At 40.0% G+C, this 72,089-nt stretch overlaps 3 protein-coding genes and 3 non-coding genes across 8 annotated transcripts; 4 read left to right on the forward strand and 2 right to left on the reverse strand.

Moving 5' to 3' along the window:
* Positions 1-5,938: 5,938 nt before the first annotated feature.
* Positions 5,939-16,838, reverse strand: LOC119891815 (GTPase IMAP family member 8-like). Of its 2 annotated transcripts, none has more exons than XM_038703713.1 (4): positions 16,582-16,838; positions 13,678-13,763; positions 10,116-10,175; positions 5,939-8,950 (listed from the first exon to the last, which is right to left on the reverse strand). In XM_038703713.1, exons 2-4 carry the CDS (start codon positions 13,697-13,699, stop codon positions 6,552-6,554), a joined length of 2,481 nt encoding a protein of 826 aa, XP_038559641.1. In that variant the 5' UTR covers positions 13,700-13,763; positions 16,582-16,838; the 3' UTR covers positions 5,939-6,551. The 2 variants fall into 2 exon arrangements, with proteins under 2 accessions (XP_038559641.1, XP_038559640.1); XM_038703712.1 differs by having other exon boundaries at positions 16,414-16,838.
* A 2,226-nt stretch (positions 16,839-19,064) lies between these two features.
* On the forward strand, positions 19,065-24,925 carry LOC119892202 (RING finger protein 223-like). Of its 2 annotated transcripts, none has more exons than XM_038704351.1 (3): positions 19,065-19,259; positions 21,360-22,282; positions 23,143-24,925. In XM_038704351.1, the coding sequence occupies exons 2-3, from the start codon at positions 21,513-21,515 to the stop codon at positions 23,378-23,380; spliced, it is 1,008 nt and encodes a 335-aa protein (XP_038560279.1). In that variant the 5' UTR covers positions 19,065-19,259; positions 21,360-21,512; the 3' UTR covers positions 23,381-24,925. The 2 variants fall into 2 exon arrangements, with proteins under 2 accessions (XP_038560279.1, XP_038560280.1); XM_038704352.1 differs by lacking the exon at positions 19,065-19,259 and adding an exon at positions 20,096-20,327.
* A 6,932-nt stretch (positions 24,926-31,857) lies between these two features.
* Positions 31,858-40,653, reverse strand: LOC119891850 (cilia- and flagella-associated protein 157-like). The gene is made up of 9 exons (XM_038703766.1): positions 40,456-40,653; positions 39,050-39,321; positions 38,292-38,445; positions 37,963-38,206; positions 35,974-36,074; positions 35,570-35,720; positions 34,136-34,284; positions 33,375-33,530; positions 31,858-32,018 (listed from the first exon to the last, which is right to left on the reverse strand). The coding sequence occupies exons 1-9, from the start codon at positions 40,536-40,538 to the stop codon at positions 31,922-31,924; spliced, it is 1,407 nt and encodes a 468-aa protein (XP_038559694.1). The 5' UTR covers positions 40,539-40,653; the 3' UTR covers positions 31,858-31,921.
* Positions 35,766-35,837, forward strand: trnac-gca. The gene has a single exon. It is a non-coding gene; the product is annotated as a tRNA-Cys (tRNA).
* trnac-gca lies at positions 36,634-36,705 on the forward strand. The gene has a single exon. It is a non-coding gene; the product is annotated as a tRNA-Cys (tRNA).
* Positions 38,484-38,555, forward strand: trnac-gca. Its single transcript has one exon. It is a non-coding gene; the product is annotated as a tRNA-Cys (tRNA).
* Positions 40,654-72,089: the final 31,436 nt, after the last annotated feature.

The raw sequence follows: 72,089 nt of genomic DNA on the forward strand, positions 1-72,089 counted from the left end.
TTGGTAGAGATGTTTGTGACTATCAAAAATTTAATTTGCAAAGAATCACTAAATGAACCTGATCTGTGTCTTGTCAGACACGGTAAGTATTTAATTTATGAATGTTTCTCATGACCGCTACATGTCACATTTGCAAACATGAAAATATGGTTAAACCAACCAACATAATACCTTAAGAATGCCTGAAATTCTGATTTATGAATCATGCTGTACACTGCAAGACAAGAAGTAAAACAAAAAGGTAAAAATTAACAAACTATGTCTGGTCACGCTGAGATGATCAGTTTGGGAGATTTTCCATATCTGATAGGAGGGTCAGAGGATAGAGAGGGTGTCATATTGTAAAGCCCTTAGAGGTAAATTTGATTTTGGACAATATAAGTATACTTAAGCTAATTTAAAGTCAACAGACTATCATGCGTCAAATGTTATTGTTAAAATTATTCCTGAGGGCAACTCTGCAACTGGTGAGCAAAGAAATGTTCCCACTTCAGTAGTGAAAACAGCCTTCTAGTGTCGAACTGTGCACATACATCATTATACACAGTGAAGCTCAAACCTCACTAAAGATATTCAATTTAATATCCTAGAAAACCAGAAAATATTCACATTTAAGAAGATGGAACCAGTGAATTTTTGCGGTTTGCTCTCGATCCAATGAATGAATAGATTGATACGTTATTATGTTGTTTGACAGCCTACTTTTTATACTAGTAATATTAATAGTGGTTTAAATAAACAATTTGATAGTATTCCCCATTTGTGCTGAGCAAGAGTTTTGTGCAAAATAGACACCTGTCCCAAAAATAGGCAGGTTGAGTTTGAGTGATTGAAGCTAATACAAACCCGGCTATGTAAAGTTATATCTGCCTCCATGCCATAAAAAGGAGGTGAATGGAATTTAATTTGTGATGCTTAATGCACTGAAAAATTGTTAATGAAAATGTTAAAAGCAAAAATGAGGAAACGCCTCTTGAATATGACAATATGATGCAAAGCGGGTGCTCTAGACACACCGGTCGACAGTCTGCATCTAAAAGGGAACAAACGCTGTTTTGTTAAAAATCTGATACTCCTGAAACCATACAACATGTTTTTTATTTTCTGGTATTGGTGGTATTTGGTTTCAAGAAAATATTATCACATTAGTGTCATCATTACTACAGGTTTTCTTTATCTGACACAGTTTTGTTTTGTTGAATATAGATGGAAGTAGGGCGCTGTGTTTACAACATTCTTCATGTTTGATAGAAGGTTGTACTTAATTCAGTTTTTTGAGTAGACCTATGTGACTGTTTTACCCTGAGGAAGGCTGTTGTGTGGTTCCCCTTTACCCCCTTTTTGTGAATTATGAAATATGACATTTCAAAAACTCACCAGCCCAGGAGCAGTTTTCACAGGGACCATTTCTTTGGTAGAAAGCAGGTTCAGTGAAAAGGTGCAGTCTGACAGAAATCCACTTCCTGTTTGATTCATTGCAGAAGTGGGCAGAAATGGGCGAGACGCAGTAGTTTCCAGTCACAAAAATGGTTTAATAGTGAAAATGTGGTTGCTTTATTTAAATGTTTTATCATTTTAATTTTGTGGCGCGGTGATCCAGTGGTTAGCACTGTTGCCTCACAGCAAGAAGGTTGTGGGTTCAAACCCAGTTACCCCGGCCTTTCTATTTGGCATGTTCTCCCCATGTCTGTGTGGGTTCTCTCCGGCTTCCTCCCACCATCCAAAGACATGCAGACTAGGTTAATTGGTGTCTCTAAAATTGTCCTTAGGTGTGGATGTGAGTGGTTGTCTGTCTATGTGTGGCCCTGTGATCGACTGGCGACCTGTCCAGGGTGTACCCCACCTTTTGCCCGATGTCAGCTGGGATTGGCTCCAGCCCCCCGCAAACCTATATGCAGGATAAGTGGTGGACGATGGATGTAATTTCTTGCTGTATGTAGACTATATTTTTGTCCTATACCTACTAGCCTACACCAGCAGACCCATCACCTTCTTCTTTTAACATTCATTTTTAAATATGGTTGTTTCCTTTTCAATTGTATTATTTTATGTGCTTGCGGTGTGTTGGTCCTGTGTATTCTTTTTGTAGTGTATTGGGACCATGCTGCATGGTGATTCTGCACTTTAAATAAAAAATGTATTGATTGATTGAATAATTTATGAAATGCTAATAAGAGCCCGCTAGCTCCTATGCTTGAAAACCAGCCCACACGATTTCCTGCCCCACCGGCTTTTTATACCATCACTTGGCCAAATCTGGTTCTAAACCAATAACGTTTCAGAGGACATAAAATTACCTGCATGTCTTTATACCAGGGGTATTCAATTAGATTTCAAAGAGGTCTAGTTAGAGAAAATTTCCTGAAGCAAAGGTCCGGAACATCAAAACGAAGAACTTGCGTTATCATTCAGTACTATGAGGTATAGTTGTATCAACATATGTTTTTAGTCAACAACGGACTGTCAAATCAAATAATATTTCAGTCAGTTTTCACATCTTAACTGGAGGGATAATAAATAATAACTGCTCTAAAAATAAATTCTAAATTTAAGTAAACTAAAATAAAGTGCCTAATTTTTTGAAAAAATTAAATAAAAAGTGTAGCTTGAAGAGTGCAGTCTTAACCAATTTTATAATAAACACTCAACACATCTTAACAAATAAACAGCTGTAATGCCTCCTCTTCTCTTTCATTCCCTCTTACAGAGCTACCACTTTCCTACTTTCTGTTGTTCAGTGAGAAACGTGAGCTCCAGCTAGCATACTGTAGATCTATGAGATATTCTGGTTTTGAACTGCCCGTGGGAGGAATGTACATGTAAAAATCTGTACATTCTTGATTAAAAGTCATGTGAAATCTCTTTTATCTTTCGTCTCCTCAATTCGGGTGTGTTTCCAAAACGTCTCTGGTGTATCTCGCGGACTCGACTCGCAAGCATCGGTATGCACAGATTTGATTGGCTGAGCAGCGTCACATGAGACGATTGGAGCACATGCTATTGGTCTGTGAGTTTCCTGGTCCTCTAAACCAGTACAGTAAATGCTAGAAAAGCTGCGCGGGTTAAAATAGAAACGCTCCGTCACGAGGTAGTAAGTCTCAATAATAAATGGGCTGTAGGTCGGCGGTCCGGAGAGGACGGCGGCTGGGTCCGGATCCGGACCGCGGTCCGCCTATTAGTGACCTCTGCTTTATACTATAGAACTCCAATACCCTAATTTATTTGTGCACAATAAAGATATAATAATGTCTAATGTTATGTGTATTTTTATACAAACAACCTCTTGTTATGGAAAAAGACAGCCAGAAAATACTGTTCACCGTTAACATTTTATTAATCTGCAATCCGGTTTAGTTTAGTGAAGGTTTTTTGCACCAGTAGAATAACACCGAAGAAACAAGACAAAGTGTCCCCAGAGTTTTATATCTTTTACAATGTTAAACAAAACTGAACCAATGAACCAAGACCACCGATGCCTTTTGCTTTCAAAACAAAGACACTAATACAAAGCACTATATCAAAAAGCTCTCATGTCTTTACATGTGGGCCACACAGCAAATGATCCGTTTTTCTGAGAGATACTAACATGCTGACAATATTCAAGTAACCCAATAGGTGGTTTAAAGGCACATATGTTTTGGATAAATGAACAGATTCAAAGACCCTTCTAACCTTTACCTTTTCATTTAATGCATGATCAAAAGGAGTGTTAACTTCCTTCCTAATATTAACAATATTAACATTTTGTATTCAGTTATCTGTTACATTTGTCTATATTAACGTTACTTTTTATTATGCTTGTTTCATCATACAATAAAATGCATTATAAATTCTTCATTTGCTGTTCAAAACAAAAAATATGTATGTATTCTTTTAGTTTTAGGTATATATATATATTTGGTTTGGTTCTAACCAGGTGTGCTTTGAACCTGATATTTTGAACTTAAACTCACACACTTGAACAGATAAATAAATACACAACTAACACCATGAACCAAATAACTGGAATAATGGATGTAAACGCTTCTGCAGGACTGCACTTCATGTAGGGAGGCGGAAACAAACAAAACGGGCAAACGTTCCAAAATCTGGAAAAAGAAACGGCAATAATTCCAAACGATCCCTGTGCATGTTTTCAGCCTGGAGATGCATTACCAGCCTATTACTATTCAAGGTAATAAAATCTATAAATATAGGAATTTGTTAATGAATGTGTTTAAAAGGAACAATCAAAGACGAATTACAATAAATCAGGCTTGCCATGTAAACTACAAATTTACAAATATATAAGAATAGTTCACAGTGCTTCCAAACATCTGAATCAATTTTTTCACATAAAATGATCAGACTCTTGATTTTTTAACATTTTAGGAAATTCATTGATTTGTGAAGCTTAACACAAAGACTGAAAGCAAGGGGACCCTGCTAGCCCAGCTCCATCAAAGGTGCCATCAAAATAATTATTTGTGCATATGTGGCATCACAGAAATAGAAAATTAACATCAGCAGTTAGCTTGCATGTTTAAACAATTTACTGACCAACAGTAGCTGCATATCAAGAGCCCTGTCTACAAACTGGAGTACAAGGGCTTTGCACAGTTTTGTAACTCAAAACACACTTACACTTGGATGGATCATGACTAATTTGCTAGTTAACTAGCTAAAAACAAGACAGTTTGCAGTAGCTTGAGGGAGTAGTTTTTGACTTTTGATGGAGGCTTACTGGTCAGCAGTGCTTCCAGTCTTTCTACTAAGCTAGGCTTACCAGCAAAAACACAAGTTTCCCATGTCTGGTCTAATGCAGGTCATTATTTTGAGTCAATACTCTGTTTCCACCACAACAGTAATTGCGGAGTTTGTTGATGGTCGAGTGTAAAAAGTCAAAAGTGTAAAAAAAAGTAGTGCTCATGGGTGTTTGTGCTACAAACATGGATGCCAGCAGTAGACTTTCTGACAGCTACATTACTGATTGCTCTTACACTAGTCTCTGAAATTTATTTTCAGTGAGTAGTGTAAGAGCAGCATAGTTTAAGAGTACTGATTCAGTAGTTACATTACAGTTGCTGATGTTACTAGATACATGGTATCTCTTCTTAGCTGGGTATATACCACAGACTGTATATGGTAGATAGCCAGTGGGCTGCCTGGAATCTCCTGGTTTTGTTCAGACTTGGGAGGGTGTTTGGACCCTGTGGTGTCACTATGAAGACACCGGAGCTAAGCCAGCAGTAGATGATCAGTAGGCTTACCTCTAAACCATCGGCTGCTTATTTAACCATAATGTCTCGTTGTCTATTTCTACACGTGTTAAATACAATATGGCTGTTTTGGCGTTGGTGGATGGCTGGATAATGGAAAGTTATAACACGTAATGTATGAGAGGGGAGAGAAGGGGAATAAATAAATTAGCCTACAATAACAGGTTGTTGTTTTTCCTCACTCTAAATAACTCACTACATTTGTCCCTTGTTGTTTTTAAAAATAAAGCATTGGATTGTTAACTGTTTGCGTACCTAATACATTGACTAGGCACTAATGGACAACAATAGTTATATTAAAATTTTTGGAATTAAATTTTTGCTAGGGACAATTCAGTAGTCGCTGGATATTGGTAGGGACGGGACATGTCCCTATTCTACGTCCTGGCTATGTCTACTGTTGAGTAATTAGTAATATATGAAAGTATTAGTGCATTTTTTGTTAATGAAATAAAAATGATAAAAAATTTCCAGCAATTTGCTCAACACGGCCTGAAATTTAATTAGACATGTTTAACCAACTCTTGGGCGGCACGGTGGAGTTGCCCCGGCCTTTCTGTGTGGAGTTTGCATATTCTCCCCGTGTCTGCGTGGGTTCTCTCCGGGTGCTCCGGCTTCCTCCCATCGTCCAAAGACATGCGGACTAGGTTAATTGGTTACACTTAGGTGTGAGTGGTTGTCTGTCTATGTGTGGCCCTGCGATGGACTGGCAACCTGTCCAGGGTGTACCCCGCCTATCGCCCGATGTCAGCTGGGATTGGCTCCAGCCCCCCCGCAACCCTGTACGCAGGATAAGCGGTTGACGATTGATAACCAACTCTTTTTAATGCTCTGTCTGTGTCTTGATTGACTTAAAAAACTCCTGCCAAAGGTTACCAGGCACACTGGAAAAATTGGACTTCGGATACTGAAAGTGTGCAGTCTTGTAAAATTGATAGCCTGTCACGTCACATAGTGGACTAGGGCTTGAGAAAACCTGTCGTCCGGAGAACTGAATTTAGGAGCCACAACATTTGATTTTTAGTCAGGTGGTAGTTCCCATTTCTACACACTTCAACACACTATTAATTATTTGTGCTGTCAGTCATGTGGTTGGTGAGCAGATCACTTATTTTTGTATCTCTGTTTATGTATTTTACTGACTCGCTTCCAGCCATGAGATTAACCTGACGAGGCAGCCATTCATCTGTAGTCCATAAATGTAAAACTGCACCCTTTATCAGCCTAGCAAGCTGTAAATCTCTTCATGCATGTTCTTTTGTCTGTGTAGTGTCTGTGTAACTCAGAATAACATTATATAACAAAAAACAGCAGAAACACCAACAGTGCAAACAAAATATACGTCCACTTTCTTCTCTTACGATAGTACTCTTCTTGGAGCTGTCTGTAGCTTGCTTTCCCCTCCTCCAGGCTCTGTTTATCCTCCTGACGTATTCGTTCCCAGATGTCCTTTCTTTCCTTGTCCCAGGCATCTCGATCTCTCTTATTCTCTTTTCTGCACAGCTCCAGCTTCCTCTCAGCATTTTCCCTTTGCTCTCTTTCTGACTGAACAATTTTCTCTGAGGCTTCCAGTTTTCTTCTCCATTCCTGTCGCTGAGTTTCTTCTTGTTTTTTCCGCCTCCTTTCTTCTTCGTCCCGTTCTTTCTTTCGCTCCTCACGTTCCTTGCTGATGCATTCGTCTTTGTCCTTTAGCTGTTTTGATATCCATTTTCTCTCCTGTTCAGTTTGATCGACTTTCCTTTTCAGTGTTTTTAAATCTTCCTCATGTTTTCTCTTGAGGTCTTCATAATTTCTCTTCATCCCTTCTTCCTTCTTCTTCAAAATCCTCTCCACTTGTATTTGTATGAATTCCTCTGTGCGGTAGCAGCCGCCATTTTTCTCCACCATGTTCTCCATCTTGATCAGCAGCTCACTGACTTGTGTGCGATCTGTGTAGTCCTTGTTATTGAAGACCTGGTATCTCCCTCCACAGTCTGTTATGAGTTCTTTAACAAAGACATCACAGTCTTCGACATAACTCATAAATGACTGACCGTCCAGTTCATCTCCTCTGGTGAATATAACAATGATGAAATCTCCAGACTTCTTGCCAAAATATTTCTTGATCACTTCCACACAGTTTTTTTCCTCTTGTGTAAAGTTCCCGATCTGCATCACCAGTAAAAACACATGGGGTCCAGGAGACAACATGCTGATGCATTTCAATAGCTCCTGTTGAACGTCATCATCAGGCAGAGTTTCATCAAATAAGATGGGGTTGTTGACCACAACAACGGGCCGCCCATTTATCTCTCCTGTTGCTTTCTCACAAGATTTGGTCATGGGCTTCGGGGGGATCCGGGGTTTGAAATGCTTTTTGCCTAAAATGGTGTTTGCTGTTGCACTCTTCCCTCTGCCAGTCTTCCCAATCAGCACCATCCTCAGACACTCTGTGCTCTGATTTTCACCTTCCACCACATTCCTCTGTTTCACATCCTGCAGCTCAGCTTTAAGTCTTGTGTTAATGTTGTCCAGCTTTACGACCTTCTCCATCTGAGCCTTTGTGAACATGTCCTTCGTGAAGCATCTGGATCCTTTAACTCTCATCTGTTTCAACAGCTCTTGGATCTGCTGCTTGTCCTTGATGTTGAGAACAGAATATCTTCCTCCACAGCTCTGACAGAGCTCCTGGATGTCCTTGTTCTCCTTTACAAAATTAACAGCCGGAGCTGCAGGATCTGACTCCACGGTAAACAGAATCATGGTAAAGTCATTGACTTGGGGGCTGAATGTGTTCTGGATGGTCTCTAACTCTCCCTTGTCTTCATCAGTAAGGGGATCCACAGGTAAGACCAGGATGAAGGCATGGACGCCCTCAGGATCACAGAGGGAGATACACCTGAGTGATTCCTCCATCACTGTCTCCTGAGGCTTTCCATTCAAGGCAGGCAGCTCCACCAGGGAAATGTGACATCCACACACCTCTCCCTGATTTTTAACACACACTGATGAGTTGGAGACTGAATGAATCTCTGTCTGACCTAAAAGGGCCTTGGCTGCTGAAGTCTTCCCTGCTCCTCTCCTCCCACACAGAACCAGGTTTAAAGCTGGTTTGATGTGTTCAGACTTTACTGCCATAAATAGACCCGCATCCTCATCCTCAGTGACATCACAGCTGACATGCTCTCCATTGTTCTCCTTTGCAGTTTGACTCAAGCGTGTTAACAGCTCTGGAAGCTCAAGTTTCTTCTGATTCAAATATCTGTATCTACACATTCTGATTAAGTCTTTTAAGGGCTGGTCTGGTTCATCATTGTCCATGGAAGCTGAACTCCCCTCTCTGTGTGCTGATATCAGTACCAGTGAATGATCAAATGATTGATCACTGAATAGTTGAAGGACTCTGCAGAGCCTCAGTTTGTGTTCCTCGGTGAAGTCTTCAGGCCGTAGAACCAGCAGGAACACATGAGGTCCAGGAGCAGAGAGACTCACACACTTTCTTATAAACTCGGCTAGTTTCTCTTCAGAGATGTTGGGAACCAGCACGTCTGGGGTGTTGATGAGAACGATTTCCTTCTCCTTCAACTGTCCTCTGACTGTCACAAAGTCTGGTTTGTCCTCACTTTTGAACTTCGTCTCTCTCAGTATAAAATTCCCCACGAAACTCCTCTCAGACCAGCAGTTCCCCAGCAGAACAACCCTCAGTTCAGACACTGGAAAGAAAAACAATAAATTAGAACTAGCACTGAACTTGACCTTCAACCAGGATTATGACAAAACATAATAATAACTGGTGGACGTGGAAAAAAGCTGTCCAGAACCTGGACTCACCCTTGAGCTGCATTGTCAAAGTGTTATCAATCATAGAGGTCACACTTTGAGAACAACCCGTGAAAACCTTATGTACAATGTACATACAGTAGCTTTTAGTAGCAATTGGGGTGGTGATGCCACAGTGGATTAGACACATTCCTTTGGTGTGGGTGTTTGTACTATTGGTGTAATGAAAAAGTTTTCTGATTCTGATTTCTTAATATGTTGTGATAGAGAAGAGTTTTCTGTTTTCTGTGGTGTGTCCTTGGTCCTGTTTTGTTTGTCTTGAATGCATTATAATAAGACACTAAAGGTATCTCCTGTTGCTGCTACACAGATGATATTCAACTATACATCCCATTTAAGACTTAAGATTAAGAAAAATGATCAGTTTTAAATAACTGCCTTATTTCTGCTCCACCCTGTCTTGACTCTAAGGTAATGGAAGAGATATTGCAAGGCCCAAGGTGTCACAAGAGGAGATGTAAACGATCATTTGGCTTTTGACTCGTCTTTACTGCAGTAACTCCGTCTTCGCCTCAGCAAAGTCTCCATGGATTGGTTGCCTAAAACTAAGCAAACTGCGACCATTTCACAATATTACATGTGTTTAACATTATTATAAGTCACATGACTTGTGTAATGTACTGTTGCTGGACTGGTACTTTCCAGCAGTCATATGTCGTTTAGAGGAACGCTCATATATCGACTGTCACTGACAACCAACCTATTTTGTTGTTTAGGTTTGAACAACATAAAATCTCAAACGTAGTTTCCATCTAAACATATTTTGCTGACCCGAAATAGTGAGCATGTTTTGCTTGGTAATACGATTATATATTTATTGTATATTTATTGTTGGTCATTTGTAACTGGAAATTAGTTAATTTATGGACTTAGCTTAAAAAGTCTAGGCCATGATCTAGCTGTAAATATGCTGCACTTTGTAGGTTTAGTAGCACAGCTACTTAGGCACTTGCTGCTCTGACAACAGCTCCAGATACACTTGAAGCCACTTTGGAATAATACATCACAAAACACCTAAACAGAGTCAGTTGAACTTACTGGTAGGGGGAATTAACTGATAGCTGCTGCTGTGACTCATTGGTCTCCCGATCTTTACCTCTGTAAGAAAACAGAAAAATAACATTTCAGAAAATCATCTGTGATGCGACTGTAGAAAAATGACAGACAATGGACACACGTGAGGACGATTTAGAAAACAAGTCCACACTAGGATGACTTATAGAACCAAATACAATTTAATATTACAATACTCCCCATCAGTTATGACAAAGTTGTCGTAGGCCTATATGTCTGTAAGATTTTGACCTGAATAAGATTCAGTTTAGATCATAGAAAATGTTGTCTGCTCTAATTATGTAAAAAAAACAAAAAACATACTTGTGCTATATATAAAAATACTTGCTTTTCTTTAGTGGGATGGATGTACTACACTGATATAAACTGATAAATATTATGGCTATGCAAATACATTACACTCCATTATTGTTGTTAAGCATATACTCTATACATGTTATATTCATTACGTTTTTATGATGCATTCTTGTTGTGCTAAAAGTATGTTAAATTGTCTAAAAATAGTTTTGACAAGAAAGACACACAGGACAAAACGGCAAAATCATGTGGGGCACTGCGGGCACTGATGCTAATCATTTTTTGAGGAGCATCAGTCCAAACTGAGAGGACACGGCTGGCACCATGGCCTTCAAGGCCTCCATTAAATTCCTGCTCTGGTCCCAGTTCTGATTAACACTTGAAAATGGATAGATACTGTAGATACTGTAAATAATGTTAGCTACATACTGTAGATACTGATAGATACTATCTAGGGCTGAACCTAACAATTATTTTTCAATTAGTCGATTAATCTAACAACAAATATATTGATTATTATTATTATATTAGAATAATAGTGGCATATATCAATATGAATGAATCACTGTGTGTCAGCCCTTTCCCTGTACTGGAGAATTAGTATTTTTACTGACGTACTTGACTTCAGCATAAAATGGTTATGACATGGATTAATTTAATCACTGGAGTAGAATGCAGTAAGATCATCACTGGTGAATGTATGTTTGCATCAGTGTGGGGCAAAGAAAATGACGATTTACAGATGATAACAACAGTCTGTAACATTATTTTAAGTCATTTCCTCACTCATATGTGGCCTTTAAAGTAAAAATATATAAAACAGCCAAAATAGCCAGATGTTAGATTACATTACGTTACCATAGCAGCAGTGGTGCAGAAATTACTTTTAACATGGGGGGCGATGCAGAAACTTTAGAAATCTATTTTAAGTGATGCCTACTAACAGAAACACGTTTCTCAAGTTGATCATCCCACTATATCGTGCTTGTGTGGAGAAAAATAAAAGATTTGAGGTGCTGACTTCCTGACATCTTGACAAGAGCTTACAGAGGAACTTTACAACAATGGGGGGGGCTCTGTTTAAAATACAGGTGCATCTCAGAAATTTTGAATAACATTAAAAAGTAACCCCCACCCCCCCTTCATATATTCTAGATTCATTACACACAAGTGAAACATCACAGGCCTTTGTTTGTTTTAACCTTGATGATTACAGCTTACAGTTCATGGAAATCAAAATCAATATCTCAAATATTAGAATATTAGAAGAAAGAATATATAATACAGAAATATCGAAAAGTTCTGAAAAAGGTTAATTTATGCCAACACTTGGTCGGGGCTCCTTTTGCGTGAATTACTGAATCAGTGCGGTGTGGCATGGAGACAATCAGCCTGTGGCACTGCTGAGGTTTTATAGAAGCCCAGGTTGCTTTGAAAGCGGCCTTCAGCTCGTCTAATAAATCTTTTTATTTGATTTCCATGTGCTGTAAGCCGTAATCATCAAGATTAAAACAAAACAATATTGATGAATCGCCCCAGCCTTAATGCTAACTGTTAGATAATGTAGACGCTGATAGATACTGTCTACAGTATCTAACTACCAGTATCTATCTCTGATAGTTAGAAAGGCTCAAATAATTGAGGATTACTCTAGTTTGTAGTTTTGGTGAAGAACTAAGCAGAATTAAGATGAGATAAGAAATAACCTGTTTGAAACAGGGTAATGTATTCTTTCAAATAAAATATACACCATCCCCACCACAGTTACACTGCCATTCTGAGGGAAACACTAAGCCATGTTATACTGCAGTTTATTGTAAGTTTGATTTTATTTGTATAAAAAAGCTCAGTCTAGTAGCCTGACCTGGAGCACCTTTTTCATTTTGAGATTTTGAAATATGTCTAGTAACCTGCTGCAGTTTATGAGAAAATGTAAACTTATTTAACAGTCAATGTTTTATTATGAACATACAAATGAATGGACTCCAGGAAGAACAGCCAATGCTGGTGCTAATGGGGATCTTAACCATTTAAAGTCCTCACCAAGAAAAAAGTGAAAAATTATTTCTTTACATTTTTAATTTCATTAGGGCAATAACAATAATCCCAAAAATAATTTTTAACAGACCCAATACTTTTTCTGATATACTGCTCTACCATACGGTTGAGATGGCTCTTCATGGTAATACTTAAATATGCATTTTAATACCAATAAACTTTAGAAAACATCATATAAAATGACAGCAGAGAAGGCAACTTCAGCACTTCATTCCTAATTGTGAATACAGGGTTTATAGTGGAGTTCATACAAAACAGCACTACACAGTAACTTCATTGATTATTGAACATTTTGAATATTACCAACATAGTATTTCTGTTCTTTGAGTATTTCAGAAGAACACATTTGTATGGACTCTCAACCTTTTAGACAGACTTAGATACTAAGACAACGTATCAATGTCTAGATCACTGCAAAATACAGCATTTACTTGATTTAGTGTATGGCTGTTTTTCAATAATCAATGAAGTTACTGTGTAGTGCATACAGTTTGGTATGAGCTCTACTGTAAACCCTAGATACGCAATAAGGGATGAAGTGCTGAAGTCGCCTTCTCTGCTGTTGACTGTAAAAAAGATTTATTTCTGCAACAACTTTTGCATTTTATATGATGTTTTCTAAAGATTGTTGGTATTAAAATGCATGAAGAGCCATCTTTCAAAAACCGGTCTGGACTGTCTTTGTCTTGCTGATTATCAGTAAAATTAATAATCTGGCGTAACGGATGGAATCTCTTTACGTCTTGAGATGTGACTGGCGGTGCCAGTAGTCATCCGTGGCTGGTTGAAAATACCTATGACAGGTTGTACTGCCAGGGAATAGTCGATCTCTTCGGGGCTAGTTTTGATCGGATCCCCCAACTCCTTGCGCAGAGTACAAATTGGTATGTTCTGATATGTTGATGATCAGGAGGCTCTTTTTGGTTAGTCTTGAGGATTTTCTGGTATAAGGGCTGGAAAATTCGAAAATTGGAAAATGTTATGGATACTATTTATTTATGTTATGTGTTTCTAAAGAGAAACAAAAAGAACAGGAAAATGATTTTAAAATTCTCAAATCCAGTATTGGTCTTAAAAATACCATATCGCAGGGCTCTAATTTTTGACTCAACATGAAACAGAGCACCCCTGAACAAATAAAGAGGAAACGTATATTTCTGACTGTACTCACCAGATGGTGCTGCAGCTGCCATGTTGTCACTGTGCTGGAAACACCAGAAGAAGCTCAGCTGGAGACCAACAGCTGGTTTTAAAACCCTTTGAACACAAAACAACAGAACGGAGCAACATGTTACTCTATGGCAGGGGGGTGGTGATGGTGCCGTGGATAAGACACGTGCCTTTGGTGTGAGAGACCTGGGTTCAATCCCCCACTGTGACACATCCACCTGAGCAAGACATTTAACCCTGAGTTGCTCCAGAGGCGTGCGACCTCTGACATACAGTATGTAGCAATTGTAAGTCGCTTTGGATAAAAGCGTCAGCTAAATGAATAAAAAAAATGTAAAATGGCAGTGCCAACACTAGCTTTTAGGTGTTTGAATTTGATACCTTCTCTCTCCGGCTCTGTAAACTGATTTTACAAAGTCACTTAAAAGCAGTAACATTAGATGCTAAAAGGCAAGAGGTGATCTTTATATAAACCTCATACAGACATACAAGAAAGGCACAGGTGTAATTACCATTCATAGATGCATTACATGTAAGTGTGTTTGTTCCAGCGATGTGTTTTCATCTTTTTGTGGTAAGTAGTGTAGAACCTCTATATGAAGGTATTTATCTGATGCCTTAATGACAATTTTAAAAAAGAGTTTTCAATGTGTATGTTTCCTTTAGCGCCCACACCACAAATAAATTCCCCTGTGATGATAGTAAAGATTGACTGATGAACTGATAAATCAGTCAATCAAAATGTCTGCTGTGAAAGGCCTGTACTCATCCTCCAACAAGCTGTCATTCCTTCAATCACTGCTGTAATTTTAAAGCAGCAGCTGTTACTCTTTATTACTGCCACAAACATCCAGCAGCTGAAACACCAAAAATGAAAACTCCATTCAGCCGACATTCAGCTCAGGGTGAGATGATGATAATACTGACATGTTATGTGTCTCTAAGCTGTCGTTATTAACTTACTGAGGTGCCGCTCTGGGGTTTTATAAAGCATAACGGTGAGACACCCCCAGGAATATACTTTCACCTCCTCTACAACATTTTGACCTCAGCTGCTGCAGAGACATGGGACAAAAATCAAACCGTGACTGTGCTCCTGGCATCCTAATTATGATTTTGTTACATGCCAAAAACTTCTCCGTGGTGTGGTGTGTGGTGTTTGTGATGTGGGCACAAAAAGAAACATACACATTAAAACATTTGTTTCAAAATGAGAACCTTCACAGACTTCTCCAGGTCAAGTCACTGTTTTCTGTCCGCTAGGTTGTAAACATTGTACCACCACTGTGGCTCATTCTAACAGTCCTGTCATAGAATCAGAATCAGCTTTATTTGCCAGGTATGTGTACACATACGAGGAATTTGACTCTAGATTGTACATTGCTCAAAAAGTGCTTACTTATACAATAATACAATAATACAGTAATAAAATCAAACACAGGCTACAGTAGTGTTGTAGTACGCGAGACCGGTCTTACGACCACTGTTAGATGGTCTTGGTCTCGTCTTGGACTCGACCGCATTTGTACTCTGTCTTGTCTCGGTCTCGAACATTGAGGACTCGGGATTTTATTTGAAGACCAGTCAAGACCATAACTTTGGGAATCTCAGTAAATTGCTTTTGCATCATCTGATTTATTTGTTAACATCCAAACTTTGACTGGATGTAAAACTTATTGCTTCAAATGCAACCAGTAACGCTAAATAAAAATGACTGTCACCCCTCCTGGTCTTGGTCCTGGCTTGGTCTCAGCCTCTAAAAGTCTTGTTCTTGTCTCGGTCTCGATAAACTCTTGAGACAATAGTGCAATGAACAGAGTGCAAAGGATTCAGGAGTAAATTATTATTAGCATTAGTATTATGTACATTTCGGAGGTGGATGTGATATACAGGTGCACAGACACATACATGAATACATGTACACAGTGTGATGAGTGCAAAGAATGCTGGTATAAATAAGTATTATGTGTGGTGTTATGTACATGAGGTAGGTGGATTTGGTATACAGTATATACAATATAAACAGCTCTGAAATAGAGAATGATGAATAAAAAAAGTGGTAAGCAGTACACAGGTGGCTGATAGTAAACCCATAACAAACATAATGGACATTAAAAATCGAGATGACAAAAACTTTAACAGCCAGATAATGCCTGCAGCAGTTCTGATTCCAGGCCTGCAAAGAGGCCTTTATTCTTTTTCTTGACAGGTGAACATAGGGAGCTTTTCCTGAGGTTCTCCATCTTTACCTGTTTAGATGTCTAACCTTAAAAGCAAACGTTATTTAAGATGCTGGCAAAATACTATATACTATACTATATACTGTACTATAGCTGCAATACTAGTCGGCCTATTAAGTAGAACCTCGTAGTATTTTTTTACACATCGTCAAAGGGGTTGTCTTCCTTGTTTGCTATGATGTGGAGCAGACCACTTTACAGTAAAAGAAAAAGGAAACAGAATGAGCCTTTAACTGAAATAGATAGGCCTATCTAACATCATAAACTGGAAAATTTAAAGGCCAACAGGTTTTTCTCAACCAATTCCCCCCAAGTAAAGTCACCAGATTCAGCCTGCACATCATATATTTCTTGCTAACGTTACACTGATCAGAACTAGCTTCTGTCAGTCTATGTGTTAATGCTAAACATACATTAGCCTAGTATAATATGAGGGATATTTATTTGAAGTTTTCTTTTCAAACATTGACGCAATGTTTTACAAGCGTTAGGCCTACCGTCAGCGGCGCACTCCGAAACCTTCAAGAAACGCGTTTGAATGACTTTGTAGACTCTTCAGATTATAAAGACAAGTCTCTCGATCCGTCAGCATTTCTAATAAGCTACATCGAGTTGATTTAATCTGCTTGTGTTCAGTCATCTGTGTGGACTCTAGGCCCACTCACCAGCTGTTTGTTACTGCACCATCAAGACAAAAGTGAAAGTATTCCAAAAGGAAGTGAAGGAAAGTTCCTCACGTCAGACATTCTCCACATATTCAGATGGATTTTAAAGTAGTCAAAAGCTGCCCAAAATGTGGTTTGACCAAGCAAAGTTAAGTCTGAATATAATCGCAGGGAAAACACTATTTCACTCTCAACCCAAGCTTTAATTTGCTTTCTTCAAAAGAAACCCCAAAACTTCTTTTGCCCTCACCTTTATGTCGCAGGGCGGTTCAAACAGAGTTCACTAATGTTACAGCTCCACCTGCTGGACGCGACAGCAAAACACACAGAGGAGGTAAACCAGCTGTCAACTCAAAGATGATGATTGAGATCATTCAGGTGGTGGCAAAAACAGAGACAGGCTGTTTTTATTCAGATGTTTTTGGACACTGTCGGCGTTGTTGATTCAGATCAGTGGTTCATCTCTTTTGGAGGATGTGGTTTGTGGGTCTGAGGGTCTGCTGTGACTGACAGCCCTGTGCTGAAGCAGGTTTTTTTTGTGTTTGGATACATTTGTGACAAGGGTAGGCTAAACAGCATCAGTCACAAGATCTTCAACACCGACTGAAAGACCCAATTTCTGATCTAAATGTAAAGAGAAGGTTCATCCAACCACCAAAATACAAAACGCAGGAGTAAAAGAAGCTTAGCCTATATCTTACAATCAGGTGAGGAACATACGATTTTCCATCTATGACTTTTTAAACATTTGCAAATACAGCAGTAATTTAAATTACAGAACAGTAGGCTACCGTGTGAGGTTCCTGTAGGCTTATTTTTATTTCCTCAGAACATACTGTAGGAGAAAACAACCCTGTTTTGGCTGATTGCAGTACTGATTAACAGCACAAAGGAATAATAATGGATTTTTGTTTGAAAAGTGAAAGTGGTTGAAGTAGGCCTAGTTCATATGTAGTAGTAATTTACAGTGATAGAAGTATTCAGATCTTGTCAATATCAATACCACTCTACATAGGCCTAATGAAAAACTATTAAAAGTCCTGGATGTAAAAGAAGGAAAGTATTCTTAGAAAAAAGAACAACGGTATAAAACAAAAAACCAAACCACATCATCTCAGAAAAAAATAAAGAAAATCAGTATTACTGATAATACAAACAAAAACATGTACACAGAGAAATATTCCTACAATGATAAAAATATATTATTACAGACCAAAATTAATAACAAAAATTTAAAAAACTCCGACCCTCAACTCAAAAAAAAAAAGAAAAAGATTCATGTATTACACTTGCTATGTACTTATACTGCATTTGTACTTGATATTAGGTTGTGTAAGATTCTTTACATGTTTTTTCTGACACTAAAAAGTAAACTAAGCCACCATCCAAAAACATCACAATCATGTGATTTTCAAGCACATACAGATAGATAGGCCTACAGCTGGAGGAAATCGGAGAAGAACTAGAAAATATTTAACTTTCCTTCATAACCATAAAAGCACTTTCTGCGAGACATAGCCCGCTGAACAACCAGCAGCTGTAGCTCAGTGATGGAATGACTGCTTGGTGTTGTGTTGTGACTGTGGGCCTGAGTTTGGTGTTTTCAGCAGGTGTTCAGTGGGCAGGACCATCTACTGCGCTGAAGGGCTGGAGGAGGTCTGAACAGGTCCATACTTGACTTCAACAAGGGAGCGAAATTCAAGGTCTTCAAGGACACATCCATCCATTGTCAAATGTTTATCCTGCGTACAGGGTCGCGGACAAGGACACATAGGGCCTATTTAGGTTAAAAAGACCTAGCAGATTTTGCCTTTAATAGAAGATACATCAATTTTCAGGTTCACGTTTTTTTTACCCCTCACTTCTATTCTAGGTTGTTGGATGAGGTCCAAATGGCTAATCCACCTCTAAAACGTGGGCTAGCACACTTTCTGGACATGTTCACAAATAGCCTATACGTTTTGGGGTCCATCTAAGATTGCCCTTGGCCGTTTTGATAACTTTAACAACCAGCATGATATCTTTAGTTAAAGGAAGGGGAGTCCTCTTTAAGTAAAATGTCCCTCATTTGTATGGAATTTTTTATTAGCTAGGTGATTATGAAAAACCTGAGCAGTGCTTCAGGAAGGGCACCTTTTAAGGTAATCAGATTTTATTTGCGGAGCTTGGGAGAGAAGGCAGAATTTTTTGTTCAAGACTAAGCTGTAAAATAACCTGCAATTTTGTAATGAATTGTTTGACTGCAACTGCTTTGTGCTGTCTAGTAAATCCACGAGGGTTTGGCACTTTGTGTGCATGACACAAATAAAAGAAAACAGTTATCATGTAACAATAAAGGTTATTTTAACAAACACATAAAAAGACTGGGAACAATAGTTGGAATTGCCGCTGGTGAGCTTCACTCGGCTCTCCCGTAATCAGCATCACTTTCTTCAGGTGTGTTCTCCTACTAGTGCCAGAAATGTGCGCGGCCAACAGGTGATTTGACTAACCGGCTTCCTCGTTTTTATTCAGCTAATCAAATGCTGAATCACTCTGGCAAAGCAGAGGGGAAAAGAGAAGTTGAGCTCAGAGGACGACCACAAAACTCCAGGAGGGTCCATGTGAGAAACTGACCTAATGATGATGCAGTGTGGGATCAGATAGGACATCAGTCAGCAGCGATAGTGACTTGAACGGTAAGAGCAGTGTTTTCAGCTTGCGCGCCAAATCTTGCTGTTTCGATCCCTGTTCATGAACAAACGGACTTACGCAGATAACTCGCTTATTAGATATTTTTCAAATCTAGAAGGTCTCTAAGTCGACGAAAACTCCTCCTTTTATTCTGCCCGTCATGGTTTAACTTACCACGAATCAGAGTTTTATTGCCAAGAGATAAAGGTGCTACACGTAAACAAACATACAGTTGAGATATATAAATAAAAGACTAAATATTGAATAGATTAAGCATGATGTTGCATGTGTTCCGAATTGAGCTCTCGATACTAAAATCTATTTCTATAAGGTAACCTATTTACTATCACATTATATACACTGTAAGTTGCTAAATTTTCGCAGGGATAAGCAGTCTTTTTTTCTTTGTAATTGGGTGCAATTAGCTTAATCAATTCCTGCTTTAAATCACTTTTCACAGGTATGTCTACTTCTTTCAGAAGACAGCCTAATAGTGAAATGATAAACAACTTTACAACATGCCAATATGCATCCTCAACTTAAAACTAATTAGTGTCTAGACTTTACTTTAACAGGTAGAAACCTTGAGCAGAACCTAGTGGGTGGCTGGCTGGGTCAAGATTAAAATATTCAACTGTGTGAGAGCTGATTCAACTCTGGTATTCAGTTTGAATGAACTATGAATGGCACAAAGATAAATGTAAAATTGGGAAAATGTCTGTTAAGACAGATTGAAGACGCACAGTGTGATAGATGGGAACAACTACAGTAGATCTTTGATTGTGGTTGTATTGTGGAGTAGAGGTGATTACTGCTGGAGTTCTCAACAGAAGGCAAACTTATTTTGCATGTTATTTTACTTTTATTTAAATAAAACAGACGATGCAAATTTCTGTCCTGTTGACACCCGCTACACTGGAACATGAATCCAGTTGTGTGGTACAGAGTAACTCGGACACAGACCAGCATCCAGTTTCACCTAAAGTTACACAAACCGGAGGAAACGTGATCCTGAGCAGTTTAGTACAGAGAGCTAATGTGTTAGGAACGATTACAGCTCTCCATAACTGGAGGTAGGTGCGTCTTTTTAATAGATTCTCCATTAGGTTTCTTTTAAGCTTTTGAAAAGGTAAAAAATAAATACTATTCCAGATGTCATTTTATACACTTCCAAAATTTAGCCTGATCTGTTTGGTGTCTCTACTTGACTTTAAAATGTATTTATGGACAAACTACTTGGGGTTGTAAAGTTACAAGCCCATGGTGACTGGGAAAAGGTTGATGTCTTTCATATGATCCTTTCCCCACAACATGTCAGTTATTTTTGTTCCGCTGAGTAGACTGTCAGTGAGACGCACACTTTAAACATGACAAGTACATTTGCAGTGTTAAAGTACCAGATGTTTAAACTGTGCACTTCACCTGCTTAAATAACAAGAAGTCAAGAGTTCATCTTTCAAAATCTTTTGGAAGGCAGCATTGTATTTTTTTGGAGAATTGCACAAGTTTTTTTAGGGTGGTTTTTCTCTGAATCAGCAGCCTGATTGACACTGTGTTGGCAGTGGTTTAAGCTTGACCAGATGAGTAATGTTGTTCTTACTAACGCCACCCATAATATTATATTTACAGTGATAAAACAGAACTTAATCCAGACCGAGCCAAGGGAAGGATGCACTATATAGCCAAAAATATGTGGACACCCAATATTGCAGCAGTGTGATGGCTCAATGTGTCACTCCAGAACCGTGTTCATAAATGTTGGACTCCATCACACTCCGCTCTTCAGTTTCAGTCTTTTCCTCCAAATGCTGAATTTGCTCCCAGAGTCACTAAATCAGGAAAAGTGGTTCTTTATGGAGCTGCTTTGTGCAAAAGGCCACTGTGATGGTGAAACCGGAAAGGGACAAACTGTTGACACACATATTGTTGTTGTACGCTGCAGCATTAGGATTTAAATTCACTGGAACTAAATATGAGCTAGACAAAATCGGGAAAAACAGACTGGGTGGCAGGCACATACTTTGGCCATATTATAATACTAATGCCACTATTAGTTTCCATTAATCATGTTTGTTTGCAGTGTATTGAAATCTTTTTCTCTATAGATTGAGTTTTACTTTAGACTGAGGCTGTCTTCACCGTCCCTCCCTCCTCCATGTGTCTGATGCCTGCTGACTGCTGAAGATATCCATCTCTTCATCTCCTTGGAGCTTCACTCTGTTCTTTCACTACATCACTCCATCATCTGTCCAGCAGTCATGAATCCCTACAGAAACACAAACTTGAACTCTCACCCACGTGATGATGCCTCGGGCTCTTTACCAAATCCATCTCGTTTTTTACCCCCTGACCCTTACGACAATTCCCATAATCCATCTTCATCAGCCGTCTTACCGTCTCCTCCAATCATCCAGACGGGTCATAGCTCTGTGACAGTTTTGAGCCAATACTCCCCTCCCTATCCGGCCCCCTCAGACCAAGATGGAGGTCAAAGCATGGTTCGGTCATCAAACACGCCACTCCCAGGCTCAGGTCCAGGCTTCAGCCTCGGTTCCAGGCCTCAGTCCAGCTTAGCTTCAGTCTCATCTCCAGCTAACCCTCCCTCTGCAGTGTCTGCTACACCAAACCCTTACCCTGCCCCCGCCACACCCCCCTCCAGCCAGGTCTCTGTCGTCATCCCGTCACCAGACCTCCGCCCGTCCCCCCTCCAGTCTCAGTGCTCTGAGGAGTCCTGCCCAGACCTGGAGTGCGCCATCTGCTTCAGCCAGTTCAACAACATCTTCCGCTGTCCCAAGATGCTTCAGTGCAAGCATACGTTCTGCCTGGAGTGCCTGGCACGCATCAACGTCAAGTCGGCTCACCCCAACACCATCCAGTGCCCGCTGTGCCGTGGACTCACACCGCTGCCTGCCCTCGGGCTGCCCAGACTGGCCACGGACTCAGACGTGCTGTCTTACCTGCCGGCCGCCATGCAGAGAGTCTACAGCATCCGCTTCATCCGCAACAAAGGGAAGCTGCAGGTCAAAAGGTCAGGTTGCTGGAGTAACCTATCAGGAATGTCTTCTATGGCAGTGGTTCTAAAATGTCTTCTGTCATGCGCATAAATGTATATATCCCCAACAATATAGGAGTAATTACAAAACTGCAAAAACACAAATTGAGGCTCGGCAGTTGATCGGGGGTAAAACGGCTTTGTCAAATTCTCACGTCTTCATGTCAATCTTCCTATATTTCACCATCTGGACAAAATTTGAGGAGCTAAATATTAGAACGTTGCCAGCTTCAGAGTACTGCTCGTATGTTCCCACATGAATCAGATTAATTGAGTTCTCTTGGTCAGTTTTCCCCTCTGTCCAGCCTGCCGTTCAGATCTAGTGCAAGATGTACCACACTGAAGGGATGATATCGGTACCATAAAACAAGTTGGGTGTACCCTTTTGTTTTATTATATAAAATTAACACATCTGGATGAATGCTGTTACAGAAAAAAGCCTCAAGCCAAAAGTTTTCTGCATTGATCTTAAGTGTTGCAGTTTCACCATATTGCAAATGTGAGAAGATGACTGCTCAGTGCAGCAACTGTCCACAGTTTAAATGAAGACTTGATGATGGGCTGCATAATAAGTGAAAACTTCTCAGTATTGCAAAGAAACTGGGGGGGGGGGGGACCCCGACTGGCAAGAATCATTTGTTTACTACACAGAAATAATCGCATAGAAATAAATCCTGCTGAGACACTGCAGGTCAACAGATCAGGGTGCAGGCTCGTCAGTACTCAATTTTTAAATGGGCTAAGAAGAATCACAATTGTCCTTCAAAGAATAGGATTTAATGAAGCACTGAATTCACAGCTTAATTTTGATCAATAACAGTCTGTTTCTCATTAAGGTCAGCTGAAGGTCGTCAGAGGTCGCTGGCATCTCTGAGGTCAGTGAACCGATCTCTAGACGTGGGGCTTCCCAGCCCGCCCGCTGGGGGTCGCGCTGAGGCGAGCGGCGTGGGCGGAGCTCTATTCAGACTGACTGGCCGGCCGGCGTGCCGAGCCTTCCTCCTGATGTCTGTGGTATTGATGATGGTGCTGCTGATGGGCATCATCATCTTCCTCCTCACCTACAAACATCCGTGAGTGACATCACATCCTGTCTTCCTCCTGCTTTTTATTTCTCTGATGGAAAAACGCATCGAACAGTGAAATTCCAGTTTTATGTCTGAATCCAGTTAATGAGCAACATCTGTTTCACCGCTGTTTAAAAGATGAAAACTGATCCAGATGTGCAATAAAACCCATCGTTCCAGGCTGCTGTGCAACAAGCGGCTTTTAACTCGCTGATGCATCCAAAGCCAAGACACAGAGGAGGAGCTGCACTTAACAAAACACCCACACCTGAGCAGTGGGCTTTCATCTGCTTCATAACATTTAACTTGTGCAAACATTTCAGATAATGACGTAGATTCGGTCAGGCTTCTTGCTTATTTTAGGTTCATTCCTCAAAATTAAAGTACGCAATGACAATCATGTAAGAGCGGCGGTGGGAAAGTGTCGGGGAAACTGAGAAGCAGTGGACTTGAATCTGCAGTACTTGTGCCAAAATCTTTAAATGATTAGCTATCCGTTTTCAGGTGGAACTTCCTGCTCAGTTTTATTGGCTCAAGTCACAAAATGGCGGTCAGGTAACAGAGGAGGAGTGAACTTTAATCTGCCTCACAGGACAGCAGAGCTGCAGTTAATCACCTCAGGTTTGAGGAAAAAACATAAACCACTCCTCAAGGTTTTGAATGTCAGGTTACAAATGGCAGGCTGGTAATACAAGATGCTGAAGTTCACTTGATGGCAAAGAAGATAAGTGATGCTTTACAAAAAATAGATTGAGGTTTATTATATGAACAACAGGCCAAGGTGCAGCTGCAGATCAACTGAAACATGAATCTACTGTCACTGACCTGGAATAAGGCCTGTGACCTGCCTGTAGTTTTGTTCCCCCTCACTCCAAACATGACATAATGCATGACATTATGTAAACTTGTCACCAGGTGGCGCCTTCTCCTTCATATTCCCCTGTTTGTACTTGTTCTGGCAGCTTTCAGCACTTTAAAAAGAACCCAGCCACTGAATGTTACATGCGTGTGTGTGTGTGTGTGTGTGTGTGTGTGTGTGTATTATGTCTTTACCTGCTTGTTTATGTTAGTCTATTTCCTGTTGTTGGAGCTGCAGCTCTGCCCCCGGCCTTAACCAAACGTTGTAAACCAAAGCCATGCAAATGACTTGAGTTACAGATCTGCCGCAGCCAGCTGAGCAGAGGTCAGTGGATTTTCATAGATGCTGAAACATTATGTGGAGGTGGCTTTGTTACAAAGACGATGTAACTGATCACAAGGATTAGTTCAGCCAAATTACAAAAGGAACGTTTCCACTAAATGCAGATGGTTTTGGTTTTATTTTTATTAACAATGGAGATAAATAGACTTGTTTGGTGTTAAAAACATCACATCTTCCCAGAAATGGCATCTTATTCCTGTGGCTAAATCTAGTTTTTCAATACTGTGACCAACCCCAAACAAATTAAATTATCCTGCATCATCGATGGTGGAGGCAGAGGTCTGACACACATCTGAAAACCTGGACGAATAAAACCAAAACTATCTGCATGTATTTGTTTTTTTTTTTTCTTTTGGTAGTTGTTGAATTGACCCTTTTTTATTGTCTGTGGTTGAAATCATCAATAGGGAGTCATGTACCTGAAATAAGCTCTTAAATTGTGAAAGTTTAGGGAATAATTTGTGACTTAAGAGTTCAGCCTGCCAGCTGGTCTGTTACACCCTGCTGGAGGCTGGGAGTTGTGGGACAGTTGTCCAGTGCTGCACTGGTTTAAGCACAGAACAGAATCCTGTCCAATTATAAACTTGATTGGTCAGTTAAAACATAACTAAGACCATGGCGACGCATGTTATATTTAAAATCGTACATTTCTTAATGTGCTCAGCTGAAAATGAGAGAATTGCAAACTTGCAAATCAAACTCGACCTGAAATGAGTAACTACCTTCACTGTGCTGTCCCAGAAATTCCTACATATGGATTTTAAAAGTTACTTAACTTACAGATATGTATGTGATGGTTAGGGACTGAGAGGGGAAAAATACATTTTAATGGGTTTTTTTTCCTGTTGTGTACAGTTTTTATGCTCAATATAAAATAAATAATTTATATATATATTTTTTTTATAACTGTTTTAGCAAAGCTTGCACTGTTGCCATGTTTGCCCTGAGTTATACTTGAATAAATTTCTTTTTGAATTATAGTGTCATTTTTACTAAGCAGGAGAAAGTACAAGGGTTGAACTGATCGGTTTTGAAAGGAAAATGTTACAGGAAAATCTAGAATTGAAGTTGCTTTCACATTTATAAAGTAAAATGTGTCTCCAGCTGTATATTCTGTATAGACTCTTACAGTTCTGTAGGTTTGTAGTCTTTAGTGCTGTGTCCAGACTTTTTCAAACCAAATGCTGGTGCTGACCGATCTGTCTGTGCCAACAATATATGTCTACACTAATTTGTCCCTCTGCTGGTGGGTAATAGATTTGTGCAATGTGTACATTAAGAGCGTCAACTGACAAATTGGACAAAGGGCCTTCAAATCAGCACAGGATTAGGATAAATAAATCAAATAATTGTAATAGGAAAAAAATTATTTTGTTTTGGATAAATAAAAGTAAATGTGCAGGGAACCTGGATATGACAGCCACAATTAAGAATTACACAGCAAACTAATAAGAACAATCAGTTGTATGTGAAAGGTGTGGGAATGTTCACAGATCATGTATACAGATGCAACACGGATAGCAGTCTATGCAGCCAGTTGCTTTCCACATGAGTGAAAAACTGACCAGGGCGCTCTGATGGAAACGAGCTGAGCGGAGAAGTTTGTTTTCCTTTAAATAACGATAAAATGTTTAGCACAAGAACTAAATTTAAAAAGCAACAAACTTCTTCCTTTGTTAGGAATGCTCTCTGCTCTCGTATGTTCACTGTCATGAGTCAGATGCCACTTAGTTTATTTTACTAGTTTACTTGACAGGACATTGCTCATTAATAAACCGGTGAATCATCTGTGAAGTCAAAAGTGCAACTAGACTTACTTATTTTTAAATTCTTTCCTCAGTATTCAGTGATATGGTTGCTGAACTGGAAAAATAGAAATCTTAGTGGTTCCTTTATTCCCAGTTTCTAAGGAAAAAAGTCAACAGCATGTTGCAAAGTGACACCTGCAAGTTCCAGTTTAGTGACTTATTCATACGGCCTAAAATTTCTTTCTGATAAAAATGCTGACATGCTCACGCTTACTCTCTGACACGAGATGACACAATGTTGGGGGAAAAAATGGAGAAGAAAAATAGCTTTACTCAAAACAGCCACTTTTCCTCTATATTTGTGCCCTAATGTCTTGTAAAGTATATTTAATCCTGCATTAACTTTTGTACATTTGTTAAAAAACCTGCAAGTTGCTCTTTACAGAATAATTTCTGTTTATTTCAACCTGCTGGATTTCCCATAGATGTGGCTCTATGGGTCATGCCTACTTTACACTCACCATTTCATTGTAACTTAGAGATTCTGGGAGGCAAATTGCATCGACTGAGGTGGATCCTCCAGCTTAAATAATAAACTTTTTTTTTTTTTTTTCTTTACAAACACTTGTCTAGCTAAACGCAGACAGAAGCATGTGTTTGTGCTAGAGGAATAGTAGCAAAGGCGTGCCGGCAAATTCCAAATTGTAAGAATAAAGAGTTAATCAGAAGGTTGGCAGTTCAATCCCCGGCTCCTCCAGGCTGCATGTCGAATTGCCCCTGGTGGCTGTTCCGCCAGTGTATGAATGTGTACAAGTGTTAGTTTCTGTTTGAGCACTTAGGCTGTGAATGAATGTGTGTAAAAGCGCTTTGAGTGCTCAACAAGACTAGAAAGGCTTGTTAAACAAAATTGTAACTTTTTCTTTGTTACAGTTGTATTTTTTGAGATGAGTGTTTGTTGCTGATGAGTCACACACGCATCTGCATTAGCTGCAGCTTCATGGGGTCCCACCAAATTCACAAAAAAACACCCTGAGGATAGTTTTGGTTTCATGAGCTGATAGTTCAAGATCTTCACCCCTGAAACGTTTGCCTCTGTCTTAGTACATCAGAGGTGAACAGGAATGCATTTGTGCTGCTTAAAGAATCAAGAAATAACATTGGCAAATGTGAACTTTCCAGGAACAACTTCCTGGTTATTATTTATTTTTTTAAATACCAATGAAGACCGTTCAACAACAATCCTCTCTTCTCAGAGCTGACAGTTTGAACAATTTCCACTCAGTGCTGACCCTGCTGTGATATCTCCTGTACATCCTTTATGACACAGCGCCGGTGTGTGTGCGTGGGTGTGTTAAATGGGTTCCTTTGTGTATGATGGCAGTAGACACACCTTAACAACACACTGAGCAATTTAACAAACGTGTTTTCGTGGAGACCAGCCATGTGAACCGCTGCTTGAATCCCACCCACTTTGAGAGTTCACATCCTGCAAACATCTAACCTGAAGTCTCAGAAAAGCTCAGTGTGTCATGTGACGTCTACCCCCTTTAAAGGTATGTACACCCAGACCAAAATTATTCATGTAGTGATGCACATCATCCAGTGCTGGGTGGGCTCACTGACAAACTCTCCTCCTGGTTACATTTAAAACACCAAAATAAACAGCTGCCCCCCCCACCCCCCACCCCACTGTACTTGCTAGAACAACCCGAGTAGAGATGAGTTTTTTGATAAATGAGGGAAAGAGAGGACAGAGGAAGGTTTCTCTAGTTTGTTGACCTCATTCATTTATCTGTCCAGACCACACACACATGTTTTGTGTGATAGAAGGCTGGTTGTTGAAGCAGGGGAGAACATCCACATGATGCTTTGCCAGTTTCCCAGGATTCCTTCCTCTGCGGGGGCACGTATAGTCCTGGAGTCTGACACTCCATTATTGGATGGTCAGTCAGCTGATTAGCTCTCAGACAGGAAAGTTCTGATGCAGCTGATTAAAGATCCACATAAGAAAAAAAACCCTGCCCTTGTTAGGACTTTATCAAGTCTGTAGTCCATCTAGACATCACTGCACCAAACAACTGATTTCTCTTTTCTTAAATCCAATCATCAGCAGGAGGTGGGGGTGATTTGACAACCTGCCCACTGTCATCGGACTTTGATTAAATATGGTGCTAAATCCTGATTGGTGCACAGGAGTATGTGACATCATGTGTTTCTAAATGAGCCCATACAGACCAGTGAGAAGAGTTTAGACAAAAGAAAAAAATAATGTTAACATTGGCAGAGGATTTTGTATTCGTGTGGAATCCAATTTTTCTCCTGTAGATCAACTTTCCTCATGTAATATCTTCCACGCTGAGTCATGATTTAGACTTCCCTCCTCTTCTGTGTCTTTGTTTTGGGAAGTAATCTCTTTAAATGTGACACCTTTAATGATAAATTATTAAATTTTTATTCAGTTAAACTCCTGGACTTTAATAGCTCCTGTCTTTCAGCAGAATTTCTGGTCATGATCAAAACTTTCTGCACATTCAGAATCTCTCACGGTCATCTGTTCTCTGACATGTCCAGAAAAAAGTCATAATATTTAGAGATATAATGAGAAGTCTACCTGCCCCATACTCTGCTGTGCATTACGTTATTAATACGCTGGGAGTAATGTTATCCCCTTCAGACCGTTTGACCGACGCAGTTTGGGACTGCATGTGAAGCCGAAAGTGACTGAAACACTTGTGATCAGCGGAAATCTCACCACAGATCCACATGTTAACTTCAGCAGCTCTGATAAAACTCGTGGCACAAGATTTCATCACACACCTATCAGACACTGATTGGAAAAAAGGTTTTCAAGGCCTTTTAAGCTCAATTTCACAGATGTGATGACTTGGGGGTTTAAAATTCCACCTGTCCAGCCACTAGAGGGCAGACAAACATCAAAACTGACTGACACAGCCGTAATAACGCTTCATAAGCTGAGATGGATTTCCCGATCTTATTTGACTTTATTTTATCCCTTTTTTATATTTATCTTAAACGTGTATTTTAGTCTTTTCAATGTTTTCTTGCTATTATCTTGTATTGTTTTTGTATTATTGTCTTTACACTTGTTAAAGAAGCACTTTATAACTTGTTTTTGGATATCAAAACACAGAGCAAGATGATGGAGACATGTTTGTGTCCACCTGATGAAACAGTCCAACATTCACTCTTAAGTCTGGTTTGGTCTCCACCAGCTCCTGAAAATGATCTGCCTCTCTCTGTGTTCACCAGCTAGTCTCTAACGGTGTGTCTGCTGAGCAGGTCCTGTACTTTGGGTTTATCAATGCTGCAAACACTTGAGACTGAGACAGGAAAAGTGCCATAAAACCAAAACTAGGAGCTAAAAGAGGCTAAAAGCTCCTTAGAGCTGCAGAGTTGGTGATACTTCTCTGTGGATTCATAATTATCTTATCACATTAGACAGTCATTTGAATAAAAGTATGACAAGAGACATTAAAAACTTGACTTGGTTGAGCCCTGTCTTCTACCTGTTAAATATTTTGCACCCTAAAAGTTTTAAATGAAATATTAAACACCGTGTGTGTGTATGTATGTATGTGTGTATGTGTAGACCTCAGACCTCATGTAATTATAACGGATTTTCTGCAGAAAAAGTGGTAAACTCCACAAATGTATCAGAGCCACATGACTGTTTGTGAGCTGGACATTCCAGCCAGGCTTCAACTTCCTGTTTCGCTAAAACCTGCTGAGGGCTGTTACGCATTATGTTACATCAGCACAACCTTCAACACACGCATGTGCACACACCAGCTGACTATCTTCTGTGTTTTCCCATTTAGTCCAGTCACCAGGCACTGACCGTCCGTGTACTCCGTCACCTACGAATCTTCACAATAAACTCTGTTTCACAGTCAGAGCTGATGGTGTTTTAGGGTACCAAAGAAGTGTGGGGGAATGTTCCCACCCACCACCAGAAACCCAGACTTTAACTCCCAGTGGCCAAACCTCTGGCTGTAATGTGGTTTTCAGAGAACATGGTTATTTGTGTTCACAGTGGGAAGCCAGTGAGGGATCATTTCCTTGCTGGTTGGTTGGGGCGCGTGCAGAGTGGGAAATGGAGCTGGCTGGATAAAGTTCCCACAGCTAAATTTAAGAAAAACAGAAGAAGGGAAACACACATAAGCCATGCTGGCGGCATCGCTCTAAAGACTGTCAGTCTGTCAGTCAGTCAGTCCAACACTTCCAGTCCAGACTGTAATATCTCAACTGTTGGATGGTTTCACATTAAATGTGGTTCATATTCCCCTCAGGATGAATTGTAGTAACTTTGGTGATCCTCTGACTTTTCACCAGCACTATCATCAGGTCCACATTTTAATTAGTCCAATACTTTGGTTTATGACTGAATACTTCAGTACAACCGCTGAAACTCAATTTTAGCTACTCAAGATTCAAAATCCCTAAATGCACACACGTTCTCATATGATTACATTACAAATATTAAAGATATTAGATAGAGCTCCATCATGTCCGAGGCTGAAGGCTGCAGATGCTTTGTTTTCCCCTGTGTTCCCTCTGTGTTTTCAGACCTCTCCTGTTGTCCTCTGTTGACCCAGAACTCCACCTGACCTCGCTGTGAAGCTCATTGAATTCTAAATGGTGGCGACAGTTCAAAGTAAGAAGGCCATCGTGGTTGAGCAGTCTGACCTTTGGTTTCAGCTTTCCCCAACACTTTGGAAACACTGCTGAGATAATCACATTTTTATTTTGGTGTGCCTGTAATGTGTTCAGTGTCTTTGTAATGAGTTTACAGTAGCAGTGAGAAGATATGGTTTAACATATATTCAATGATCATATGGTCCTCAAATCGACGATCCGGGCCAACGACCCCACTGAGGTTAAATAGCTGAGTTTCCCTGCCAGTCAGTCAGAACTGAAGAAGTCCTTTGGATGAGGGACAAAACATCTTCCAGTATCTTCAACCAAGTCCAGTTGCCCTTGACTTTAACCTTCTTGGATAACTATGACCTGGATGACTGAGAATCTTCATAGACATCTTAAAGGGTGTCCTACACTGAAAGGAATGCCCATTTGGATATTTGGGTTATATAACAAAAATTGGCGTGACTTGACATGAATTGCATAACTTTTCACTCCTACTAGGTGTTGTCTAGAAATTCCATTATTTATCATATTTGTAAATAACTCATCTGTATTATTATGTAGGGGGGCTGAACCTAGTACTTTACAAAATGAATAAAATAATTCAACATCAATTCTGACAACAGATTAATTGTTTGTCATTTATCAAGAACAAGGGTCTGAAATGTGAGAATTTCCTGCTTTCCTTTTATTCCTGTAAATTAAATATTTTTGGATTCTGGATGAAACAAGATATTTGAGGATGTCAGTTTGAGCTCTGGGAACCTTTTTCACAATTTTCTGACACAGTCAACAGAATAAACCTCATATTTGTGAAAACAAAAAATACTTTGCAATGTGTAAATGTTCAGAAAGATCAGCAGTCAGAACAGAAGCAGGATCAAAGTGACTAAACCTTTATTTTGAAACGTGGCAGTGGGATGGAAAACATTCGTCTTTCTTACTGTTGAGCCTGCCAAGGAGCCAGATCAGACAGGTCAGAATGTGGAACTGAATCAGATGGGTTGGCAAAGCTGGCTCTCTTCTGACTGAGTTTCCTGAGGGACGGACAGAATAACAGTATTTATACAAAGAACAGATTATGTAAAACAAAAAAATAAAAACAGTTGTGATATATTTTATTGATTGATTATTAAATGATATATTGTGTTTTGGCCACTTTAACTTGATACAGCACCTTATTTGTACATCCAGCATTACAGAACAACTCATTTGGAAGCCTTCCTATTCTCATGTGGTTGCCCCAAGTATAACAGATGTATCTGCATCAGGGTTAGTTAAGCCTGTGGCGCCTGCAAACACTTGTGGTTTCTTCCAGTCAGTCACTGGTAGACGTTGAGAGTGCAGGTGGTAGAGCAGCCCCCCCCCCCCCAACAACTAAAATAGAGCTAATGAGGTTCTTGGGGATGCTGGCTTACTACTGCAGTTCTTGTCAGAACTTTTCTTCTGTTGTTGCTCCCCTCACTGATTTGTTGAAGGCAATTTAAATTTGTGTGGTCTCCTGTCTGTCAGCAGGCTTTTCAGAAGGCCAAAGAACTTCTCTGTAGTGCTCCGGTGCGTGCCGCTCCTTGTTGCAAAGTCGTTCAGTCTGCAGGTGGATGCCGGTCACATGGGGGCAGGTGCAGTATTGATGCAGTCTGACAGTCATGGTGTGAACAAACCTGTGGGTTTCTACTCCTAAGAAGTTTAACAAGCATCAACTAACTATTCTGTGATCGAGAGACTCTGTTTTTAGTGTGGGTGTTTACTCATTTTGATGTGTATGTGGGATCCGGGGTGCCTGTTGTTGTTTTTACAGATCCTAATCCTGACATTTCTCAGTTCCTTCAAGTGTCCCTAACCAGGTTATTGTAAGGTTTTTATTTTTCAGTTTTCCCCCTCGAAGATTTCAGTTTGTTTTTCTATTGAATTGTTCATATTATAGGTGGAAAAAGTTCTGACATGATTTCTTTGTCTCATTATTTTACATCATAAGAACCTGGCATTTTAATAGGGGTGTGTAGACTTTTTCTATCCACTGTATGAAAATAATGATTGTAAGCAGGAAAGTAAGTGACTTCTTCCCATTTTACCACAGTGGAGCTATGATTTCTGAGTGCATCCTTTTTCAACTTCAAACACAGACATGAATCAGTCTCCTCTCTCTTGAAGCATCAGGACACCAATTAAATCTGGTGTTCAGTGTCCTTGTTGGCTTCTAAACAACAGAAATGCGTCCACTGAGCAAAGACTGTAAACATGCCTTGTGCATGAGGACAACAATAAATCCCTATGAGAGCAGATCAGGCAGAGGCAGATTGACTGATCATACTATCGATTACACTGGAAAAAATGATGTGACCCAACACTGCCCCTTGCAGGCAATGCACTGGAGTTTCCAATTCACAACAAACCTGTTGAGAGGCAGCTGGGTGCTGGTGGATGGAGCACGCATCCTGTAGATGGCTGGTTTGTGTTTCCATGTGGGTCGAGGTACGAGGCCGAGGTCGCCTGGCCTGTAGCGGGCCATCAGGAACAATGGATCTGTGGCTGCGTTCACGGTCTCTGCTCTGTGGAGGAGAGACAGGATGAGGGGAGCAGGAGCAGACTGTCTTGGCTCAGGGATGATGGGAGTTTTCATACTTTACTTGAGTTGTTTCCTTTGTGAGAGTTTGTTTGTTTTTTCTCCACTACATTTATCTGACGGCTGCAGTTAACAGTTAACATGTACAGACTTTACATTTAGCTTGAGATAAGCTCACACAATGTAACTAATATCACTTTTCTTTACTCCTATCCCTCTGTTCTCATTTTATTCTCTCTTCTTTATTAACATGAAAAAAGAAAAATAAAGATGTTGATATAAAACTACTTCAAACTGATTTTTTTCTAAATATATTAGAAATATGTGAAGAGATAGCAGGGCCACGGGATAATTAATTTCACTGTGTTTAGATAGGAATGTATTGTTAGAATCTTTTGATGAAATCAGTCAACAGCTAATCTGGTTCTGGTGGGACTCAAACCTCAGCAGGACTCTAGTCCAGCCTACTTTGCTGCTGTGATGAAATAGCTGCGGTGTGTTCTGGGTTTTTCTAAACAGGAAATGTGTGTTTACACTGCTGTTGACACCAGTCATAAAACAGAAACCCCCAGTGGAGAGTGATTCCAGTACCTGGCTGGTTTGGGGTCAGAAGTCTGCGGTTTCTGTTCTCCACTGCTCTTCTCAGTGGAGTCTTTGAGGTCAAACCCTGTTGACTGGGGGATGGGACTCTTCAGGATCTCCTGCAGCCTCCGTATCTTCCCCTGAGACTCGGGCGCCTCCTGCAGAGGAAAGAGAACACCAGGAGTGCCTTCAGTTTATTTCAATAGGAAACACAGGTGCATTGAACACTCCTGTTGTGTTACGTAATTCAAAATTCAGGTGGCAGGTGACAATTTAAAATATAAAAATATAACAGAATATAATGCAGTTAGGAAGAGAACGGAAAACTTGGCCAAAAAAGAAAATCTTCTTATAGCAAGCTATTTTTCAGAATATTTTTAGCAAATGCCTTCAAAAGTGACAAAATCGTCCATTTCAAATGAAATGTCCCCAGCGTCCCCACTGTAAATGACACCTATGCCAGCATGTTTTATCCTGTTGACGTTATCCAACATTACATTCAGGTTGCTGCCACTGGTCTACATACCAACAATTAGCTTTAAGTTGCAAAGCTCATGCTGGAGTGGACTAGGTAAATATAACGGGTAAATGTTGTCTTGGCCACATTGGTGACCCATTGGTTTCAAAATGGCAAATTCAACCAAAAAGTGAGGAGTTTGAATGCCTGAATTCTACAAAATACACTCAATGTTAATAATGAGCCTGTCGATGGCAAAAAGAAGCACTTTTTGTGGATGTCATTTTGACGGGCACATTATAAATTTGTGCAGAAAAGCAGCTGTTCAGTTACTGCTAAAGCAAAGATTTCTCCATAAGTGGAAACAAACAGAGCAGCAAATTTATTCAAGTACTGTATATATAATTTCAGTATTTGTGCAGCAGAAGGTAAATGGGATGTCTGACCTTCCTGGATTAAAACCAGAATCCTCTCTGGAAAACAGCTCCCATAATATACAGATATTCCAGAACCTAGAGTTGCTGCGGCAGGAACTAAAGCAGGCGTCCTGACACTCCAGGGGCCTCATTACAGAAACTTTCTAAGTCTGGAATACTTTCTTAACAGTTTAGTATAAACTTTTTTTTGGTATTACAGAAACATGTTTCCTAACTGCATTTAGGAAAATGTCTGTCGAAATCTTTATCCTGGTCTGATAATTTGGAAGAAAACTTTCCAAAAGGTGGGTTTCCTCTTCTCTACAGACATGATTAATGTCTCAGACTCATCCCTAAAACTGAGGCATTAGACAAGTACAGAAGAATTGAGTTTCTAGTTGTAGTTTGGATTTCTTAAATTAAGATAAGATAGGCTAGGACACAGCCACGAGTTTAGGAATTGCTTCTGTGAAAGTTAGACAGGATTGTTCCTTTTTTTTTAACTTAAAGGACAAATCGGACAAGCAGTTAGGAATTTTTTCTGTAATGAGGCTTCTGGTCAGGACTTACCTCCAGGATGTGTCTGAGAATGATGACTGCTTCATGGATGTCACCCTCCAGCTGCTTCTTCCTGCTCCTCTCTTTCTGTAGCTCGGCCCCCAGCTGACCTGCCTCCGCTGTTTTTTGACGGCACTTCTTGGACCCTGAGGCCAAGCGCTGTCTGAAAACACAACAGAGACAAAAACCCCATTACAGTGCATCTGGTGGGGGTATAGCTCAGTGGCAGAGCATTTGACTGCAGATCAAGAGGTCTCCGGTTCAAGTCCGGATGCCCCCTGTTACACATTTATAATGTTTGGTAAGTGTGAAAAATGGAGGTTGACGCTTTAATGATTGTAACTTGTGATGTTTTCTGTGTAACAATGAATCTTAAACTTGTTTGTTTGAACGTCAGAAAGATTAAAAACTTGTACCTGAGAGTCTCTTCCTTGGCCAGCATGCTCCTCTCGGTGATGCCACAGGCCTTCAGCTTCACCTCCAGCTGCCGGCACTTCTTTGTCAGCTTCTCCACCTCCTGAAAAAGGGAAGATGATTTTTACTCAAATAAGGAGCCTTATGTGCTTACGGACATATGTTTTCTCTATCCAAATATCAGCTGATTTAGATTATGTTCTTGATTTGTCATCATTTTTAATCCATCAATAATATTATGCTCACATGAAAAAATTATGAATAGGTACAAAGACTGCAGCACTTAAAACGTCCAATGAGATTAAAGACACCTTTTCCATCTTGTTCTTGGTTGTATTATTCAGCTAACTGTTAACTGTTCTATATCTAAATCACATATACTTACTAAACTGTGATGGAAACCAATTAAAGAATGCTAAATTGTGACAAAGGCTGCAGCTGTGCAATCTCTAGGCTAATTTAGCTACAGTCTTTCATACACTGTGTGAACACTAGAAGAGTTTTTGTTCACTGTAATTGCTTCTCCTGTTCAAACTGTTCACAAAGAGATTCCTCATTCCTTAAAACAATCAATCCATTGTCCATCTGCTGCATCCTTAGAAACCAGTGAGAAACCAGTGTCTCTCACAAACACCTAGATGTTGATGTGATGGTAACAGTGAGGGGGTATAGCTCAGTGGTAGAGCATTTGACTGCAGATCAAGAGGTCTCTGGTTCAAGTCCGGATGCCCCCTGGTCCTCATTTATGCCACTTCTCAACAGATGCTCAGTGCCACTGATGTCTGCGTCCTCTAGATACAATGTTTACATGTGACTATATGCTTTAACCTTGATGCTCTAACTCTTCCTGTAGTAATACTCCAGGGCCTGTACTATGAAGCAGGATTTGTCAGTTCAGTAAGCCTTACTTACTGCTTTGAAATATGTTTTTATATTTATTTTTTATTTGCTCCGAAGTACGTTTTGCACATCCTGTCGCAATGAATTTGTTTATTATGACTTTAGGTTGCATTTGTTCCTTATATTATAGAGACCGTTCATGTAGCGCCCCACCTTTTGCTACAGAGGTAATGTAGGTGAGTTTTCAGTAATTACTGAACTCAATACATGGCTGAGATACACAGCCCAGCAGAAAGAACAATCTGAACTAGCTGCACAACCCAGACTGAAGCAAGATGTCTCAGAGTGGTAAGTTAATAATGTGTCACAAATTTATCTTTCATAGTAATGTTTTAACTGTGCACTGGTATCTAAGTTTCGGTAGAGAGGGTGGAGGTGAGGGGAGGCAGTGGGCGGACCTCTTTTCACTGTGCGTGCTGCAGCTCAGTGTGTTTTTCCACCAGTGTTTTTGAGGGCATGCCACACTAGCCACTAGGCGTGTTACATAGAGACGCAGAGAGTTATGGAAGTAAAGGCTGGACTGTAGTCAAGCTGTTTTCAGGCAGAGTTTTCTGTGGGAGATGGTAACTCCCTTTGGGCTGGACTTTTTCACTGTGCAAACCTATTATTACATGCACAAAAAAGGGATATAACTCAATAAAAAAACTATAATATGACCTCTTTAAGCTCTTCATACTACTGCTGCTATGACTTGTGCTGAGCAGAGCCCACTGTGACCACAAGAAGCAATGACAGAACACTTTAGTCGTACATCTTCTCGCATACTGATGCCAGGTCCTGTCTGAAACACAACACAAATACTGACCCGGAGCTCAGGCTGTGAGAGTACATCTCAGTGGTAAGAGCATTAACTGCAGACTTAAGAAGAAGACGGGCCAAAACGGAGGACTTTAGAAACGATGACGCAGCCGCTCACGCTCGGCTCTCTGTAAGGGTCTTATATGTCATGCAAAGCAGAAAAACGATGCTACTGACCGGGTTTTTGACATGGTATTCGTTTTAATTCTCTATTTGTAAACTAAAATGGAGTAGTGAGGTCTCTGGATCAAATCCAGATGCTCCCTGAGGTGGATTTACTGCTGTCCTCTTACCTTCTTGTAGGTGAGGCTCTCCTGGGTCATGCTGTTGATGTTTTTTTTCAGGTCATCCACCTCATAGCAAAGAAAAGCGTCTCTGCCTCGCACGGCGTCTTTCTCGTCCCACAGATCCATGTTCTCGCTCAGCAGGAGCTGGACTTTCTCCAGCCGCTCACTGTGCTGCGCCCTCTCCTCCTGAACAATGTTTGAGGTCTTCATCTTAATGTAATAGTGCACTGCGTTCTGTCTCTTCTCAATCCTGTCGTTGGAGGACAGGGGAAGGGATGGCTAAACATTTAGTGTACGCTGACCAACACCAACAAAAGGAGATCAGTTGAATTTACCTTTCCCTCTCCATCTCTGCTTCCCTTGTCAGCCTGAGGACGGCAGCTTCGTGCTTCTCCTGCTGACTGGCCAGCTGCTTCTCCAGAGACTCCATGTCGGATAGCTGCTGCATCAGCTGCTCTTTCTGCTCCTGCTGCTCCTCGAACTTTGCCGCTGAAATGAGAACAGGAGAGAAAAGAGCATTCACAGCAGGGGGTATAGCTCAGTGGTAGAGCATTTGACTGCAGATCAAGAGGTCTCCGGTTCAAATCCGGATGCCCCCTTTATGGCACTTCACAACAGATAGTATATCTTGCAGTAATCCTCTAAGTAAGCTGAGTATGAACTGATTTGTTGTAAGGAATCTGTAAATAAATGAATTCCTCACCTTCACCCCATCAGTTACTTTCTAACAATGGGACACATCACTGTGCATTATGTGAGTCATTAGTGAAAGAGGTCTAAGCTCACAAACAAACAGAAGCATTTCCTAACTGCTCGTCCTATTTGTCCTAGGAAATAAGAAAAGACCTATCTTCCTGTTACAGAAGCAATTCCTATTTCTCCTAAAATACCGTGGTATAAATAAAAACCAAAAGTGAAAACAGAATGACTGAATCAGAATAACTTCCAGAATAAATACATCTCACAAACTAAAAAAGATTAAACTTGTCTGCACTCAGGGACCTGATCCTAGATCAGCAAAATGAATCCATTCTAAGGGGATGGGAGAAGAAACAACTAAATACTTAATAAACAAACATTGTGACTGTCTCACCCTGCATCTTGCTCTCTGAGCTAAGTTTGTTGATCTGCTCCTGTAGCTTCAGTATCTGCTGGCTGTGCTGCAGGTTCAGGGCCTGCCAGTCCTGTTCAGCAGCCTGCTGCTGACTCTCCAGCCGCTCTGCCAGCTTTTCCCCCTTCTTCTCTTTTGCAACCAGGGAGCGTTTCAGGAAGTCAATAATATCTTTATTGTCCTTCTCCAGCGCGTTGTACTGAGAGACAAGGTCCTTGTTCTGTTTCTCCAATTCATCACATTTAAGCTGACATCTGCAGGATGAAGAGTGACGTGTGGGCTTAAGGGTTATATGCAAGAACCTACTGTGCTTTTTTTGTAAATACAATATTTAAAATAAAATAATAGCTGCAGTAACTGCATCCTGTATCAAAGTTTTAATCATGCTGAAATTGTGCCTGAAGCTTGTCCTCACAGTACGTGAGGTGAAATTCTAGGAACCAACAGCTGGAGAAAGATGTTCAGTAAGACTTAAATGTGATACAAGTAAAGGCAATTGCTATATATGCCAGAGGTCACACACCTCTGGAGCAACTAGGGGTTAAGTGTCTTGTGACTCCTTGGTGGATAATTCGCAGAGGGAATCAAACCCAGATCACCCAAGGCAAGGGCATGTGTCTTATCCACTGTTCCATCGACACCCATAATTAAAGTTTTATCATGCTTTTATAGTTGTTGAGTAATCTTTTAAGCTGTAACGCCAAACATCTGCTGCCTCCAGCTTCTCCTATGTGACTATTTGCTGCTTTTCTTTGTTGTTTCTGACAAATATGAACATTATTCAATAAAAACAGCTAATTGCTAGTTGCAGCCCTAAATGGAAGAGCACACTTTACATTTCATGTTAATTCAAGGTTATACTACATTTATATTACTGTATATTTTGTATTTATTTTCACACATACAGTATTTTTTATTTTATTCAGTTTTAACATTAAAGCTAATGCAAACACATTTTCTTCCCAATAATAGTCCAAGTTGAGGTTGTAGCTTAGTTCTAATCAAGTAGGCTAAATATTTCTCATTATAAGTAAGTGTTTTTCTTACAAAATATTTTTAAAAAACATAGTGGCAGTGGTGGCAACAACGCTAAATTATGTCAGTCAAAGTTCCATTTTATGCGGCACAAACATCTTCAGACAAATTGGTGCTATGCTAACAGCTACCATCCATATACTGTACAAAAGAAGCTAACATCACTCTGGCTAATACCAAAGGGCTACGCCAATAAAGTAAAATCTAGCTTCTAAGACAATATATATATATATATATATATATATATATATATATATATATATATATCATTCTGTGTTTAAAGAAATTACTAAGAATGCATTTCACCTGAAACAGAAGTAGGTGTGCAGCTAACAGTCTTAACTAAACATTACCTCTCAAGCTGCTTGTCAAGATATTGAATTTGTATCAAATATAACCAGGTATCTCTGTCTTCAGAACCTACTTCATCCGCCATAGTTCTATATTTGTCTTTTTCCTATAGATTTTCTGGCTTTTTGTTGTTTAACTCAGCTTTTCTGATCCTTTTGTCCTGGCATGTATCAAAGAAAGTTCACTGAAAAATCACTACCGCTTAGACTACGTGTTGCTAGGGGATGAATGTTGCCTTCAGGGACTGCTCCGAAAGTTCTAACCTTAGTAAAATAATCACACCATCATCTATTTTCTGTAAACTATTTCTAGCCTACTATTACTCGTACCATTGTCACTTTATATATGGGTGTGACTTTGTTGATTCTGTACAAATATAATATGTCTTGTTTTCCCTACTTTGTAATCTGTAGTTTTGCTAGTTACTTTTTTTTCACAATGATATATTAATATAACTATTATATATATATATATAAAATATTCGTCTCACAGAAAGCTTACTACATTCAGCCAAGATTCGAAGAAAACCTTTTGTTTCCACTGATTCATTTCACTACAAAGTGACAGCAGACCACCTCAGGGTGACCCTCTGTCAATATCAGAGCAATCTGATGTAGTATTTTAAAGTTACAGCCCTTGTAGCCCCAGAGGGATGTGTTTCCATGCATTGTGATTATTAAATTATCAAATATGATAGAGGCACCAGGACGTTAATTCGAGATTTAATTTGTACAGAATAGGATTCTTAGCTGGTAACTTTCTATTACAAAAAGCAAAACTTTCCACGATTTAATGATTTTATCTGAAGGAGGGCGTGTTAGACTATAAGAAAAACATATTGGTGTGATATGATGGGATTTATTGTTGGTGTGGTTCCACTAGTGTTGTTGGATTGATGTAATTGTAGCCCATTGGAATTTAAGATTATTCCATTCGACTGAAGGATACTTTTCTATATATCTTTACTGTCAGTAGTTTCTATTTCCAACGCAAAACAGAATCTTTTGATCTTTGTTTTTTGGTTTCTGATTGTTTAATAGTCCCTAGTTAAAGGTTGGGTGTAGTTCAAAAAACTTAGTTTAGTTAAAAATTTAAATAAACAAAAAGACAAAGTACCGCATGTACTAAATCGATCTGATACTTTGAAGGAAAAAGTATTGTGTTGCTAATAAATGTTGGGTTCAAAAATGCAACATTTGCCTGATTGAATGTGACTTCCTGTATACGCCAATGGCCAATTCCTGTCTTCAACACAAATACAGATAATTACATTAACTATAAACCTCTACTGTCACGTATTTCTGTCTGTATGTGTGAAAGTGGAATTAGGCAGTGTAAAGTGAAATGAAAAGGCATCCACGTGAATTGGATGTAAAATTGGTTGTGTGAATTTCCACACAAACATGGTAGCAACTGACCCTGAGTGTAAGAGAGATTCCTTTCTGACAAATACACAGTGACAGTCTGGAGGAACCCGACATGAATGTATATTTTCTTTGCACACGATGTGTCTCTGTCGTAAAGAGTTGTTTACACTTTCAATTAGCTTTGATAGAGTTTTACTGTGTCTTTGTACACTCACTCACCTTCTGCAGGACACCTAGGATGTGGGAAGGTCATGTGAAGAATTAAGATGTTCTGGTTGGTCTGCTGAGTCTTGTCTTGCCTGAGGATTCTTCTTGTAGTTACAGCATTACAGACTTTCCCTGCACACACACACACACACACACACACACACACACACACACACACACACACACACACACACACACACACACACACACACACACACACACACACACACACACACCTAAAACCAAGTCCTCATACAGCCCTTTAAACTTGTAGGGTCCTGCATTACCTACAAAATGGCCTCCACAGGTATAGTGGGCTCCTGGATTTTGGGACCCATGGATGTTGTAAAATGAGCCCACACACAAATACCCAATTCATGTTTTAATCCTTGTACAAGACGTACTGTTCCCTCAGTCTGTGTCTGCCAAACCAAAGTGATTCTCTAATTACTGTGTATAACATCACACACACACACACACACACACACACACACACACACACACACACACACACACACACACACACACACACACACACAGTAAATAAAATAACATAGTATAGTCTAATAGTGTGAGAAATAGTGTCGAAGTCAAGTGGAGGATGGACTTTAAGCACATCAGAACTTCATGCCAATTCTAACCTAAATGTTTACCTTACCCTTTATTTGCCCACCCACTCAGTACCTTTCCCTAACCTTAAAGCTGGATTTGTTTCCAAGTGTTGGTGAGTTGTACTGGATGTATTTAAAAGTAGTATGGCTGCTTTAGTGTCTCCAGAGAGAGCTGTGTGAAATCTGATATGTAAACACATCTTTTATGCGAACGTGGACCAACTCCAATCTGATGTGATAATCCTATTTCCCTCAAGTGATATCACTTGAGTCAGCGTCAGTTGAAGACTACAAGTTTGAAACTGAAACAAATCTTTTGGTGTGGAGTTAGAAAGAAGCAAGCTTAACTAGATCTCTTTAGAATGCTGCTCATCTATACTGAAGATTAATCCAGGCATAGGTGACATAGGTGGTCGCAAAATGTCAGGGGCGCCACAAGAGAAAGCTTTTGACTCCACACGAATCAACTCCTCGCAGCTGATGCGAGCTGACACTGGAGATTTTAATCATGTGCACATCACGCTGTGAGTCCAGACAGTAGCTAATGTGGAATGCATGTGTATTTATGGTGAGATTTCTGCCTGATCAGAAGTGTTTTTAGTTGGTTTCGGTTTCACACGTAGCATGCAGACCCAAACTGTGTCAGTCAAACGGTCTAAAGGGGATTGGCAAAATACCAGCGAATCAATAACGTAGGCTACTGCGGTGGCCTGTACTCATCCAGGTAACTTCAGGAGTAACTTTGTGACGTCCGGTGCAACTTCCCGATTAACCCGTACTACGAAAGGTGGATAGGGGTTACCTGCCATGGCAATTTACGCTGCATCTCTAAACTGCTCCGAGCAGGTTTTGTTCATCGTTAACTCGAGGTTACCTGGACTGCAAACCACATAGCTACTCAGTGTTAATGATGAGAAGTAGGATATTAATACACACCACTTTATAAAATATGTTTAGATTTCATCCTAATTTGTTCCACTGCGGTTGCAGTGAAGTTCTGAACACAACAGCATCACGTTCAGACAGCGAGCCCTGCAGCCTCTGTGATTTTGGAGAGGAATCTTAATTAATTAACGGGATAGTTTCTTAGATGTAGCCCATCTGTAGGCTATAATTGAATTATCCTAAGTGTTTTCACATATTTAGATAATTTTACATGTCCAAAAAATAGGGAGCTTACAATGGACCTTATGTGCAGTTGTAACTTTACATCATGTTAAACATAAAAGAGCCCATAAAATACATAATAGAGATCTGATCTACAATAAGAACACTGTGAAGATAATTAGGCTACAAATTTACTCAATGCAATGCCATCAAACCTCCCTGGCTTTGTCATCTGTCACGACATTAGATTTAGCCGTTAACTTGTCTTTACATTCATAATTTCCTGACACTACTAATGTGCATTCCTCTGGAGAACTACGGAGCATGTGCCTGCACGGCCGAACACACCCCTTTTAATGCGAACGCGGACCAACTCCAATTAAGTTAACATGGGGTTAACACGGACTCAACTAACCAGCGTCTTATCCAACTTCGTAGTACCGTTTAACTCCAGTGTAGGCGGACAGAGTTCGTCAACCCTGAGTTTGCCTTCGTAGTACAGGCCACAGTGGCCTGATCAGCCATCCCCACCACTACTTAAAGAGGTGGTATTCTGCTCATTTTCAGGTTCAAAATCTTAATTAGGGGTTGTACCAGAACAGGTTTACATTCATTTTCAAAAAACACCATATTTTTCTCATACTGCACATTGCTGCAGCTCCTCTTTTCACCCTGTGTGTTGTTCACTCCGCTCTTGAGCTACAGAGTGATGCATCTTACTTGTACAAAATCTTTGTTGGGAGTTGCACATGCGCAGTTCCCAGGTAAGGACTACTAGCCAATCAGAAGCAAAGAAGGGCGGGTCGTAAGAAACAAGGTAGTGTTTCCAAATCAAAGCCGCTTCAGACTGCGACCGTAACCTAGCAGATGGTGTAAGTTACTCACAAGTCCACAACCACACAACATCATTGTTCCACATCTTACCATAAACCACTACAAAAATCACCATATTTCAGCTCAATTTTACATAAATATTGACCAAACAATTTAAACGTTTGCTCAGTAGCTTTCACATCAGGTGTAACATTAGCATTATAACTATAACTTTAGCTGTGTTGGCCAACGTTTACAACAACTCCACACTTGAACAGTCTGTGAAGTTACATTCCATACGAAAACTGTAAAATATAAAAACTTTCTGTTGCTGGCCTCTGGCTGGTGCAGCAATGATGATGCAGTGAATAGTGAATATTCTCTCTGACCAATCAGCAGTCTGTCGTGTTTTCACATTACATTTTAGTTTCCCTCAGCTCGCTTGGAACCTCGACGGAGGTGAGGTGATACAAAAAAAAGTACCTGGAAGCAGGTACAGGTACAACATTTCTACAATGGAAAACCAAACAAAGGCAGTCAGCCAAAGGGCCTCCGCTCAGACTAGCTTGGTCTGAGAACGTGCCTGACCCCGCTAGCCGCTTGGCAAGCTTTATGACGCCTTTTCATTGTAACGTCACAGTGAAGGAAGTGAAGGGCTGGACTGCAAACGAGCTGTTTTCAAGCAGTTCAGAGCAGAGCTTTCTGTGGGAGATGGGAACTCCCTTTGAGCTGGACTTTGGGCTTTTTTACTTTGCAAACCTGTTACATGCACAAAAAAAGAGATATAACTCAATAAAGGAGAGGGGAAAAGCCAAAAAGCATAATAATACCACCTCTTTAAGGAGAGGCCAGACATCCATTCCCTGCTGGATTGTTAAATTGTGTACCGTAGGTCAAGTCTTAGCATCTAGCTCTAAGCCTGTAAGTCATGTTACCAATTCGCTATCCTCCTGTCTCCAGATAGCCCATGCCTCCTCAAAAGAGGAGGAAATGCTCAGCTTGTGTACTAACTCAGCAGTGATTTAAATAAATTAGAAAAGTTGATCTAAAGGACCGAATGCAGGAAATTAAATTATCTTTATTTATCCCCTCCACCGTTTAAACTAAACCAGTGCTCTTGCTTTTTGAGTTGCATTGTGAGTAAAATAGGCACCACAATGAGGAAGAATGAATGGAAAACAAAAAGAAGAAATCTCTGGTTCTGCTGCATCTGTGGTGGGCAGAGTCCTCTTTATGCTAAAGTTTGCTGGGGAGGAAGCAGCTAGAAGAGAGATGCCAGTCGACTGGACAGACTGGTGTGGAGAGCTGGCTCAATGGTGGGCTCAGAGCTGGACTCTCTGGTGACAGTGTCAGAAAGAAGGACCCTGGATAAACGGCCACCACCCTCTGCACAACACCTTCATCGGGCAGAGGAGTGTGTTCAGTGGCAGACTGCTGTCCCAGCCCAGCTCCACCAACAGACTTAAAAACTCTTTCGTCCCCCTGGCCATCAGACTGTACAACAGCTCCTAGTCATGGCATGAGTCCAGTGTTACAGGAGTGAGTATTTTTTCAACCATACAATTATCATAATCTGGAATTTTCAAAGTAACAATATTCTGTCTGCTGATTGTCAATAATCCCCGTAAGCAATGATCAGGAATCAGTTCCAGCAGATATATCATGATCATTTTTGGCCTCAAAGTGCCATCAACAATCATCAACATGTTTTCACGATCTGAACTTGTGAAAGTGAAATGCTTAATAACCGACTTGACAGTGAATTGAACCTGAGTTGCACCTGTGTGAGGATACCTTCAGGAACTGTAAGTCATTTTCATAGCTGAGGTTTCTCCTCTGCTCGCTGTCATAACCTGTGTGGTGTCCTGCACGCTACCTCCACCTCCCACAAATATTCAGCCTGAGGCCGGCATACTGTACCTCAGCTGTCTGGGTGTCTGTTTTTCTTGGCTATATTTGTGTCCTCTGCATCAACCCACCAGAGTTTAGCCTGGGAGGATGATGCTTTTAAAATAAGAATAATGTGCTCTTTGCACGGAAAGTGAGAGGAATATGTTTCCGCAGCAGGAAAGGATTAGACAGGGGGAGACACGAACAGAAAGACAGAACACTGCGCGGTGGTAAGTGAGGGTGTGGAGGTCAAAGAGGCAGATGAGACGTTCAACTCTCACGATGGGTTCAACTCCCAAAAACATGTTTTCATTTAACCAAAACCAACATTGAAACTATTCATTTCCATTTTCATGTGACAACCAGATGTGCTTCTTGCACATTATTTAAGCTGTTAACTTCAGCAACATTATGACTTGTATACTTAAGTGTGGAACAAAATAGTTAACTTCTATATCATTTAAGAAAAATGTAGTGTCACCCAGAGCTGCCAATAAGGTTAGACATTATGTTTGGCTGCTTTCAGGTTCATAAGAATAGTAGATTATAAGAGGATTCAGCATCTCTCCACGTGAATTTTAGTCCTGGCAGTTGGGGAGGAATTTAAAAACAGTATTTTGATCTTTATGCAGTAAAATTAAATTCATTTTTTTATTTATAAAATGTCTTATTGAACAGTTAATTGTTCTTAGTCTGCGTTGGGAACATTGTAGGCCTTGGACTCATGACCTTGGGAGTTCTAGAATCCTGGCTACGCTTCTGCTAACAACATGACCTCACAACACATGGAGAGAATGTGTTCACATGCAAAATACACGTCAGACACAATGAAAGCAAAGCAATAAAAAGTAATGAGCAACAAACTGAGGTGAGAAACACAAATGAAAACCATTCAGTCACCCAGTAATCACAGGATTGTGCCGACACAGCTGGTTCTATGGCACAACGGATATAAATTACATGAATTACACGTTGGTAGCAAAGTTTACAACCTACACTTTCAGAATAGAGGGAGTGTACAAAAAAGTGTTGCATATATTCCATATTCGTTTAGTCCAGTTGAACCGAACCCTGGAGCTTTTACCCCCGCTCTCTGGTCCACCTTAAATGGGTTTTCTGGTGTGAACATCATTCTAAGCAATAATTGGAAGCATACTACTGTCTGTGTCATTTCATTGGTTGTAAACTGTAAATCAGTGTAAATCTCACATTTGAGGCCCACAAGTTCTCAAAAGGTTTCAAGTCAGGTGAGGATGGGGGCCAGGTCATTATTTTGGGGCCCTTGCTTGCTGGCAAAGCAGAGAAAGTACTTGGATGCGTGTGATGGATCATTGTCCTGTATGAAGATCATGAAGATCAGGGCCTTCTTGAATGCCGAGGACTGTAGCGTTACTTGAAGAAAGTATTTTCCAGAAACTGGTAGTAGGTTTGGGAGTTGAGTCCATAAAGTTTGTCCATAAAACCTTTAAAAAAATCTGTCTTCAGGCAAAGAAATTCCTGAAAATTTTGTAGCTTCAACTTGGGAATCTTATTCAGTAGTGGTCTAGGCCATGTCTCTGGGCACTTGGCTCTTTGTACTTCTGGACCGTCCAGTTCAGCAGTTCTGGATCTGTGGTTGCACTGGAGGATGACGGTTTCCTGGTTGCTTCACATTTGTGCCTTTTCTTCTCCGTGCGCTTTTTGCGCCCCAGTTGATTATTAGCAACACAACGTTTGATTGTCCAGTGGTCACGCCTCAAAAGTTTAGCTATTTCAATAGTGTTTTTGACTTTTCTGTGTCAGTTAAATCTCTTTTTGGCCCATTTTACCAGAGGTAATAAAGCTGCCTGATAATCATGCACACCTAGATATAAGATGTTGTTCACTTTCGCCACCTCATTGCACAAATATGCCTATATATCACCTACATATCAACTACATATCACCTGAAAATGATTAACACCAAGGAGCATATGAGTTTATATGGGTTGGAGTTGGAAAATGTGCATAGAAATAATTATTCATTCAGAATACTTTCTTGCCTAACAATTGTGCACACAGTGTAAGTATTTTTATTTTTTTTACCTGCTGACTGATATTCAAATGCAATTTCCATCACATAGCTTTTATTTACAATTTATGGACCGTTTCAGTTTTGCCTTTTGTGAACACAGACAAGCTGGAAAATTCAAACAGTGTATCATCCTTGCACTGGTTTGATTCAGGAACCGGACCTTTAGGTGTGAACCTGCCCTCAGAAACATTTCCAAACTTGCCATTATTGTTAGAAAGTAAGTAAATGAATGTTTGCGATGAGAAAGCTGAATTGTAGTTGGGAACAAATTTGATCATGTGAAGTGTTTTCATGGCAGTCTGTAATTAGACTTTTACAACACATCAAATATTATATTTCTCAGATAGTGTGGTACTTACTTACCTAGCTGGTAATTTCACAGAGAGATTGAATCACAAACATTGCATACAACTGTTCAGTTTTCCCACAACAAAGTTGGAAAGCTTGCTAAATCCAACACCACAGATGGCTTTATGAAGCTACTCTATTGACAAATCAATGCGGCTCTCATCTCCAAGCCCAGTGGTTCCTACTGAAGACATAAGTGATCAGAAAAACATCCCAAATACATTGTTTAATTTAATTATTAAAAATATTATTATTCTGTTTTCCATTTCTTATTATAGCGGTGCAGAAATCTCATGGTAGATGTATGAATAAAATGTTTTACCATAAGCTTCCTGTCTCAATCACAAGTATATAGTTTCATGTTTAAAAAGGCTCAGTAATTTCTTTAAACAGCTGCTTAACTGTAGTTTTTATCACAGGACGAAATAGTGCATTTGTTCAGCACTATTTTCAGAGGCGGATGAATCCACATGTGGTGTTCTAGTGAGTATTTGGGACAGCAGCACAGTGTAAATAGAATTGAGTCAAAATAAATTACAGTGTGTGTGTGTGTGTGTGCATGGGTGTGTTCATGATGAAGGAACATGTCACCCAGTGCAACAGTGTGGCTCCCTGATGTGTCTTGGGACAACAATGGAGCGCTACGGCACAGAGGAAGAAGGTATATAAATTCACTGAACAAGGGATTTAATGAGAATAAAGAAGAAAAAAATAATATTACCAGCTGTTTAGTCTTGACAGCTAGAGAATTAAGCATATTTTCTGCAGTTATTAATTCATCAGTTGCCATAACAATATGAAGACAAACTCGTGCACAGTCAGCCACTTAAGATCCAATCCAGCATGCTCATTTGCAAGCTCCACCTGCAGCTGTACTTATCATTATTAGGCTCCAGATTATACACTGTGCTGTGATGTCACATATGTGTTTATCCTGTTTTACAGACTGTTATTATAAACCAATTACTGACATAAATTAGAGCTCTTAGACATTTCCGTTTTACTCTGAACACGTGAACTGGCTCACAGACCAGGAGGAGAACAAACACGTGGCACTATCACTCAGCACTCAAGTAATCTGAATCAAATCTTGAACAAATTCTGAAATCACACCAATCCAATTAGACTGCGGTGCCGTAAAACAACATTCGGATTAAATTAACAGCTCACATTAACAGGGGAGGCAATGGAAGAGTGGACAAGACACACGCCTCTTGTGTGAGAGACCCAGGTTTGATCCCACTGTGGCATCCACCAGTGTGTCTCTGAGCAAGACATTAACCCAAAGGTGTGCGACCCCTGACATTTCATATTGTAAGTCGAAAATCAAATCACTGAATTGATAATTAAAAACAATGCTAATTTCTTCACACAGCCTACTTTACAACTAGTTTGGTCCAGTATGATGAGTGAGACAGACAAATGGAGGTCGGAGCCACGTGGACTGAACAGACCAAAGCTCCAGTAGGGCGCACTGCTCGTATCTTGCTTTTAATGTGGATTCCCAGCACAAAGCCACACCTCACATATGTTCACCCGCCACTCCTCTGTTGCATTCTTTTCTAAATTTCTGTAAGGAAGGGTCCAGAATTCAACTAAATCTTTAAGAAACAAGATTTAGTTTTTAACTAAAACCAAACCCTCTGCAGGTCTGTTAAACTCATCTTCATTGATGAAGGACAATACATTGAAACAGTGAAAACTCTTCATCAAACCAGCACTAGTGGCATCAAAGTCTGAACATTCCTAAATTCTTCTTCTAAATTTCCCATTGTCAAAATCTGTAAATCATGTCGTAACTCAAATTTCGTTTGCTTTTAAACAAATGTGATTTTAGAGTTTATTGCGGCTTTGGACCACTGACATTCTTGTGTGATTAAATTAAAATGTTCTGATGTTATCACTATCTGATGTATGAACCCAATACTAATCTTCATCATCAATCTCCATTTTATTGTATATATAAGGGAGGGAGTATCTCTTTAAACCATTGTGGATGTTTAATATTTTATGGATGAAATGATTAATGTTCACTTTCATTTGAATACCTGAATAAGAGTAATTATCCAGCAGCAATGGTGCCAAAAAGTCAACTCGAGTTGAGTAAAGCTGGAATTTTCCTTCAGCCCCCTTCTTTGAGACAAATGCTAAATGATGAGGCTGAATTCTTTCAGTAGGGTGTTAGCTGCTGTGATCACAGCTCTGAGAAGCACTTATCTGTATTATTAAGCAGTAATAACTGTGATTGTCAAGCTCCAACGTGCCCCCGCCTCGCGTTTCTTGCAGCAGATAGGCCATGCCTTTTCCTCTCAGCGGGTATGAACCAGCACATCGGTATTCTGTTACCATGCAAGTGCAAACAACAGCCAGTAGCTACTGCAGCATCACCCAACATCAAGGACAGTGAGAGACCCGACAAATATTTTGCCTACAGGAGACAAATGTTCCCTGGACAGGGATGGACAATGGACTGGGACCATGTCAACTCTGATGTCTCCGATCTCAGGAATTCGTCTGAATCAGCTTCAGTGAAAGTCATCACTTCACTTTGTGTATCCGCTCTGACACAATGATTTCCTGGATGCTTCTGTGGTTCAGTGCAGAGAATTTACATCATGGTCCTAGAATTTTTCCCATAATCTCCTCCCTTATCCAGGGAAAAATTACACGCAGGAACCTGGGACTTTTTTCCTGTCTGCACCTGAATGCTCACTTACCGAAAAATACCATATATACTGAAACGAAAGGTGTGACTACTTGCCAGGTTAAAGTCATTTTTCTCCAGTAAGCTGATTTCTCAAATGATAAATAAACAAGTAACTCGGTTCCCGTAATTAGGGTAGAAAATTACAGAAATCTCATTTCTTCTAATCCTCTAATAAGCTATTTACATGTATGCAAGTACATGACAAATACGCTCAAGTCTTTGTTGTGTACTTGTATCCAATAATCCTGGATGAAAGGAGACATCATCACGCCAATATATCCAAAAGTTTTTGAGCATTAAATTGAAATCACTTGATTTTTGTGATTTTGTATTCAAAACTATTCTGGGTGCCTTTGTTGTATCTCATACACCTCCCGCTGTCCATGTTTCCTGTCTCGCTACACTGACTGTCAAATAAAAAAGTCTTTAAAATGATCCGAGTCCGACTGAAGCTAACACAAAGTGTCCTCTAGAAGTCTAAATAAATCAGAAGCTTAAGCTCAGAATAAACAAACAAACAAAGGCTATTAATTTCCTAGCCATTTCCATTTGCTACAGCCAATGGATTGCATTAACCAATGTTATTTCCTAATCTGGGCCCTGTTTTCAAATGTGATTTAACTAATTCTGTCTAACCCCTAAGATCCACCAACTCCGGCTACGGTGCGTGCCAGGTATAAAGAATCCTGTTCATTCTCATCCAGCTAATTTGGTTCTTTGAAGGCGGTTTGAGGAGTGATTTGTGATGTGTGGTTTTGTATGATAAAGTTAAGTGAGTCTCCCTTTCAATTTGTTATTCCTGGATGAAAAAACAGTGTGCTCTTATTTTGAAATAAAGGTCAAATGAGTGAAGTTGATCCATGTCTCATAGTATTGTAGACCACTGTGCATGAAATCTGAGAATATTTCAAACTTTGTGATTCAAACTGGACTGCTGGATTCGATTTCATCTTTTCACTTGTACCTGAAGCAACACACCAACACAGACACCTGGGTTTTTTAAACAAAAGGCTGTTTTTTGGTCTGAACACCCTGTAATGGTGGTTAATGTGTCACAGCAGTGTGTAGAATCAGGACATAGCCACATGCTGATGTCAAAGTTTGGCTGTATAAGGTTTCACATGGCATGTTTTGTGAACAAAAGCATGACCTTACTGCACAATACACTAAACACAATACACTGACGTGCAAAGGCTTTGAGTTGTGTCAAGAGAGGATTTGAGTGTGTGAACAAAACACTGCGTTAAAAATAAAGTTGAGGCTTGAACAACAGAAACTGCTGACTTTCTCAGAACATATTTCACAGCAATTTATTTTTTCAGTGCGACAAATGAAAGGGTTTATTGATACATGAATCATCACTTCACGATATACTGGAGAACAATGTGATCGTTCCTGCTTGTAAAAACTACATTTAGAGTAGGCCTACTTGAATTTTGGCTCCTGGAATCAACTAAGTGCATTAAAGATATTCTCTTATGTTTGTAACATTATCATGCCTCCTGTTTGTCAGCTAAGCATGCTTGCGACTTTGTAGCCATGCTAGCAGCGTAGATAGAATGTGATGAAATGTGGTTGAGACATTAATTTGCCCTTACAATGAAATGCAGTAACTTTCTTTATTGTTTTGTATCATCTGTGGACCATGTATCAAAACTCGAATAATCTCAGATTGATTGATACTAACCCCTATTAACTGCAAAATCCAAATAACACAAGAGAATGTTCTCCAACTAATTAATGTTTAAATTCACCTTTGATCTTCTAAATTAAAAACAGTCTTAATGACTGTTTTGAATCTTGTTTCCTTTAATTGCCTTTAATTCACTGACTGTGGGTGTGGACAGACTGAATACAGGAACCTTTATAAAAATAGGCTCAGGGATAAAGACAACACTGGAGTGAAGAATGTGTTCCCTTTGGCCAGGGCCTGAACCTCCGACACTCCTCAGTGAATCACAGTCAAGATGCATGAGGATTTAATGAAACAGAGAGTCAGACCACATTTCAACCAGCTCCATATTTTTGTCCATTTTAGTGTAGCATGTATGGCATGGAGCCGATCCAACCTCCAGTTTGTCTCCAAACGTGAGACACTAGTATTCTTTTCTCCTCTTTGTGGTCACCACTGTCATCTTCTTCTCCTCTCTCACGTGACGTGTTGTCACGGTGCTGCATCTCATAGCAGCGGTGGAAAACAGAATGAATGTTTCTTTAGGAGCCTTGAACTCGATAAGTTTCTGCACGCCACCCTTAACATAATGGAATACCACAGACATAACGACAGAATTAAAATTATTTTTTATATTTTTATTGTAAAAACACACACACCAGACAATTCAGTAAAGATGCAGGACCACACACTTGGTGTTTATACTAAATGATTTCAGAGTGGAGATTCAGGGGACTTGGGATCTCACAGTAACTCACGTGACCAAACGTGACTTCAGGCATAAACAAACATGGAGGCAGGCTGTGGTTGTCAGCTGCATGCAGCCTCGGACTGGGAACACCCTGTCCGAAGGAGCAAATCGGACACCAAATTGGTGCAATAATCCTCTAGTGTGCAGCCAGCAAAACAGAATAAATCCCTGAGCAAAATGTTTTTCTAATCTATTACTGTCACTTGATTTAAGACAACGTTGATTAACAGTGAAAATCACACTTTTAATGGACATGCTGATGTTACATATGATCAGTGCAGGTTTACCTCACAAACAAAGACAGGTAGCAGTACAGTGCCTGAACATCTCAATCATGTATTTTAGTTTAACACAAGGTTAGGCATCTTTAAGGTCTTCACAAGAAACAAAGCTAAGGAATGTATGGTGGTTCTTATTGTTTGTATGTTTTTAGCCATGCTAGTGGTGTGTCTCTGTAGATAGCAATGTCTTCCACCACAATATCTCAACTAGTGGATCGATTGCCATTGAATTGAATTTGGTGTAGTCCAACACGGTGCCCAGAGGATGAAACCTACTGACTTTAGTGATCCTTTGACTTTCCCTCCAGCGCCATCATCAGGTTGCGCATTTTAATGTGTACAATACTTGGGTTTATGACTAAGTACCTGCCGAACTAATGACATCGACCACCCATCAGCCTCAACTGTGTTTACTATTTATTAGCTCATGTTTGCATCGTAACATGCTGAATTAAGATAGTGAAAATGATAAACATCTACCATTAGCATTTTCTCACTAGTTGATATTTAGAGTATTTTAGCACGCTGATGCTAGCTTTTAACCCAACGCACTGCTGTGTACTGCCTCACAGAGCTGCTAGCGTGATGTTTTCATGCTCATTTATGTTTATTTTTTCTGCTTTCTTTGCAGGTCAAATACAAAAGAGGAACCTTATGGTGTCTGGGTGGGTTGACTTAATTGTGTGTGATGCAGCTGTCTTTGTGTTCACATCTAGCATACAGTGGGTATGTGTCTATTTCTTGCATGTAAATATACAGTTTACTGGAACCAGTCTGTCATGTTACATGCAGCACTTTGTATGTGTTAAATTACTGTACGTCACGTACTGTATTGCAATAATGATATACAGTATGCTGAATGCAGTGGTGTGTGTGTGTGTTGCGTGCAGAGAGAGAGGCAGGCAGGCGATCAAAGCAACTCAAAAACATTCCAGAAGATTCAGTGAGAGTTTCTGTGGTCGAAGCCTGGGGAGAGACTAGGGAAAACAAAACTTAAGTCCACACGCAAGGAGAGAGGACAGGAGTGTAGGAGAGGTGAGGAAACAAGAAGAAAGGGCAGAGGAGAGGAAACAAGGACAGAGGGGAGTGAAAGAGGAGAGGAAACAAGGAGACAAGAGCAGGAGGAGGAAAGGAAAGGAAACAGGAGAGGAGAGAAAACAAGGAGAGAAGAGAAATTAACCTGCTTCACCACTTGAGCTGTTACCCGAGTTACCCGAGTGGAGTCCAGCTTGTTTCTGTGCTTTGTACTTTCATTGCAAACATTAAATCTTCTAGAGAACAATGATTTGGCAGTTGTTTTAAAGGATAACACTGGTGTTAAGGTGCTTTCAGACAGCAGCCTCTATAGTTTTCTATGTAAGCAGGGTGGCAGAGTGTCACAGAGGCCGGCAGATTTGAACAACAGTGAAGTTATATCACACAGCTTAGCATACACACACTATCCTTTGTGTTTTTGGTCTTTAACTGGGAGTTGTTGATAATAATAAGATCATACTATAGAATACCACCAGATGGACTCTAACCACAGTCAGCGGGGCTCCCTAGAGCCTTACTGCCACAACAACTATACTTTTCTCATATTTTGGCATTTTCAGACGCTTTTCTTTTGCATTTTGAACACCCAATCACCTGTTAACTTAGTGAGTAAATATGATTAAAATGCAAGATGGAGCTTGTGGTTTCAATGATTTCCCTTTTTACTTCATCTTTGAATTTGGCTCTGCTGCTGTTATTTGCGCACACTTCAAACTGTACTCAACAATTTAGCTTTTAATCTTCTGCAAACGTTCATGTAGTCATGAACATAGATGATTCATGGCACTGTAGCAGTGCAGCTTCATTTTATTTCATCTCTTTTAAAGTAAAAGTATGATGGAAATTGATACGCTATACTTCAACCTCAGACTCGACCTGTCGTGCAGCTGCAGCAGTGAAACACGATGCAAGAGAAGGAGGTGGAGTACTGCACTTGGCGGAAGAAGGAGTTTGCGTGCATCTAAAAATAATTTTTAACTCCTAACAACAATAATTCCAGAGGTGGGCGGGATCTATTTGGCCACAGGCAAACTGACAACACCTACTCTGTGCATATATAAATAGTCTGTGTACTGAATTTAAAACCAGATTGATGGAGATTTAGAGACTTTTGAGAGATAAAAGAAAAGAGATAAAAGGGGCTAATGCAGAGTGTGAGACAAGCAGAGGTTTGTCATGAAGAGTCTCTGATAATAATCAGGAGAAAACTGAGCAGAAGCAGTAGATGCTACGTGACAACTGCAGCACCTGAAGGTTTATGGCATTTTGATGGGTAGAGATTAGTGTTAGGGCTGACGAGAGGATAAATACTGCAAACTCAGCACTAGATAGAAAAACTAAAAGCTGTAAAAGACTCCTAATAGTAAAATAAGATCATCAAACATCGACCATGCTTTCATCCTACTCGTGCAGACCGCTCCCCGTGGCCCTAGGGCCTTTGGAAGCAACCAGCACCACCTCTTGTTCCTGTTCCTCATCTTTCTCCCTGCATCCCTCTCCTCCTCGGGGTCGCCGCCACCGCCGAGTCCTGTACCCAGCCTCTCAGAGCAGGAGGCCTCCACTAAGGGAAGCGCCGGACCAGGCCCGCCGCTGGCTACTGGTCCTCTCTGCACTTGTCTTCCTGCAGATCTACACTGAAGAGACATACACATGCACAGGTTAGTTTGCACACATTGATACCATTAATGGGCTGACACCTGATCTGCCACAGCACAATCGAAGATGCATTCCTGAGTGAATTTTTAACAAATGGAACGATAGTGGAAATGAGAAAAAAACTGCACGTTTCCAAAATATTTTACGACGAGACTAATAGTCAGGCAGGGACATATATAGTTGTGACTGTATTAGCCAAGTTGTTATCTTAGCTAAATGCATATTATATACTAGATATATACACAAATTCTAACTATATAAAAGTGTTAATTTAGGCACCTGACTTTGATTTAGTATTACTTGTAGTCTTTTAGTGTGAGTCAAATCTAGTCATTAGATTTTAGTTAAATAATAATTTTGGTATTTTTAAACCTTGGCCCTAGTTTCACATATTTTGGTGTCGAAATGACTAGTAGGTACAAAAAAATTTTGGAATCCGGGCAGTAGATGGCTTCAGCCGGCAGTTGCGAACTGGCTGAAGTGGCTGCACGGTCAACCTTGGGTCCATTTTGCCACCGACTGTTAAGAGGTGTCTTACAACATCATGGAAAGGATATGTATGGGTTAGTACAGTAACACCCTTTATTTTTAACCAGAAACAGTCTCGCTCCAGGACAATAGAATAATTCTGTTCTGAAATCTTGAGAGAGGCGAGTTGTTGCATGAAGCACACTTCCTTGTTGGTTTCAGCTTGTTGCTCAGAATCCATAATATCGTCTTTTAACTTCCTGTCTACGGAAGTGGGAATGTGTCACGTTGTGTACATTGACATCTTATTGTTGATGTAGTTTTAGTCATAGATATTTAATGTTGTGTCTGTGTCTTCTGTTGTAAACTTGCAGAGCTCCAGGGCCAGTGCCCGGACCCGGCAGCATCTCAGCCCCAGGAGGGTGAGGGGAGCCTGGGCACAGCACATAGATGGACGGGGGAGCAGCCCTTGAGGAGCCAGACAGTGGGAGGAGATTCAGAGACTCAGCTGAAGTGTGTGGTGGCGTGATGGAGAAGAGTCATTTTCACTCACACCATCTTGTGTCCCCAAAGTAACTGAATACTCTTGGAGGGAAGCGAAATAAAGGTGACTGTAGACACGTCAGTTGAGGATTGGAGAGTTAAGATCACTTCTTAAAAACTATTTCTATCCATATTTGTTTGCGTGGGGGGAGACAGTGCAGTGTGTCATGGTCATACATCACAGCAATGTTATAATAAGACTTTTTCTGTGTATAAATGATCATGATCAGTTCTATCAGTAGTTCCACAGATATTTTTGGGTTGGAGATGACCTCTGACCTCTGTGTGGTTGGGTTGAAAAGTTGCTGATGAAGGTTATGAGGCCATGCTGATATTTAAGGGAAGTTACTCCCTGGAGGAGTATCTAAAAACCTTAACATGCAGTGACTGGTTCAGCTGACATGCTGACGACAATGTGCTCTCTCTTTTTAAAGGAGTGGATATAAAATCTGATTTTTTTAAGCCACAAAGATAAACTTCTTCATTTGGTAAACATGCGGAAATATGTTTTTTAAGATAGTTTTTCAGGACATTAATGATCCATATATGAACTATTTAAATCTGTATTACTTTTGAATTGAATGAATTGTAATAAATCAGCCATTAATTGTGTTTGTGTGTGTGTGTGCAGCAGTGGTGGACAATAACATTTATTCAAGTACAAGTAGGCTACTTGTATTGTTATGCCACAATTCACTTCTATTACACTACATTTTAGAAGGAAATATGGTACTTCTATTTGTACTTACACATTTCGTGGATAAATAGAATTCCAAGTTTCTTTACTGATTATGATTTTACACACACAATATATAATCTGCTTTATTAAATTAATTAGCTAGAATTAATTTCAACATTAAAGTACTACTTCCACATTAATACACCAGTAATAATAATCCAGAAGTATAACTATATAAAATGTTTTCTAAATTCTGAATACTTTGAGTACTAAGTAACATTTTGAATTCAGGACTTTACTTGTAATGGGGTATTTTTTCACTGTGGTATTTCTACTTTTATTTTGGTAAAGGATGTGAATATTTATGTCACCACTGGTGTGCAGTACAAACTCTGTATAATCAGTCAACGAACTGAGCAGTTTCTGGTTCAACCTGCTCTCCGCTCTGAAACCCAACTGCACTGCCACTGTCATCGGCCATCCAACACCTGAGGCAGTCTAGAAAACTGTGTTAGGCCTGTGTGGGAGTGTGTTCAGCTCAGGGTCTTTGAACCGAGGCAGTCACTCAGAGAGACAAGGTAATCCCTCCCTTAACCCATGCAGGCTGAGAAAACAAACACACAAGTCTGGGACTGTCAGAGGAAATATGTGACTGTCTGGTATCACTGTGTGAGAAAGTGAGCGTGTCTGTACTTGCCTCAGTATGTGAACCGTTTAAAATCCCAGATGACTGTCTGATATATACTTTTAATGCTTTAACACACCGGATAATTCAGTTCAGTTTCATTTATATATCGCCAATTCATAACAGACGTCATCTCATTGCACTTATATATAGATAGATATAGATCAGGTTCAGACCGTAATCTTTATAATATTATATATTTACAGAGACCCAACGATTGCCATCATGACCAAGCACTTAGCGACAGAGAAATGGAAAAACTGCCTCTACTGGCTGGGTTGAAAAGGGGAGATGCTGTAAGAGATTAGTCAATGTAAAGTAATAGTAATGTTAGTGGTAGTTAGTGGTTAGTGGTAATACAAATGTATATACCTTGTTTAGGCATTTATTTATCATCTAGATGGAAATTCATGTTAAAGCAGAAAAGAAAGGCTAAAGCGTTAGGAAACCGAAAAATAACTACTTCAAAATTTAATTAATTACATAATAAATATATCTGAATTTATCCAAATACATATGTTCAAATGTTCAGTCTGTGCAACTCAGAAAGACTTACTGAAGAAATATATTGACCCCCTAACGGTCATGTTAATATCAAAAAAGGTAGCTATAATACATGTACTATAAATTAGTATATATGTATAATAATAAATAATACAATGTTCAAAAACAGCAGCAACAACAACAGAAGAAAACACCAAATATATCACAAGATGGGAACTATCAAATTATGAATTAAAGACATTACAAATCCCATAATATATCTCAAAACCTCAGCAGCCAGAGAGGAAAGTGTAGCTTTCTGCTGCAATAATAAAAATTTACAGAACAAGAAGAATTTAATTTCTATTATGATAGAAGAACAGATAGAAAAGAGTAGAGATTTATACAGTCTGCCTCCATGAAAATTATGTCAGTGTGGATTTGAAATATTTCTGTCTGTTCAGCTACATAAAGTTGTGTGTCTGAGCTCGCCAAACATCACGTGACTGTGTCAGAGAGCACGAAGAGCCTTAGCACTTTGTCACATGAGCCTCAGCTACTGAAGCAAACACTCTAAAGCGAGATCTGCAGTTAAATATGTGGGTGTCCTGTCCAGTTCTCCATGCATGTACCAGCATGCATTGTGTGTGAGATTGTTAACAAGAAATCCTTCAGGTCAAACCAGCTGAAATAGTTAGCGTGCTGACCGGCTGCTTTGGAGGAATGCATAAGTGACCACTAAAAAAAAAAATGTCAAGATTTCTAAGTTTTAAGTTTTTTTAAATGCCCGAAACACAGTGCAGACCCAAAGACATGCAGTAGTCATTGCCTTTACTGTGTACCGACTGTTCTTTTCAACTACCCTAACCCATTTCAGCAATAGAAACATCAAGAGGTAACATTCAAATTCCTCCATTAAATCTTTTCATATTACCAATGATCAAATGAGTCTGTGTAACGTAAAATGGGGTCACCTTAAGAACTGGTGTCTTGTTCAGTTTTATCTGCATGGTGCATGGCTTTCGGACAAATAGCCACCATAATAGATCACCCACTCCTTCAATCAGTCACTTGGGCAGGACTGCTAAATAAGTTCTAAACTTACAGTAAACCACAAGGGACCATATTGTTGTTTTTTTTTATAACCCTTAATAGATAACACAATCTTCAAGTTTTGAGGATATTTCCTTACAGCTAAAATGTGGGGTAATACTGTGGGTAAAATAAGCCCCGGTAGTGTTGAAGAAATAATACACTCCAAACATCTTGTGTCTTCCCTTAAATCTCTTTAAAATGCCAGAAGCTACTAAGAGTGCCAGTAAGGTTCTGCAAAACTGGAGACAAAATCTGATGAGTTCATTTTATTATAGTAAGAATCCTACACAGGTGAGCACAGTGGAACATTTGAATGTGTGGCATTTTAATGAAAGAAGTATCTAGCTGTAGATTTTGTAAGACAGCAATAAATAGATGGATTGATTTGTTTGGAGTACTGACATGCACACAAACAAATAAATCCTAATTTAATCTGACATTTTTGAGAGTTTTGTCAGCTGAGCTCATCATGAGAGGTGATTATTCTCATCGGAAACAACCAGCGTGGTCATGACCACAGAGAATTACTGAATTTGTTGAGGACAGAGACATATAGACATATATAGACAGACACACATGCATGTTTGAGTGTTGATGGTTTCTGTCACTGTGTCAGAGTGACTCCTGAAGTGACTAAAGGTAAACAGTTTGATGAAGACGAAGACATCACGTCACCACAGAGCAGGATGACAGTTTGATGAGCATGACAGTCAGTTTCTATCAAGGCTCTCACAAATGTGTGAAGTGTGTGTGTGTGCTGTTGTGTGTTTAAGTGTGTGTTGTAATTCACAGCTGTATTGAAAGAAAAAAACTGGCACTTGCTCACTACAGGTGTTTACAGGTGTGTGCACAAGTGTGTGTGTGTGCAAATGTGGTTCCCACAAAGCTTAACAATTTATTAATGAAGATTTCAGCTTTCTAGCGCAAATTCTTTAATTGTTGCAAAATAATAAACACAAATTTGTTGAGTTATTTGAGTTGTTTTTTTAGTTACTAACTAACTTTGCAAATTTTGTCACAAAAACAAGATGCAAGACTGAAGAAATATTTTTTTCTGTAATGAGGATCTTGCGAAATCATGATGACACCTCATTGCAGCACCTGCAATCTGATATTTTAGAATTTGCATATTTCTAAGACTTCAGTCGAAACCTATCTACTGATTTTCCATAGTTTTCATTTCCTTTTGTGCCTCCAGGAGAAGAAAAACCAGCCTAACTTCAACAGAAAAACAGCTGTATAGGTTGATTGTGCAGCAGCTTATTGCAACCCATATTTTAGTTTATTGTTAGGCCGTGTGACGATAGCAATAGACTTCCACAGGGAATGGCTTCGCCAACCTCCTGCTATGCCGCTGTTTTCCTCTTCCACTGGATGCATTTCAGAAGCGTTTCAGGAGCTGAGAATGTTTTAATTGTGTTTATGATGTACGATCAGAGGTCTGCAAGTGGTGTTTTACTTTAAAAATTGATTGGATTCTCTATGCCATTCTGTGGCTGACTTTCTGCCCGGTTCGATCTGCTCTGTGCAGCTTGATGCGGCTTCCGTTGAAAATAGACTTGCTGCGTATTCTCCCCGTACCGGAGACCTACGTCTGGGAGGCTTCTGGGTGGCACTGCTGCGTGTCTGGTGAAAGCAAAAGCATTGTCAAGAATGGCTGTGATTAACGTCCTGTGGATGGAGATGGCGGGTGGTTGGATGGATGGGTCAAACAAATACAGGACTTTCAGCCAAAAGAGTCTAATGTTCATGTTCTGTGTGAAACCAAGTCAATGTTGACTTATTTAAAGTTAAATAGCGTTACCTAGGTGAGCTACCCTACTTGTTGCCTAAACCTTACCAAACTGCAATCATTTTTCATCTTTAACTTCATGTGACTTATGCAACATACTTAAGGTCTGGTACACCTGTCGCTATGTGTCGTTATTTAAGTTACTGACATTTTACGTATTTTGTCCTTTAGGTATTAGGATGTGTTTAGAAAAACTGAATTCCATCTTTATTTCTCTGCACAAATGAGTGCAAGTGAGCATCGTCATCATGAACTGAGTCTTATTTTTAATCAAACTCCAGTTCAACCCTCTTTTCCACACCAAACTTTGTTAAGCTAAAACGTGCTGCTTGTTGTCTGAATGCAAATTGCTTTCAGACAGGGCTGTGGGGCTGTACAATTAATCAAAATTGAATCACAATTAAATTTTGGCTTAAGCGGCACCCCCTGCTCCTCCCTAAAAGCCCAACTCTCAGCAGCTGTGATGTTTACTTCAACTCGAGCCAACATGACAGGGCCTGCTAGTCACCGTTTTTTAACTTGGCATTTTACACTGCAGCAATTAGTGTAGTGGCTAGCGGACCTTTCCTCAACATTCATCTATCATTAATTTTTCATCATTAGGCTGACTACTAAGTTGCATCAAAATTTTTCACATAATTTATCTCCTATAATAAAAGGAGTAGGACACCTCAAACTGCAAACTAGGGCAATTATTAAAAAAGGCTAGAGGGTTCTGGGAAAGATACAACCATGCACAAACAAGGAAGAAACAAATAAGGAAGAGAAAACCTTTTTGGCATACATGCAGGGGATGAAACAAAACTTTGCAGCCTGTTGAGTGTATTGACATGTTAGCAAGATTTCCCTGTGTGAAAGACCAATAAGCTTCACCCTGAGAAAGGTTCGACAAACCAAAGCCAAATCCGGTTTAATCAGGACTGAAATATAACCTAGCCAACATAGAGAGGAGTTTCCAGCTCAGGAGGATTAAGGAAACCACTGAGGTGATCTTAATTCCCTGAAGTCGCCTGTTTTCTTTCTTGGCTTTGTAGTGAATCAAAAGGGCAGTATAGGACTGTTTCCTTCTTATTTTTTGATTGGAAAGAAGATAATGACTCACGGGTAAACTGTACTTCACTTGAACTCACAGATGACCTGATGATTTTGTTTCAGGTTAGTGTCTTAAAGGTACAATGTGTAAGATTTGGCCAGAATGTTAGTTTAAAGCGTTCAAAAAATTAACTAACCTTATCAACAACATGTGAAGAAGTAACCATTCTGATGTAATGTTAAAGACCCCTATGTATTGTGTTGCAGAGATGTCTACTGAAGTTAGCATGCTAACTTGCTTGCCCTGGCCCATCCTGTCTTGTTATATCGCTTGTACTTTGAAAGGTGATAGTGAGTCACTGTAGTGTCCAGCACTCCCTCAGTACTGCTTAAAGGGGACCTATTATCCTTTTCCATATTTTATGACTTATCTACAATGTTACAATGTTGGATGTTCATATTAAACATGGTCAAAGCTTCATATAATGAGGTTAAAGTATTTAAAAATGTGTTCTGTGCATGTAATAGGTTTGCAAAGTGAAAAAACCCAAAGTCCACTCTAAAGGGAGTTCCCATCTCCTACGGCTGGACTACAAAGAGCTCGTTTGTAGTCCAGCCGCTTCCCTTTCATCCCTTTGACGACACGGGGATGAAAGCAAAATGCGCGCTTAAAGAGACAGAAGCATGCTACAAGCTACAGCTTGTTTCAGACAGAGGCTGAAATGAAGGCCCTACAAGAAGGGCCAGTATAAGATAGAAAATCATTTTTTTGAATCATACAAAGATGCCATAGAGTCACAGAACTACAATATAGGACTTGAAAAGCAGTATAAAATGCAGCTCTACTTCTCTGTCTTTGAGAATTCAATTCAATTCAATTTTATTTATATAGCGCCAAATCACAACAACAGTTATCTCACAGCGCTTTTCATAAAAGAGCAGGTCTAGACCATACTCAACAATTCCCACCAAGAGCAAGCACTAGGCGACAGAGGCAAGTAAAAACTTCCTTTTAAGAGGCAGAAACCTCGAGCAGAAGAACCATGGCTCAGGGTGGGCGGTCATCTGCCTCGACCGGATGGGGGTGAAGGAGAGAGAGGGAGAGAGAGAGAGAGAGATAGGGCAAGAGAGGAACAGAGAGAAAGACAGAAGGATCGAAGGAGAGAGAGAGAGGGTAGGGAGGCAGCCTGCACAGTATACACAAAGAGGTACAGACAGTAAAGGTGATGTTGCTATAGACTAAATGAAAAATGGTACAGATATTTATAGTATTGTTAATGATAATAATCGTAATGTTAATGATTATAATTACAATAATAACAATAGGACTAGCAACAATAGTTGTTGTAGCAGAAGGTGTCGAGCAGGAACACGGGGGCAGCAGGTGACCCACAGCCACAGATCCAGACTCCACAGCTCCAGAGCCAGAAAACCTGCAGGAAGTGATAGGAGGAGAGAGGAGAGGGATGAGAAAGCACAAGACTACCAGAAAGGGGAGAAGTCGAGTTAGTAACATGCAATAATGGGATAAGGTTGCATACAGAGGGAGAGAAAGTAGAGGAGAAAGGAGCTCAGTGCATTATGGGAAATCCCCCGGCAGTCTAGGCCTATAGCAGCATAACTAAGGGATGGTTCAGGACTCACCTGAGCCAGCCCTAACTATAAGCTTTATCAAAGAGGAAAGTCTTAAGCCTACTCTTACATGTGGAGATGGTGTCTGCCTCCTGAGCTTGATAGCTGAGTATACTTTTGGAGACTCTAGGAACCACAAGTAACCCTGCATTCTGTGAGCGCAGTGCTCTGGTGGGGTAGTAAGGTACTATGAGCTCTTTAAGATAAGATGGTGCCTGACCATTAAGAGCTTTGTAGGTAAGAAGAAAGATTTTAAATTATATTCTGGATTTTACTGGAAGCCAATGACAACCTCTTTTGTTTTTGGATCAGCTGAAGAGTCTTAATGGACTTTTTCGAGCAGCCTGATAATAAAGAATTGCAGAAATCCAGCCTAGAAGTAACAAATGCATGGACTAGTTTTTCTGCATCATTTTTAGACAGTATGTTCCTGATTTTCGCAATATTACGTAGGTGAAAAAAGGCGGTCCTTGAAAGTTTCTTAATGTGAGACTTAAACGACATGTCCTGATCAAAGATAACTCACACAATCACAGTGGTGTTGGAGGCCAGGGCGATGCCATCAAGGGAAACTATATCTTTAGATAGGAGGTGCTTAGGCCCCAGAACAATAACTTCAGTTTTATATGAGTTTCACATTAGAAAATTACAGGTCATCCAGGTTTTAACATCCTGAAGGCACATTTGAAGTTTAGCTAATTAGTTGAAGTTGAGCTGATGAATTTCATCTGGCTTGATCGATAGATAGAACTGAGTATCATCTGCATAACAATGAAAGTTTATGGAATATTTCCTGATAATATTGCCTAAGGGAAGCATATATAAAGTTAAGAGGATTGGTCCGAGGACAGATCCTTGAGGAACTCCATGACTAACTTTGGCGTTAATGGAGGACTCATCGTTAACATGTACAAACTAAAATCGATCTGATAAATAGGACTTAAACCAGCTTAGAGCGGTTCCTTTAATGCCAATGAAATGTTCCAGTCTCTGCAATAGAATCTGATGGTCAATGGTATCAAATGCAGCACTAAGATCTAATAAAACCAGAACAGAGACAAGTCCTTTGTCTGATGCAATAAGGAGGTCATTAGTAATTTTCACCAGTGCTGTCTCTGTGCTATGATGAACTCTAAATCCTGACTGAAAATCCTCAAATTAACTACTGCTCTGTAGAAAGTCACACAGCTGTTTAGCAACTGCTTTCTCCAGGATCTTAGAGAGAAAAGGAAGGTTAGATATAGGTCTATAGTTGGCTAAAACACCCGGATCAAGTATGGGCTTTTTCAGAAGAGGTTTAATTACAGCTAATTTAAAGTACTGCGGTACATAGCCTGTTGATAAAGATAGATTGATCATATCTAGTATAGAGGTGCTGACTAAGGGTAAAACATCTTTAAGCAACCTAGTCGGGATGGGGTCTAAGAGGCAGGTTGATGGTTTAGATGAAGAAATTATTGAAGTTAGTTGGTAAAGGTTGAGGGAGGCAAAGCAGTCTAAACATATATCTGGTTCTACAGCTGTTTCTAAGGTTCCTGACTTTAGAGATAAGTCGGTGCCAGTTAAGGGCAAGTCTTGGTGAATGTTGTTTCTAATAGTTAGAATTTTATCATTAAAGAAGCTCATGAAGTCGTAACTACTGAGAGCTATGGGAATACTTGGCTCAATAGAGCTGTGACTCTCTGTCAGCCTGGCTACAGTGCTGAAAAGAAACCTGGGGTTGTTCCTATTTTTGCTCTATTAATGACGAGTAGTACGCTGCTCTGGCATTACGGAGGGCCTTCCTATAAGTTTTAAGACTATCTTGCCAAATTAAACGAGAATTTTCCAGTTTGGTGGAACGCCAATTCCTCTCAAGTTTCCGCGATATTTGCTTTAATTTGTGAGTTTCAATATTATACCATGGAGCTAACCATCTTTGTTTTATTATTTTATTTTTTAGAGGGGCTACAGAGTCGAGTGTCATTCGCAGCGGGCCTGCAGCACTATCAACAAGATGATCGATTTGGGAGGGACTGAAATTAGAATAGGAGTCCTCTGTTACTTTGTGACTTGATAATGAATTTGGAGCTGATGGAATCACATCCTTAAATTTAGCTACAGCACTATCGGACAGATTTTTGCCCAGTGGCGTGTAGTTCAGCAATACAAACTCAAAAGTTATCAAACAGTGGTCAGAAAAAGAGGGATTCTGTGGGAACACTATTAAATGTTCAATTTCAATACCATATACCAAAACGAGGTCGAAGGTGGGGTTAAAACAGTGAGTCGGTTCATGAACACTCTGAGAGAAGCCAATGGAATCTAACAGAGAGATAAACGATGTACTGAACCTGTCATTCTCAACGTCCACATGAATATTAAAATCCTCTACAATAATAACTTTGTCCGTTTTAAGGACTAAAGTTGACAAAAACTCTGCAAATTCAGATAAGAATTCAGAGTATGGGCCAGGTGCTCGGTACACTATAACGAAGAGAATTGGTTGCAGTGATTTCCAACTTGGGTGTGAAAGACTAAGAACAAGGCTTTCAAACTAGTTTTAGTTTAGGTTTAGAGCTGATTAGTAGGCTAGAGTCGAAGATGGCTGCAACTCCAACTCCTTGGCCTGTGCCTTGAGGAATATGAGTATTAATATGACTGGGAGGGGTGGATTCATTTAGGCTAATATATTCTCCATCACCCAGCCAGGTTTCAGTATGACAAAATAAATCAATATCATAATCTCATATTAGTTAATTTACTAGTACACCTTTAGAAGAGAGAGACCTGATGTTTAAGAGTCCACATTTAATTTTCCTATTGTTTTGCACTATTGTGGTTTTAATTTTTATGAGGTTTTTATGCACAGCTCCTCTTCTGTTTACCTTTGATTTAAATAATTTCGATGGTCGGGGGGCAGACACCGTCACTATAGGGTTTTCACTAAGTAACTCCTGAAATGGAGGAGCAGAGAAGTCTGTTAGACTGCAAATCTACGTAGGGTTTTGGGTGGGTAACTGCTGAAATAGAAAGGCAGAGAAGTGTGTTAGACTGCGACTCTGCCTCCTGGTCTCAACTCTGGGTTGTCATGGATTTGGTCCACTAATAAACTTGGCCAGATTTCTAGAAATGAGAGCTGCTCCGTTCCCAAGTGGGATGGATGCCGTCTCTCCGAATCAGACCAGGTCTTCCCCAGAAAGTCTGCCAATGATCTACAAAGCCCATATCGTTTGCTGGACACCACCTCGACAACCAGCGGCGGAATGACGACATGCGGCTATACATGTCATCACTGGTCAGATTTGGCAGGGGTCCGGAGAAAACGACTGTGTCTAACATTGTTTTTGCATATGTACACACCGACTCAACATTAATCTTAGTGACCGGGAGTCATTACCGCCGACGGGAATAACAATCTGTATTTACATTTATACTTAGCCAGCAGTTTCAAATAAGACTCAATGTCGCCCGCTCTGGCCCCAGGGATGCACTTAACTATGGCCGCTGGCTTCGCTAACTTCACGTTTCTCAAAATGGAGCTGGCAATGATCAGAGTTGGTTTCTCAGCGGGTGTGTCGCTGAGTGGGGAAAATCTGTTACAGACGTGAACAGGTTGATGATGCCCCGTGGGCTTATGACTATTCCTCCTTTGGACTGTCACCCAGCCCCCCCTTCCTGGCTGCTCGGGAGATGTCGGGGGACGGCTACCAGAGGCTAACTCAGGCCGTTCCGCACCGACTACCGGGGACTGGCTAGCTACAGTAGCTAAAGACTGATCTACCAAGGTGCGGAGCCGGACTTCTAGATCACTGAGCCTCGCCTCCATGTCTACAAATAAACTACACTTATTACACATACCATTACCGCTAAAGGAGGCAGAGGAGTAACTGAACATCTGACACACCGAGCTGGAGAAAGTAGGAGAGAGACAGGGAGAAGGAGAAGCCATCGCTAGCTGCCGAGCTAATGTCGCTAACGGCTAAGCTAAAGTACAGTAGCGTTGGCTACCAAAACTTTTGAACAACTATGAGATTGAACAGCAGTCACTAAAAGATGGAAAGAACTATGAGTGCTTTGGCAAAATTACTGTAAGAATAAGTGTTTAGCGGACAGTTGGCTGCTGTAATCTAACAAATGTAACTGGTATTTAGTGAGAGCAGCACCAACATACAAGCACCGGACACGGAAATGAGTCGACACGCTTACAGCAGTACGTCAGCAACGTCAGCACCTGTAACCGTCAGAAGACAGAGAAGTAGAGCTACCTGAGTCAAGTGCTGTAGAGATAGGTGTGGATGTATGTGTGAGACTAGGGTGAAAGTAACTTACAGCCCCCTGGTTAGGTTCACAAAAAGACAAAGATGGTGATACAAAATACATATACATATACACGTACAAAAAGAAGCAAAACAATAGTTAATAGTGTGTCTTTCCACTGCAGCTCTTGGAGAGTAAAGACATGCGATTTGATGCTGTACTCTCTGTTTTTTTAGACTGGTAAGTTACATCTTACGTTGGCTATTTAGAGAAGGTTTAAAATAAAACATTAAAAAGTGTGGAACACTACAGTGTGGAGATCAAGTGCCAAAGGTTATATCATCCTGATAATATGAGTGAGCACAATAACAAAAGATGTAGTTAGTTAGTTAGTTAGTTAGTGAGTTAGTTTAATGGTGTTCTGAAGTAGCGTGGGATTATGGGATCTGTTGCCTTCATCATTAAACAAACATCTGTTAGAGTTACAGCAACTGGAAGCAAGTAGGAGACACATTATTACCTTGAATAAAATTACAGATTTCTCTAGGTTTAGACATTGTTGGAAACATTTGGAATAATGTATGTACACAACTCAAAAGTATTTTTAGACATTTTAATGCAGAAATGTGACATATTATACCGTTAAATTTGCTAAAAGTAGGCTTAGGTGTGACAGATTGTTTACAAGGTTCACAATATAGAACAAGACTTTAAAATAAAAAGTGACATTCTTCAGAATGTCATTTTGGCTCAAGTTGAAGTAAACATCACAGCTGCTGAGAGTTGGGCTTTTAGGGAGGAGCAGGGGGTGCCGCTGTGAAGAAAAGGGCACGCTGCATTTAAGTGTCATTGCTAAACAGCAATGCACACAATAATCGTTTTAATTCGTTTAACTTGTTTTTATGATCGTTGGAAGCCAAAATCAAAATTGTGATTAAATTTCGATTAATTGCACAGCCCTACCTTCGAAACTTGTATGTCTGAAAGCATTTTGCATTCACACAACACCCAGCAAGTTTTAGCTGTCATGCCATGAATTCTCGCTCTAGGATAATGGCACATTTAAACTGCTGTTTGAGAATTAAATTAAAAACATAATATAAGATTTTAGCAGCTTATTTCTATATTTGATGAAATAAACATAATCAAAATTGTAAACGACCAAGTCCATAAATCGGCTACAATGGCAGCAACTGCTCATGTGCTGTGTTGTCGCAGAACATGTTTTGCTGTTGTAACACAACAAAGGTACAGATCTCTGTGGTGATAAGTTGTACACCATTACCTATAAATAGCAGTGGTGTTGGATCCATTGGACTGATATAGAAGACAAGGTGCAGTCGCGTTTCTGGTCTGACACATTTATGGGAATAGGTTTTGGTTAGGTTCGGACACAAAAACGACTTAGTTGAGGTTAGGGAAGCATCACGATCACAATGAAAAAAAAACAATGTTAACCATTTGTAGGAAACGTTAAGCAAACAGTGTCAAAGTTAGACCTTTTTTTTTGTATGAGTAAGCACATCATGAGCAATGTACAATCCTGAGTCAAATTCCTCGTATTCCTCGTGTACACATACCTGACAATAAAGCTCTAATTTAGTTTGATGACTCATCCTTCCACCCCAACCTCCTTCTTCCAGCTTCCTGTTTTGCTCTCAATAGACAAGATTCCTACGGCCACTACAGTCAAGTGGAAAATAACATAAACTACAGCATTCACTGTTTAGTTCTGAGATCACTATCTGATCCCTGTCACTAGCTGCAGATGTTGTATACTCCACAAGATAAAATCTTAGGTGAGGTGATGACAAAACCTTTTTCAGAAACTTATCAGTGAGGATCGAGTTAAGAAAGACTTCAAATGAATAAACATTATTTAAGTTGAAAGTAAGATGCAAGAAAAAGAAAGGCATAAGAGTGTTGACTCATTTCCATTTCCGTTGCTTGTGTGTTGGTAGCGTGTTTTGCTACTCTCACTAAATACCAATTAAATGTAGATTTGTCATTACAGTGGCCAACTATCGGCTAAACACTTATTCTTACAGTCATTCTGCCAAAGCACTCACAGTTCTTTCCATCTTTTAGTGACTGCTGTTGAATCTCATAGTTGTTTTCAAAAGTTTTGATAGCCAGCGCTACCGTACTTTAGCTTAGCCGTTAGCGACTTTAGCTTGGCAGCTAGCAATGGCTTCTCCTTCTCCCTGTCTCTCTCCTACTTTCTCCAGCTCGGTGTGTCAGATGTTCAGTTACTCCTCTGCCTCCTTTAGCGGTAATGGTACGTGTAATAAGTGTAGTTTATTTGTAGACATGGAGGCGAGGCTCAGTGATCTAGAAGTCCGGCTCCGCACCTTGGTAGATCAGTCAGAAACGGCATCCATCCCACTTGGGAAGGAGCAGCTCTCATTTCTAGAAATCTGGCCAAGTTTATTAGTGGACCAAATCCATGACAACCCAGAGTTGAGTCCTGGCTGGATGATGGAGAATATG

This window comes from Micropterus salmoides, unplaced genomic scaffold (genome assembly GCF_014851395.1).
Source record: "Micropterus salmoides isolate LMB-PRFRI ecotype aquatic unplaced genomic scaffold, ASM1485139v1 Ms_hic_scaffold_7, whole genome shotgun sequence".
NCBI lineage: Eukaryota > Metazoa > Chordata > Actinopteri > Centrarchiformes > Centrarchidae > Micropterus > Micropterus salmoides.

Coding starts and splice junctions, on each gene's coding strand:
- LOC119891815 (XM_038703713.1), bottom strand. CDS start 13,699: ATGGCAGCTGCAGCACCATCTG. Junction 10,176..13,677: donor GGCAGCTGCAGCACCATCTG/GTGAGTACAGTC, acceptor GTTTTCTTACAG/AGGTAAAGATCGGGAGACCA. Junction 8,951..10,115: donor TCAGTTAATTCCCCCTACCA/GTAAGTTCAACT, acceptor TTTTCTTTCCAG/TGTCTGAACTGAGGGTTGTT.
- LOC119891850 (XM_038703766.1), bottom strand. CDS start 40,538: ATGGCGGATGAAGTAGGTTCTGAAGACAGAGATACCTGGTTATATTTG. Junction 35,721..35,973: donor GCCAAGGAAGAGACTCTCAG/GTACAAGTTTTT, acceptor TTGTGTTTTCAG/ACAGCGCTTGGCCTCAGGGT. Junction 34,285..35,569: donor TTCTCAGACACATCCTGGAG/GTAAGTCCTGAC, acceptor TTTCCTCTGCAG/GAGGCGCCCGAGTCTCAGGG.
- LOC119892202 (XM_038704351.1), top strand. CDS start 21,513: ATGAATCCCTACAGAAACACAAACTTGAACTCTCACCCACGTGATGAT. Junction 22,283..23,142: donor GGGAAGCTGCAGGTCAAAAG/GTCAGGTTGCTG, acceptor TTTCTCATTAAG/GTCAGCTGAAGGTCGTCAGA.